The following is a 69,263-nucleotide window of genomic DNA, read 5'->3' as shown; positions in this document are numbered from 1 at the left end:
AACCTACGTTATCTTTTTTTAAATGGTGTATCACAGTAAATAATATAAGAATTTAAATCACGTTCACATCTAGGGCAAGTTATTAATATGATCACTAATTTTTATACTTTATTCATGAAATTAATAAACAGTTATGTAAACAGATTGTGGTGTCTGTGTGTGTGTGTGTGTGTGTGTGTGTGTGTACACTTGTGTGCATTTACCAGAACAATGAAAAGTCAGATTACTGTTTTAATAGGACACTAAATGCTTCAAACTGGCTTCAGACATGTCCGATTTCAGGTTTGTTCACCAAGCCAGTTTCCGAGAAGATGGTTAGGAAGGACTGTTGATCTTAGATCTGCTAAGAGAGGCAAGGACCGTTATGAGCTACATCTGAAGATTGTTTTGTGTAAAGTATGAGCATTAATGGGGAGTGGCCCCAATGTTAGATTCGATTGCAAGACAAATGCGCACACAGAGAGGGAAGGCACGCTCTGCTTCATGTGCAAACACTTAGACCATTTCTTTTGTCTGAGTTTGCTTTGAAAAGTCTGTAATTATTGCCTCCAAAGCCCCACTTTTCATTTTGACCCTTATCCTAAACCTGATTTTGATCAGTTCCATCCTTGTCACCCTGGGCTTTGTGACCTTGTATCTTTCACTGTTTCCCATAGACAGACTAAATGATCATTACTAACGCTGCTTCATTATAGTTATGTACAGCAGATCCACTCAGTAGTTGATCTCTATCGTATCAAAAACCGATTTCTTTACCTCACTTTTGATCACATTTTAATTTGAAATACTTTTTTCCATACGAAGGAAGAGGCCAGAACAACAAGATAAGGTTCCAATAATTCTGTTTTGATACATTACCTTAAAGCTTTATCCAAGAATGTGAAAATAAATGACTCGAGACACTCATATTGATTTCTTTCTTTTCTTTACAGCTCATCAATGCCGTTGTCTTACTCATCTTGTTGTCGGCTCTTAATGACCCAGTTCACTACCGCTACCACCTTACGAGCTCCGAGCTGGGCACTGACATTGACGTTATGGATGATGCAAGTGAGTCCAGCTAAACTGTTTAAAAGCATTTTTGTTTCAGTTGATAAAGTCATGTCAAATTAATTGCAAACATAGAATTGGCATTTTTACACTTTCAAATAAATGTAAATGCGTACAAATCCACGACAATATCGGGTGGTTCCAGTTAACACTATTATTTAAATGTATCCTCCAGCTCTACTTGAGAGTGCACATTAAAAACAGCAGCACATCTATGTACAGTAGCGCTGTTTATTTCTGGAGCTTTAACATCACTGCTTTTCTCATAATGCTGCACTCAGCACAGACATAGCTGAGTATGCTTGACACCATAGAGAACGAATCAGACTGAATGTGTTTTTTTTTCAGTGCTTCCCCTCCAGCAGTTATCATCATCACAGTCGCTTCTGCAAAGCCACAGACTCAGTCACTGGCTACTCTGATAAAAAAAAACCTCTGCTCCGATTCTCTGTCAGATTAAAATGGCCATCTTCACACACTCTACCTTGGACATGATTGTTGCGCATGAGAGCGAGACAACGGATTACGACGGAAGGATATTATAACTTCCTGGGTTTAATATAGTGTCAGATCTGTAATAATCACTGTTACTGAATGTCATTATAGCATCTAATATTTACAATCGTTTTTTTTTTTCATGAGTTTTTTTCTGCTATTTATTGTAACAAACTTTCAAAAGCTACAGTGGATTCATTGATTCCACTATTTTCTAACAATTCTGCATATTGATCCGGGATCCTTTTTTACTCAACAGCACTTACACACATATCCACTCTTATTTTCCTCATTGAATCACCATTAGTTACTTTTGTTAAATGCTATAATGATAGTACCATGGGTGTCATTGGCCGTTTCCACCGCTGTGTTGTGAACTTGAAAAGGGTGTGACATTTTGTCAAATTCCGCATCTCTTGCTCGACAAACATCATGTGCTTTGTATAACTGAGATTGGGTCCTGAAAAATGGCAGGGTTGCTTTTGTTTTTTCAAAATGGTTTAGATTAGTGTTCACTGGATTCTAGATTATCAGTTTTCATGTTGTTCAGTTTTTTTGTTGTTTTTTTCTTTTGCAGATATCTGCATAGCCACTGCTATATCCCTACTCATGATTCTTATATGTGGCATGGCAACATATGGTGCTTACAAGGTAAATAAACGTGCTAACAAGATTCAAGCAGATCTCTGAACTTGACAAACTTTCTTAGTTTCATTTGCTATTTTCAGCAACATGCTGCTTGGATCATTCCGTTCTTCTGCTACCAAATCTTCGACTTTGCCCTTAACACACTGGTAGCCATTAGTGTTGTGGTTTATCCAAACACCGTGCAGGACTACCTTCAGCAACTGGTGAGGACCATGACAAATACAGATTTTAAAAATTTCGACTTGTTTTGTTTGTGATAATTGGGGTTGGTGCTTCAGAGCAGTACTGTTTAAAATGGCGAGTAAAGGCCACCCAGACATAAACACAGCTATCCAGATTAGGTGACCATTTCTTGTTGCCTCTTTAGGACTGAAAGGTCAAGTTTTTTTCTGATGTAAAAAAGGTCACATCTTACATTCTGTCTCACATTTCTCATTAATTTTTTTACTCTTGACATTTTTTTCTTTTAATTTATTATCCTCCCTTCCCTCAGCCGGGGACCTTCCCTTACAAAGAGGACATCATGTCTTTCAACAACATGTGCCTAGTTTTTGCAGTTCTCCTTTTCATTGGCTGCATCCTCTCCTTTAAGGTAAGTCTACACAGTCTTTGTAAGACCACAGATTCTTCCACTCTCCCCTTTTAATTGCTGTAAATACTGTCATCATCTATTTAAATCTCTGAAACTGTACAAATGCATAGGGGAAAAAAAATCAAAATTTTAATTGTATATGCACATTTTCATACATGAAACACTCAATATTTGTTCCCTGTGAAACAGCCATTTTATAGATTTGTTCATAAAATGTGCTTAGGCAATTACGTCTCATTCTGTACATGTCTTACAGCATTTATTACACATGCTATATGAACCATAATGTGCACATTAACATTCCTACTATCAGTTTTCTTTATGAGCTTATGACACAGTCAGACACCAGTGGGTCAGGGACAACAGGAAACCACCTCCTGTCAAGCTAAGTCCTCTTTAATGCATGGCTGATTCTCCAGGCGCAGCCATGCTCTGAGGCCCCGGAATGAGATGGGACATGAAGTTGCAGTCATCTGTACAATCAAATCAAGTTGTTTCTCCTCTAAGCTCGGATTGGAAATGTTCTCGGCACATATCCAGAGCCAGAACTGGGGTATTATGATAGGAAGCAGCCAGTCGAAGACACACTGCTGGACTCTGGAGAAGAGTTAAAAATGTCACGACTCAGACAGAGTTTCATGGCAAATCTGCTGATAGTTGAACTGCTTTTTGCTTCAAGATTCAGCATTAAAGACCATGTAAAAATCTGTGTTGTCCCAAACATGTAATCGAGACATTTGCCAAAAAAAAATCCATAGAACTCGATTTTGATTTAGCCAGTTTGATTTAGCCAGTCCACTGGAAAAAGGGCCAGATTTGAAATGTTGAGGCACATCCAGCTCTCAGCACAGAGGCAACACCTGCTGAAGTTTCTGCTAAAGCCAACATCCTCCACTTGACTGCACTTGGCATAAATGACACATACAGACAGGCAGGAAGAGGGAAGAAGGGAGGGATGCAGATAGGCAGATGTAGCTGGACAGAAGTTTGGATGAATAAATCAATCAACATGACTTACTGTGGAAAGTAAATGAGCAATATGGTCAAAGTCAGACTTTGTAGAATGCAAATTGTCACCCACTTATTTGCCTCTGATACAATTTTAAAGCCGAGGGTGGGAAATTGTACCTCCTACATACCTTTTTGAAGTATATAGATAATATGCATTTGCAAAAAATGAGCGTTCAGAGGCAGTGTTTGGTCAACATTATAGTACCTTAAGCTCTTATCTTACAAAGACAAAAACTAAATGCTGTATTTTCAATGAGCATTGAAATGGCTGTGTAGTTCTGCGTTTTGTTTTAAAGGTACTGTCATGTGTAGTGCATATTGATGAAGCTGACCTCAGTTAAGAGCTGGTGTCACAATAAGGAGGTCATCTCTGCAGATGGTAAAGTGATTGGCTCGCTCTCCACTTGGCTTTCTGGTTGGTTGGTTGCTCGCTCTCACTGTTGGCAGAAGTACCAATTCAGCAGGCTACACACACACACACACACACACACACACACAATGAACCTCCTGTTCTTTTGCCAAGAAACACAAACCTAAATCTCAGTGTAGGCTAAGCTTTACTGAGGCAAGACATGACTGAAATTGCCTTTTATAAAATGTCAAAGCCAGAACCAGAAGGGCACGATTTTCCATGAAAATGTCCACACATAAAACTGTCTGTCAAATCTTGTCTCTAACCTGTCATGATTCTCTATGTCCAGCCTGGATGAAAGGATAAGATTTCATTAAGCAGCGTCCGTAATGATGAAAAGTGGAGACAGTGTTTAAAGTCGTGGTTTGTTTTCTGTTTTGACCTCCTGACAACAGGCCTACCTGATTGGCTGCGTGTTGAACTGCTACAGATATGTAAGCGGCAGGGGCACCACAGAGGTCATGGTTTATGTCACCACCAACGACACCACGGTGAGTACACATATCAACCGAGCATCTCTCTGTCTCAAAGACACATTGAAAAGGCCTCATGCTCAGTTCATACATGATGCAATGTGTCAAGTGCTAAGGTTTACTGATATGTACAAAATTATCAACTATATTTCTGTGTGTTTTTGAAGTTAAGTAAGTTGATGCCACTACGTTTACAAGGTAAAGATTGAAGGCATCACTTGTACTTAGAGCAGCAATTTCAACACTTACAAAAAAATCAATGTATCCACAATGAATCCATGTAACTATGGAAGACTGGATTTTTTTCCCCAATTAGAGTAAAACTAAATATTACATTTTCTAAGGAGCATCATGTTCAGCTTTAATCACATTTTTGTTGCTATTGTTAGACATATTGTTTTTTGTTTTTTTTATTGTGGTCATTGAGGCATTTTACATATCAGATAATTAAGAGGTTCTGCTCATAATTTAAAAAGAAATAGAATTGATGAGTTTTGCAGATTATCAGTAGATTGTAATCTATCCCACGTGTTTCCCTCTACAGTGACTCGGTGGCAGTTTTAGCGTAGTCACGGTTTCCACTTGTCTGTCTTACTGTAATCCTCCACACTGATCCATAAGACATTAATCTGTATCAGACTCATCATCTCAATACGTGGCACTTCATCTGTCACTTTGTCCTTGGCTTGTCGTGGCCCCGGTTCACTGCTGACGTTTTACACCTTATGAAACAGACTCTACGGGCAGGAGCTAATCCAGCAGGAGTCTGGTATCATATTGTGTAGCATGTGGCCTTGGAGGAAATTCTGGATATGTGCCAGTCTCTTTTGTCCTCAGCATGCGGGACATGGAGAAAAAGATTTTTTTTATTTTTTTTTTTTGACATGGAGAGAGAAATCTGAATACATGTCTAAAATCGCTGGGACATCTTTTCTCCACTCCACACACGTCGTTTTGAATGAATAGAACACTCCATCTATTTTTACTGTTAAAAAGCCGGCGGTGGGTCTAAATGGATTTTTACAGCCTCGAACATCAAGTACCCAGCTGCTTATCTGCCCTGCTTTTATATAAATTTAATTAAAATGCACAAGAGTTGTCTCTCGCTCGCTCGCTCTCTCCCCTCTCTTCTTTATATATCTATATTTAAATCTCTGTCCGTTCTCCTCTCTTCTTCTGGACATGTTGCATAATTGTCTGCTTGTCCGCTTCATTTCAAATCCTCCCTGTGATGTGTTCACAGGGCCTCCCTGGCTGTTTCACAATTCCATTCCCTCGGAGCATATTTTCCGTCTCTCTCTCTCTGAATTAGCAGCAGGGCTGGTTTTATAACACTGTTTAGAGCGTAAGACCTCTGATGGAGAGTGGGCATGTGGCCTGCAAAGCACAAATCTCATGTACAGATGTGGATGAAATTGTTATTACATCTACACATTTTCTCTGAAATATCCAAATAATAAGTGGAAAAAATATATATAAATATATAAAAATCTGACTTTTCTTTTGATTTTTATTGTTGTTGTTTTTGTATTCACTAGAATATTTTAAGTACTACAACAAAGACCAAACCACACAATTTCTGACCTTTTTTTTATTTTTATAAACAGGCTAAATGACTGAATACAAGATTGAACATTTGTGATGCTAATTACAGGAAACATTTAGTTTCATTATAACCCCATTTATCTTTTCTAACAAATCTGTCCGGCCCATTTCCCTTAGTTTTTATTATTCAAAATAAAATTTGGTCAGTTTTTAAGTGTTTATTAGTTTTTCACTTAAAAGTTACCAACAATTTTGTCCACGCCTCTACTGATAACTAAGGCAAAAACATTTTACATTTTAAATCTATCCACTAAACCATATGAATTGTAATCATGCATATAGTAGAATAAAACAATATATGTGAGTTTTTGTTTTCTACTATATTACAGGTTCTGCTACCTCCCTACGAGGAAGCTGTCATCATCCCACCTAAGGAGCCTCCTCACGAGTATATGTTGGCATGAGAGACGCCTTTGCTGCTTGACCCCAAACAGCCCTGCCTACCACATCTTTCTCCAACATTAGGACCCCAAAGCCGGCTGGATTGTGTTTTGGCAGGAGGGTAAAGCAAGTGTTATAGGTGCTGATTTAAAATTGGGTTCCTACAAACCTTTGATTACTCAGACCCTGAGCCAGCATTGATCAACTCTGCTCCCCACCACAATCTCCCCTGGTTGTTGTGAGGAAATGTCCTCTTCTCCACTCCGTCCTTGTTGAAGAACAGTATTGGAACTACTTTGACACTGCTCCCCACCACATTCCCTAACTCTCCTTCTTGGCAGCTGGGGTCTCCTGGCAGCATCTAAACTCTTGCACGTCCTCAACACTCTGTCCTAATGTAATTTGCACTGTTCTATGAGTAAAACGTGCCCCCGTCTGGCCACCAACTGTTAACCCCCTCGATACTGTGAATCTCCCTCATGGTCTTTGTCTAGAAACAAACTACCTGAAAAGAGCCTAGCTACAGAGAGAGTGAGAAGGAAGGCAACATACATGATCAGTTATGCAAGAGCACTTTTTGCCAGAGATTTACTGAATGTAACGTGGGGGTATTTTTGTAAGACTTTTTCTATACCAGTAAAAACTGAGAGAAAAGAAGTGAGTAGTGAAAGGTCCTCTTTTGATTAAAATGTTGTCTGTGTCCTAAAACATGTCCTGCAGGAAATTGTATTGACCACTAAAACCTCTCTTCCCTTTTTATTTTATTTTTTTTAAATGTAACCCCGACTGCCAGTGGAAACCTTGTTCTCCTGTTCAGCTTTATTCCAGTTTTCTTTACTGTCTATATCATATTGCATGTTATGAAAAGTGCATTTTAGGCTGGCATTAATATAATCATCCTGTGAAACAAACATAATTTCACACTACACACCCAAAAATGCAATAAACAAAAAATCTAGAGCTTAATATTAGACATCTGATGTGTTTGTCAAGTCACAGCAACAACTGTCTTTTTTTGTTTTACATGGATGGTTGTTTGATAATCCTTTTTTCTTTTTTTTGGGGGGGGGGCACTTAGCTGGACATTTCCTATACAAATGGCACAACATGCTGCCATACATGCAGAGACTATGTGTTTGTTTGTGTGCTTACCTGTATTTCACTATGCGTGACATCATGGTGTAACTCCTATGTCATTTTATCTGTAGTGACATTTCTCTTGCACATGCAGTGACATCATGTTGAGCCATTTCCTGTGCTGTCACCTTTTTGATTTTATGATGGATGGGGATCTAAAGTATTGATTTAGCATAGCAGCACAAAAATCTATATAAATATACAGTATATAAAGCTAGATAAACAGTACATATGCTTCTCATTTGCCTACAGTTATTTAGGCATCAGTTGAACATTGTGAATAGTTAGATATACCTAATCCTTTTCTTTCCAACAATTCTGAAGTAGTATTTGTTATTACCAGACAAGTCTATGCAATAGTTACTACAACTTGGAAATACCATGAAGTAGTTTTCCATCCAATGCTGTAGTTGATAATGTAGCCATTTGTAAAGCCCCTTCATCATTGTATTTGTGTGAATTATGACCACTTCTTCTGCAAATCCAACAAAGCTGAAAATGACATTGCACTTTAAAGTCAGCGTGAGTTCACTAAAAACTGACTGTTCAAAATTTCACTCATCTTTATCATGTTCTGCTCTAAGTGGTTCTGATATCTGAAACCCATGTCTGGACGATGCAAGCTTCCTAACCATGACATTAAAAGAACAGTATTTCTGTTGTGTGATTAAAGAGCTGTGGAGCTGATAGATTCTTGTGTGGATGAATTTCAGCTGAGTTGTGCAGGGTTTGGAGGAAAAAAGCTTTTATCTGGGCTAGCAGATGGCTGATGCCTCATTTTATTAAAATCATTTATTGGAATGACTGTTCACACACGTCATCTTGTTGGATCTGCACAAGCTCATGCCTTTGATTCTGAATAATAAAAGAACAAAATCAGTTCTATAGTTGAATGTGTTTGAGTCACTGAGTTGATTTTGTTTTAAGCTTTTGTAGACATCCTCAAATGCTATTTGTGTGGTCACATACAGTAAGAAACACTTAAATTACCTATGTGGACAATAAAATGACACATTATTAAAGCAAATAAGATTTAGTGAAAACACATAACATCTACTTCTTTAAATGTGAAAAGGTTTTCAGACTGTTGACATTACAAGGCACATATCTGTCTTGTGATAGGAGTGGGCATCTTGGGAAACGCCACATATCACAGATTAAAGCCATTATAGGCTAAAACAGCACAGCAGCTCATAAAGGGCTGACTGGATTGGTTTGACGCCAACAAATTAATCCTAAATCAGTACATAACTGTCGTGGCAAAAACTGGAAGGCAAGTTAGGAGGCAAAAGGCGACTCACAAGTGAATGATAATGGTGAATTTAATCAGCAAAATGGAGAAACATGCAGAACAGAACTACACTCTAGAGTGGGCCAAATCAGATTTGACCAAGATGTGTAGGTTGTTCAGCCTTTTATACATTTAACTCAACATTTCAGATCACTAACATTTATTCAGTTCACTGTATTTAAAAAATATTGTGTAAATGTGTCAAGTCTCTGACAAAATAAATGAGTGTCATACTGATGCATTCACTAGCCCTCTCTCAGTCTGTTGGGGGTGAACAGGGTAGCAGATCAGCAAGGATTTAACTGCCTGCTTTAAAATGGAGGATGGCATTACCTTGGGTCTGACAGTCAGCTACCAGACACACTCACCTACTTTCTGCTACTGTGGCGCATCATGGGGAAAAAAAAAACACAAACAAGTGGGTCACAGTCTCTTTTCTTGCTGAAATGCTTGTTGGCTGTAAAGAGAGTTGTACAGTGACATCAACATCAAAAAGAGCCGACACAGAAGGCAGTCTCTCTCCTCAGAGTCAGTAGAATTCATATGAACTGGATAGTCTCCAGATCATAATCTGAAATGTTCCAGTAGAAAATATTCGAGTACTTTTATTCACAAATAAATACAAGCAATACCTAATGGGACAGAAATCAGTTTGTTTGAGATAGAAATTTATATATCTTATAGATATATGTCCTATCAGTAAAATACCCAAGCTGCTTGATGTACGAAAGCTTCCTTTGTGATATTGCCCAAAGACGAGAAAAGCTTGAAATTATGCTGTATGAGAGCATAAAGCACAAAACATCAAGTTGAAGGCAACAAATGATTATTCTCATATTGTGAACATGTTTAAATAAACTGTATAATTACAGTGCATTCAGTATTAGGGTCCTAAAAGACGTGAACCAGCCCCAAAGTCATTTCCATCAGCAGTTACAGCTGCGAGTAGTGTTCTACTTTATCCACCAAAGCTACCGAACTGTCCTTCAGCAAGGCACTTACACTATGTAGGGCTGCATGAAGATTGCTCCTCAAGGAAAAGTCATCTATGCATCTTTGCTAATACAGTACGGAACTCACTTGTTAGACACAACCATGCCTCCATATGATGAATAAATTGTACAAATATATGTATGTGTGTGTCAAAGTGTCTCTAAGCAAGACATGACATGGCAATACAAATCACACCTAAAGCCTGTTTTTACAAGTCTAAAATTATGTTTAGAAATTGTTTTCTTCTCATGGCCTTTGCAGAAGAAAGAAGAAATCCCTCATACCATAAAAATGATAATAGTGGGCAACCTAACTAGGGAAAAACAAGGTGGTGACCGCTGCTCTCTGGTGGACAGTTGCACAACTCACACCATGTCTGGACAGGAAGGTTATGAGGATGAAAAATGAAAGGACAGCATCAAGTAATGTTATTGTCTTCTATTTTATTTATTTTATAACAACGGGGTGGGGAACCAGCTTTACTGAGCCTGCTGCTGCTGATCTGGCATGCTTCTGATGATGTCTGAATCGCCTGATGAGAAAAGGAAAAAAAAAAAAGTCAGAGGACTAAACTAAACACAGTAGAAAGACACCATTTACTCCAAATGATTAAAAAAAAAAAAAAAAAAGACTACTTTGGTGTGATACAGCCAAAATGAGATTAAGACAACTTCACTAATTTCAAGTCATGTTCTATGGATTCATTTTAGGGTTTAAATGTACCCCTCCCACTCCCCCTTTTTAAAATATTGATCTACTTCTAGCTGAGAAACTTCTCCAGATGACATCACGTTTTCATTATTAGCAGTTAAAATGTTATTTGGGGGGGCTCTTGAAAAGCAGGTTGACCCTGATTACAAACTATATAGTATGAGCAACAAGATAACATAATCCGAACTCAAGGTTCCTCCAAGTGATGTCATCTGGAGGTGTTTTCAACTAGAAGCAGATATTTTAATGTAGGGAATTCAGAGGGGAAGTTTAATGGCATTCATTTACATGTACTACTCAAAGTAGAACCCAAAAGAAGCAAGTTTAATATCATTGAAGGTATCCTTTAATGTCACAACAGAGCATTCATGAACTGGCAAGAGAAAACTGGCAGCACAACTAAACGCTCCAACAGGATTTCATCTACCGAAGCTCTAGTCCTGACGTAGAGCCACATTGATAAACATGTCCAACAGGCACAAAAATTCACTCAAAGGGATCCAAGTAGCAGGAAATACAAATCTTAAGCTAAGCGGTGATACAAACTACTTTAACAAGAGGTCACTTCAGGTTTGTTGAGCTTCACTGTGTTGGTGTGAAATGTTTTTTTTAAATGGATGTTATGACAGAGTTTGGCTGGTCTTCACTAAAACCACAACACCTCCTCTCATGATTCAGGACATGATTATCCTCTGATCTCTATTTTTGAGGTGTTTAAGCACCAGATTATAAATACACTCGTAGATGAGCAGGATAGTCAGACAACACACTTTCTATTGTGGGTTGTATTAGCAGGTCCTCTTTACTACATTTCACCCCTGTCAAAGAGTGGCCTTGGATACATTTAGCTACGAGACATGCTATCGGTACATTAAATATTCTACTATGGACTTCTCTTTATTATCAAGTCTAGATTTAAATTAAGTAAATTTTTGTCACAGAGAAAAAGCCACAAAGAATTAGCTGTTGAGTCTCCCCAAAACCAAGACCGGTACTCACCAGGGTCGATGATCGCCAGTGTGCACACCCTGTAGTACTTGCCGCAGGCTGTGCCAAGCTCAATGTTGTTTCCACTGTAGTGGTGCACACCAGTCTTAGCCAGCATGGCATAGTACTCAATCTCAGATTTCCTAGATGGGAAGAGGTAAAAATTATCTTAGTCAAAGCAACAGATTAAGTAAGTTTGACTAATACTAGGAGTTAAAAATGAATGACACAAAAAAGGCAGAAAATCATCAAGCCATACTTTCACATGGATACCATATTTTCTGGACATTTTATACTAGCAACCATCTACAGCAAGAGTAAATAGTGCACAAGAACATCATACATTTGATTAACCCTAATACTGGATGTGCAGGATTGTACAACCAAATGACTCACTAAAGCATTACATTTTCATCATGTCATATTCACTTCAGCAACATGGCCAAACTTTTATACATCAGTGTTAAAACTACATGTTGCTAACACGAGATTACCTTTACATACCTGAGGGCAGGGCAGTTGTTTGCCAGGATAACCAACTTGGCTTTTCCCTGACGGATCATCTTCTGGGATTGCTTGTAGCCAAGGACGTATTTTCCACTCTTCATCACCAACTGGAGACGGGAGTTGATGGACTCCATGGACTTTTTCTGAGCAAGCATGGATAAACAGGCTTAAAAGTCGGCGACATCACATTACGCTACACAGCCTGCTTTCTCGTAATTGTGAACATGCTAAACCCCAAATTAAATAACGTTAGTGGGAATAATAGTGATTGCTAATACAACATTCTATAACGTACATTTGCTGGAACTGTCGACATGGTTGTGTCTTTTTACTAGCATTAGATTTAGCGTACGTAATTAGCGTTAGCAACACAAGCACGGCTAAAGCTATACTTGACTCTGGTTACAAACGTTAGCAAACGTCAGACAAGCAGTTGGGCGGTTGTAAAATGGACAACAGACACGGGTGCCTTTAAATATTTACAGCCGCAACGATTTAAGGTATCGGACATTGTTTGAGCTAAATAAGAACATTAACTGCAGAGCTAGGGTACATGCTACCTAGCAGGCCCTGACAAACATGTCTCCACGTGAAGCCGGGCCCTCAGCACCATCGCATGCACACTTACCGTCTTCTTTGCGGCCACCATGTTTACGGTTTATTCCGACACGGCCAACCTGCGGAGGGGACGACGGCAGGAGAAAATAGTCGTTAAGGTCAGGACGCTAACAAAATCTTAACACGATAAGATTATGGCTAATTTAATCGGTAAAACAGAGAGCTCATCTTACTGTGAGGTGTCTCGAATATGGCCCCGGAGAAAAAGGAAGTCCCACAGTGCACCGCGCCACTATCTTCTCTGAGAGCATGCGCAAACCAACGGGCACGATCCCGAGTTCGGCTGGGGTGCGCGCATTCTACAACAGGCCCTGTCGTTCGTGTAGTTGCTTATGTCCACAGCCGTACACAGGAGGGGGCTGCAGTGGTGTGGAGGTTAGTTTGTTTCTTCAGTATACAGTTAAACAACTTAGAGCAAACCTATGTACTGCAATCGTAACCCCCCCCCCCCAAAGAAAGTGTTTTGAGATTTTAAAAAAATACATTGACGCCAAAACAAAGAGATGGAAAGTTAAGAAATTCAGACCACATTTTGTACTGCAACCAAATAACAGATTGAAATACTATGCAATATACAATATAACATTTTAAATCTCAGATAAAAACAAATTGAAATCGCATTTCTATATATTCCAAAAAAATGTTTTTAAATGTTTCCTTTTGTTTGCAGTTTCTGCTTTGTTTATGCTTTTGGTCTCTCTCCTCCTAGCTAAGATCGTGCCTCCAAGCTTTGATTACAATTTAGCCAGGTTAATGGTTAGAAGAACAAATTTAAAAAAATAATCATTCTCATCATTTTCAACTTCTTGTGCAAATATTTTTGAAGTAAATATAGTATATTTAAGATGGAATTGGGAATTGCCAGTCACAAGACAGCACAGATGCCCTTCCTAATCTTGAGCAAAACTACAACATACCACGTTATCATAACCTATAACAAAAATATTGCCACAATAAAGGTTTTGATGTTGATCAGTTTGTACAGGTCCATTCCTTTCAGCATTATTTGCAGCATCATTTCTCAAGAACACAATAGTTCCTAGCTAAAGATACAATGTGAAAAGAGTGATTGATACAAGTCAACTCCCGATGTACTCCAATTCAGAACTGTAAATATGCAGTAGTAAAAAGAAAATGCTAAACCAACCTGTGTTAATCCACGTTACTGATCAGATGCCTATTAGACCTAAAAATGTAATAGCACATTTGGTCGTTCATTCATTATCATGATCCATACTTTAAGGCTGTAGCAGAGTATAGAAATAACAACTGCTAATGTAGTAAGGCATTAGCCTTCATACTTTTTGAACTAATGGTGAAAAATCCACGTCATGGACATCATCATTCTTTAGGTTCCCCTGCATGAAACATTGTATCGGTCCACATTGAGCTACACTCACAGTCATAAGTTATAAATTGCTAGATGTGCTGCTAAGAAACAGAGGAAACACAAATGGGAGATACTGTCCACAAACTACAGTCTGCCTGTGCTGCTAACCAATGAAGAACATGCTTGAAAAACTATATAGCTTATTAAAATAATACATTTTTTTAGATTTCAAATAAAATGCAACTGTAACAATCCATATTTACCATGAGAATGGATCCAGGTCTAAACACCTGTTGGGTCCAGATTGATTCTTTTGTGACCTGTTTTAAAAATAAATCATTACTCCTCCCTGAAATATGAGACACAAATGTGGTTAATAACATATATTTAAGCCCAGAACAATAACAGCGCTTCCCCTTCAATGGAAAAGCTTACATTAATCTCCGTGTCTCCAGTTCCTTTAGTTCCCATTCTCTTTGCGTATGGTGCACTGGGCCTCACTTTGCTTGATGGTGTATTGATCCACATCTTCTCTGTTCTCAGGTCACAGGTTCACATGTGCACATTCAGTTTCAATATCAGGCTAATAGTCCCTCCACACTACAAAGAATGGTAAAAATCTAATGTCCCCTTTTTGACAAAAGCTCAAAATCTTGAAAATTAACTTTTAGAAAAAGAAATCCTCTGTAGTTCAGATCAATAAGGCACTGATGTCTGATATTTGACACTCTGCAGTGAAATCATTGCTACTTGTGGAAATTAGTGTGATTCATATTCTAACACTGATTATAATACGTTTGAAGTGAAAATTATAAACGCAAGACTTTTACTTGTAGTCGATGAGACTCTTGTAATTTAGTATTTTAATACTAATTATTCTTTATTATATTATTATATTTTATTACTGTTACTGTATTTGAAAGACATTGCTCTGGCTTTGGTATGTTGCTTTTCTTTTTCTCTTGGACATTACTCTGCCAAGTAGATTAACTCGACATTATGATGTTTGGCTCAAGGGCACATTGTCAGTGTCAGATTTTTTTCTCTCTGCCGGCCTCTAGGAAACAGGCTAAGTTACAAAACACAACACATACCGCACACAGTTGGTTCACCTGAGCGTCCGGTGTTTACGACGTGCAACCACAACACAAGGATTCGTTGGAGCGAGTAGCAACTATTACGCACGGGAGTGAAGGAATTCGACGAGCAGCCTCGTGTTTCTCTTCCTGGAGTTCTCTCCATTTACAGGTGTGTATCTACTGTATGCTCGACGTCACCAGTGCAAGGACAGCCCGTCTTCACCTCTTCACCCTGAGCCTCCAACCAAGCAGTCCTCCATGTGCACAGGACAGGATGGGATGCTCCACCAGTTCTCAAACTTCAGCGGTAGACACGACTCGACCCAGTGCTAAGCCCGAGGAGAGCAACGGAGCCAGTGCTACAGGTGATCCGCAAACTTTTATTCTAGAAACTGTTTCACAATACAAATCATATATGTTGTACGTGCAACCAGGTGGGTTTCATTAGAAGCTTATTTTAAACGGTTAAACACGATTATTTTTAGTAGACGTATCTGAAAATAACACTGTAGAAATGTAAAATATATTCTGATACACTTTAGTTTCATAATTTGCATATATAATGTATATTTTTGCATTATGTGAAAGCAGCACGCCACCAAGAACCGTACATGGATTCACTTCAGAGATGTTAAGGGCTGTAATATATTTCTTTTAGTGTTTCTTTTATGTGAGTACGTATTATAAATAGATGTAAAATGTTGTTGGTAATTGTGGGACCTTGAAAGTGAACTTCTATCCATATACAGTGCACTTTTGTCCATTCATTTAATTGTAGGCAACGCTCTTCTGATACGGATGTCTACATGCAAACTAACACCTATTTGTCTGGATACTGTATCAGGTGGCTTTATTTTTAGTGCTCCAAAACTCCATAATGACAGGATGAGAAAGTTTATATAGTCATTATCAAACAGGGGTTTGTGGCTCTGTCCTTCCCGAGAGAGATGGTGGCATGAAAGCCGATTTGGTGACAGTCTACGGTTTCATTAGGAAATGGAGAAGCCACTAAGGGCAACCCTTTGTTGTGGAGGATCAGAGGTGGCTCAGCTGTGGTAAAAACTAACAAACGTTTTAGACAAAAAACATCAACTCTAAATCCTGTGTTTGCATAAAAGATTGTTAATGCTTAAATATAATTTACACTGATCAGCCACAACATTAATACTGGCGGTCTTAATCATGTCATGAAGGACAAGGGTCATCATGGCCACTCTCTTCAGTCTGTGGCTACACAGCTCTATACACAGTAAAATGTGATACAATGTGTGATACAAGGTAAAATAATAAGAAGACTATTAAATTACTTAAGTAAAAATACTGTACAAAGAAAACAATTATTTTAAATAGTACTGATCATGGTAATTATGGCAAAATAATTACAATATAATATTTCTTATATTAAAACCATCAGGTGGTTTTCATCAGTTGGTTTTAATGTTGTGGCTTCATGGTGTATTTTTTATGACTCCAACAAATGTTTGCAGTTCTTATCGGCCTCATTAGGTACTGCAGGTAAAAAAAAGGTCAAAAAGTAGTCTCTCACTCTCATTTTCTCTTTGTGCTGGAGACCTACTAGCCAATTTTTGCCTTAAAGGCTTGGAAACGCATGCACAGTCCCATAAAATAGGTGATGTGTGACCCTGATCTCTGACCTCCATAAAAGTCAAAAAAGTGGCTGAAGATGGTGGAGCTTCAGACTTCACTTACAACTCTCTTTTGGGTTTTATGAGTCGAAGAGGTCAGATGGAAATTTGTCAGGATGTTTTCTTATTTTTGCATATGGCCTTTTTCCTTTACTTAATGCTACTTGATACTCAAAGAAGACTGACATTTATCAACCCTGAGTTTATTCATTTATAGTATTGTAACAATCCATCCAGTGTGTCCATCTTTAGTCAGCAAACTTCATTTGATGTATTTACTCTTGATTACAGATTGTTTACAGCACAAGATTACTAAAAAGTTTTAACATAACCCTTTGAAACTTTGACACAGACTTGAAAAAGACAGTGCTTAGCACATTTAAAGAATACACTCTTTGTGGAGTGGGGAAATGGCAACATAAATGTTGCCATTTCGTCTGTTCCCATGTTTGAACAGACATAACATTTAGCATTATAGAAATGGAATCTGCCCTGTCAGAGCTTCCAGTTTTGGTGACACGGCTCCATAATGACCTCATCTCTGCTTCATGAAGCACTTTGTTTATCCACTTCGCCTTAAGCAACTTTGAAAATAGAAAGTAGATGGTTAAGACTTTCGTGATCCATGCAAATACTGCAATGCAAATCCTCCAGAAAAAAGTTCAAGGATGTGATTCACAGTATTGATAAATATACAGCAGCCTCTTGACGAAACTGTGAACTGTGGGGGTAATGTTTATTAACCACAGTTCACATAATCATTAACTTTTTGTTGTTTTAATGTGTCAGTGGAAGACTGTATACTTTTTTTAACTCTCTTGCCCAATGAACTGCGGCAAGTAGTAACAGCATATGTTTTATCCATATTCCCAAGAATTTTAAGAAGGGACAGTTGACCAAATATAATTCTGCTGTTTCAGTGTTGTATACCACCTATAACTAGTCATAGATTATCTCTTGCCACTGGTTTTGGATTAAGTAAACTCATAGCTATTATGTCTGCAACACAAACAAAACTTAAAGAGCAAGGAGCTTGATCCAGTAACACAGCAGTTAGGCACCACATTGGGAGGCATCAATAAATTATTTTCCCAACATATTTATTAGAGACAGCAGAGAAATTAGAGCAAATGTCTGGACTAGAGCTGTTTGATGTCTAAGACACAGGGACACCTAAGGTTTGAGTCACAAACCTGTAACAAATGCATGACTTAAGTTTGAACCCAAAGCACCAAGATCATTTTATGATGTTGTTACAGGTACAAGGTAACCTCAGCGAAACCATTTTGTTTTTAATTCTCTACTTGTACAACATTATTATGTTTATATCACAGACTGTGTAATACTCAGTCCTGTGACCCTAACAGGGGTGGCCAATGAAAATGGCATAGGTGCTGAAGACAGCGAAACTCTTCAGGAAGTGACAACTGCCGAGTCTACCTCAGCAGATGAACCTGCCACTGCTGTCAAATCCGTTAGCAGCACTGCTGCAGCTGCACCTGCAGGTGAGCAGGCCGAACCTGCTGCAGATGCAGTATCTCCTGCAGAGGCTCCGGCAGCAGACAGTTCCCCTGAGACAGTGGCGAGCTCCCCAGAGCCTGCAGCTGCAACTCCAGAGCAAGGTAGGTTTGAGCGAAGAAAAAAAAAACACATCGTCAAACCTGAGTGACTGATGTTTTCTTGTTGTTTCTACTCCCTACATGGCACAAAAAAAAATAAGGTCTGTACAGATATTTTAATTGCAAACTTATTTAAATCATGAACGACTGTCACTTGGAATCCCACCTCTCAATTATATACAACAGTCAGGCTGAGCAGTTAATTAATAAGGGTGGAGCTGCATACCTGTGGGCCTCATTAACCAACTGTTTTCTCTAACAGGAAATATTCACATATCCCAATGAGTGAACTTACTAAGGACAAAATGTACAATTGTAGGATTGTCTCCACTGACCAGCAGTAACCTGAGCACTGCTTCCCACGTATAGTGACCTCGTGATCACAGGCTGCCTCACGGTCATATTGTCCCTTCTGTCTTTCTGTAGACCCACCCTAGTCTCAGTGCAAGGACGGCAACCAGGTGGTATCCAACAACAGAAACAGCTTCAGCAAGTTGCTCACAGGAATGCGTTTATGAGTCACACATCTAATTATTTAGTTGGCATTAAAAGGTCACACTTGTACTTAGTCGACGCAATATATACTTTAGACTATAACTATTTTCTGAATTATATTTAAAGTTGGTTCAGTATTGGAGTTTTTTCAATAGAGGATTGATTACAAATGTAGGTACTTACCTTCCAGCAGTGTATATGAAGTGTGGCGTTGTATGCTCATGCATGAATAGCCTGTTGAATAATAACTACAGTGTGTTGAGGCTGTTACACTTAACAAGGGCTGTAGAACAAAACTATGAAGCTACAGTTTTGCTTTAGTGACAAAAGATATTTTCTGTATCTAAGAAGCTGTCACTTATGATTTAATCCACTTGTGTTAAGTATCGGGAAAAACCTAAAATTTTTAGGCATTATTAATCTACGATGGGGCACAAAATGTTCAGAAGCGGTTGCATTTAACCTTTTTTATTTAGGGAAAATGTGGATGTTAAGGGACAAGATGGGGATTATAATATTGTCCGAATATATGTGATGCTAAAACTTGAATAGGGCAATATGCTAAATATAAATAAGATAATACATATCAGCCTCGGCTCCAAATTGTAGGAGAGCATGTGGAAGCGATGCACACTTGATAAAATAATCATTGCGAACATTACAGTGCTCCACAGAGAGTTGTGTGACACAGTGAAGTATTAAATTTGCAGCTGTCAGCTCACTTACAGTATTACTTCATGATGCAAATGATGAGCAGCCAAAGTTTTATGCGGTCAGCTCTTAATTTCCCTCTGTGTCTAATGCAAACTGTCTGTCACTGTAATGTAGGCCATTAAACAAAGATGGACGAGGTAGCAAAGCCACTTTGTGAGCACCTATGCAATGTAAGAATTACCTTGCATCCCTTCATATTACTACCAACATTTTATTTTTCTATTTTTATGGCAAAACACACCTTCAATAAGGTTGAAATCTGTGATACTAAGAATTAGCAATTCTCTGAATCCTAATGTTGAATTCCTAGTTTTAAAACTTGCAGTTAATGCCAATACCATTTACATGCAGCTTCATCAGGTCTGTGCTTTTGATGTGTTTCTGATAAAGCTGGTTACACTTGCTGCAGCAAAATCATTTACAACTCCAGAATAAAGAAATACAGATGCTGCAAAAGACTAATATCACATGTACGGTCACCTTCAGTTTAGCCTGTACACGTAACATTTGTACGTGTGTTGCCAACATAGTTGTCACTGTGGCCTCATTAGGTCAACACCGAAATTGGAGCATGTCATTGCATGCTGGGCTTCCACTGGTGACAAATGTCAGTCCTGCTGAGCCTCCATGCCTTTAGTTTAGGATCAAGTGTCCTAACATAGAAGCTCTGTTAGGGTCTGTGAGGTTGGGATTGGATCTTTGGAAACAGTATTAAAGAAACATCTCATTGAAAGAAAGCTACAAGTTGTAACTTGTCATTATAAGGAAATTCATATTTTGATGTTTTTAGCAGATGAAATGTTACTAAAGTTTACATTGTTTCTCCCAAGGGGGATTAAGAACGCAGCCCAAAAAGACATGCGACTAAAAACACTATTTCCATTATCTTAGTGGAAACTGAAACAAGAAACAAAGTCACCAGTAGGATCACTCATAAGAAAGCCACAAATATCTGTAGAAAATGCGTTGGCAATCCATCCAGTGGTTGTTGGCATATTTAGTGGTGGATCTACTGTACTGACTAAAAACTACAGCCACCCCGACTGCGTCTAGAATCCTAAAGCAAGGAGCATTTCTGTTATTTGGATTCAGAAGTGAACAGGGTTGGATTATGGTCACAATACAGTGAGCACTGTACTGGGCAGACATTTTGAAGACCTCATGGTTGACAAAAAAAAAAAAATTAATTAAATCTGCTCCTTTAAATGTGATTGTTTTTCATTTTTATACATCTTTTTCTTTCTTTAAAAAATGAAGACACAGAGGCCACAGCAGGTGATTCGGTGGAGACCACAGGTGAGCTCAGCTATATTTTCCACACTATGTCACATGATCTATCACTTCTTTGTCATCCTGACATATTTTCCTTTTATATTTGTGTTTCCAGATCCCAGCGAGTGAAGTGCAACATGAATGACTGTCCAGAGGAGTTTGGATGGATGTGTCTTACATTGTTATGTATGACTAACAGTATGTATGTGTGTGTGTGTGTGTGTGAGAGAGAGAGAGAGAGAGACACTGACTTGTTGCCAAGGTGCACACGCATGTGATAACCACTTTAAGTCAGTGTTCCTCAATCACTGTGCCTTCTTCTGCTAATGATGGTGTACAGCTGCAACTTCTGCTACAGCACTTAGAATGTGTGTTTATTCTTAGATGATGTAGTAATTTTAGAATAATTTGTTTGTTAATTAAAAAATATTTTTATTAATTATATGCAATTACAAATAGTTATTTGTAATAGCAGATGTCTATCATCAACCTTATCATTCTGTAGGTAAAATTCTAATTTTAAGAAAACTAAAGCCAAAATATATTAAATGATCGATTCTGCTTTGGTAGCTGGCTTGGATTTTACAACTGTGTTTACAATGAATATGAAGAGCTGGTGTACTGTAGACTTCAAATTCATATCTGAATAAGAATCTTCTACAAGCTATGAACTGTCACAAAATTAAAAAGACAGCATAAAAAAATTACATGTGTTGTTAATTTATTGAAGCAGGATGAATACATCTGTGGGTTTACTGCATTTCTAAGACGTGTTCTGTTCAAATGTCTATTTGATTTTTTCTGGCATAAAGCAAGAGATGAGTTAATAAATCAGAAACAGCATCAAGAAAAAGAAGGAATACAGTCACACATAATCATCAATATGTACTTTTAAATTAAATTCCGCTGAATTAGAGATATAATCTAAAGGCTTCCAGTAGAATAATACTGATATTATTAAACTTAGTGGCCAAACTGAAACAATTTATGTCAAAATCTGAATATATAAAAGCAAGTCATAGGATTTGGTTGTTCTTGTGACATATAGAAAGACGATTCCGCCCTCATAATGTGACTCTGTGATTAGACTACAACTTGTTTGTCGTTTGGCCGACTAGTCAGGAGTCAGAGAGAGGACCAACAACAGCAACCGCCTCAATTTCCACCAGTCCACCCTGAGGAGAAAACGACAGCGAGAAAAAGAGACAAAACCATTATTGTATGGAATATCTATGGGATTGTCTGCATTTTGTCAGCATATCAAGCTTCAACTCCACGTGTTAGAGACAGCTTTATAACCTGGATGATTAACTTAGCATGTACCCAGTTATCTATACTGAGTGGTGTACCATGTGTACCATTGGCCTCCACAGCTCAAAAGCTGGTGTAAAGGGTTTAGTTCGTACTTACTCTGGGGAGAGCAGCGACTTGGTACGCAGCTCTAGCCGGAAAATTCCTGCTGAAAACTGGACAGAAAACAAGTTAGTTCATAACCACTGGTAAATTGATCTTTCTATTTCTGGGTGCCAACTTTCTGTTATACATCAAAGAGCTTATCCAGTGTAAATGAGTTATTTACACATATGTAATAAGCCATTCATAACAACTGGTTGTCACGTTAAAAATGTATTTGTCTGGCGTTTAACATGTAATAAAGAGACACCAAAATCAGTTGATTCTACCCTAAATTAAACACACTTTCCCAGATGTTAAGGTGTCTTTGGTGTGGTTGAATTTAAAAGCCAAATAAAAAGAAATTACGCTTGAGTAGGACACAATAAAAGTTAACAAATTTTAACATGAACTCAAAAGGTACAGCCTGCAAACCCTTTACAGAATATTTTGTATTACTAAAATGCTTCACTATTTTTAGCAGTCAAATAAACCCTCTATAAACATTTATACCATCATGATAAAGTAGTTATAAGGACTTTTAAAGTTTTTAACATTTAATAGTATTTGTCCTTTAAAGATATTTTTAAACATATGTGTTTAAATTTGCCTTTATTATCAGTATATACACCAGCATAGACTTATTGATAACCCATCAAACAAACAAACAAAAAAAAGATTTTATTAAAGAGGTTATGAGCTAAATATTATGTTCATAGCTAGACTCTGTAACCAGCCAGCTGAGAAGTAAAATTCACATGACTTTTGGTCATACAGGACCAGTGTCCTCCACTTCCTCTTATCAAGTTCACGTTTCCTGTCTGTGGTTTAGGGTTGACTAGAATGTAGAGGTGGGAGGCAGCTTTTGGACTTCACCAAAGTCAATGGCCTGTACAGCAAAGCTTGCTGATAGGGCTTGGTTTACATCTGTTTGACTGGACAGCAGTATCCATTTACAACTCCCGGCAGCTTCGATGTCCAAACAGAGCAGCCTTTGAGAGGAGGCTGCATTCACATAACAGAAACAGAGCTGAGCAAGCCTGTCTGTCAGGTGGCTGTTAAACCCACCCATCATGTCAATGAAACAATTAAGCACTTCATCTCTTCATGAACCCAAAAGAAGGAAGCTGGGAATAATTAGTTACTCTGCCTGCCTCTGTTTTGTTAAATTGTGCACTGGATTTTATGTAATATTTAAGTGGCACACATATGCACAAATGGCAAAGCAGAAAACAAGGTAGGAACATTAGTGAACACAATGAAAAAGGTAAACTTAAAATCAGTGACCTTTTAATGAAAAACAGAATGAATGACTGGTAAATTAAAAACTATTTTGCATTTGCATTTCATTTATTCTGGTAGTCCACTATGAGCTCCATGCACAGAGACATTTAAACATACTGTAATCTACAACAAAGACAAAACTAGAGAGAGAATTTATATTTGGTAAATTTTCTCTCAGTGAAAAAGATAAAAGGTAATTTTGGTTCAAGCCAAAGAACTGTTTCTGAACTGTGTGTGGAACAATGTTTGGCAAAATCCAACAAGTGCACTGACATAAGTGGAGAATAAAGTAAATGAGACACGATTGGCCACCGGCATATCAATTAGAAGCTGCTTTTATATATTTACTAACTAACTACTAACTAATTATGAGGGAAGAATAGTCACTGATTTAAATGAATGTATTTATTCAAGGTCTGGGAACTTAAATGAATCTGCATGAAAATTAACAACTAAATATGTCTATGTTAACTTACATGTCTTGTAGACCTCATTGACACTGTTAAAGTCATTGATGTCTGCGAGCAGCACAGTCGTCTTCACCACTGAAATAACAAGAGTTGTTTTGTCAGTCACATAAAGCACAAGCAGCCTTGATGCTGAATAGTGAGACAGTGGTGAGGTCTCACCGTTGCTGTAGTCACAGCCGGCAGCTTTGAGAATCTCCCCCATGTTGATGAGAGCCTAATACCGGGACAAAGTAAAGACACTCAGCTCCTGAATATTTACATTTTCTAATAACCAATCAAATGGAGCCTGGAAAACATCCTGTTATCTTGATCAGTCAGTTGGTGTAATGAGTTAATTTCTTTGCTTAGTTTATATATTTTCATGTTTGTATCTATTTATTTTATATGTTTTCTCGCTGTTACTGGGGAAAGTTAAAATTTTACTCTAAACATATATATAAATTAAATAAACTACGAGTACAAAAAGTGTCATTGTAGATTTTACTTAAAATTTAAATTTAGAAGCAGAAATGCCTATTAACTTCAAATTAATACTGTAACTTAAATGCTGAGGAGTCCACACCATCATACTGGGTTGAACATTGTGAGACTTAACTCTTTATAAAAGACTAAAAATTACTGCTCTACAACTCTTTGTAATTTTACATGTAAATTTACAATTTATTAAAATTGTTTATGTACTCACTGTCACACTGCCTGTTGGAGCAGACAAAGGTTTGAACGGTTATCTGGTGTTCAAGCACTGTAAATCAACATCATCTGTTCCTGTGAATCTCACCTGTTTGGCCTGCGCCTGTACTCCTCCATCTACCAGCTGCCCAGAGGCCACGTCCAACCCCAGCTGACCGGAGATGTACACGGTTCTGTCCACAACCACCGCCTGGCTAAGGATAATGCACAGGACATAAACACGTACTTTATCATCAGCCTGCAATGTTCAGTGTTTTCCTTGTTTATTTTGTGTTATTTTCTGGGTCCATTCTTTCAATTACACTTACACCAACTCACTATAAATCCCACTTTTGAACACATTAATGAACACATTTGAACACATTCACTTAAGAAAGGAAGGCAGTTTAATTAGGAGAAAGTCATGGCAAAGGAGAATTATAAAAATTGATTTAAAATAAGGGCCAATGTTAGCTGGTAACTTAATGTGGAACCAAAATGGCACAGGCAGCAAAGTTTGAGCTTCCCCGCTTTATTTTTTTTTTTTGTGGACTAACAGATGGTTAATCCATGATAATACATTCTAATTTATTACATTTTGTATTTACATCTACAAAAAAATAAGTGATAGTTAAAGCTGTAAAAGCTGTTAAGTACAGTACTCAGTAGTGGTAGTTAGCTACCACACACTAATGTTAATGAACAAAGTGTAGATAAACAAATATTTATTTTTTTGATCACTGCTGAAAAGTGGCTTGGTTTATTGATAAAGAGGTATTCAGATGTTCTAATTATTTAAACAGCAGTACTACGATGCAGGAATATAACAAGCCCTGCATTCAAATTCTTATGTAAGTAAAAGTACAAAAGTCTAGACTTTTGTACTTTTACTTTCAAACAGTTGCTGAAGAAACTTGTTTAAAGTGAATTAAATGTGAATTCTCCTTGACAAGATAATTCAGACTTCACCCATTCACAAGCAACTGGTCACAGCAGGAACATCCCTCAATATGTGCAAGTGTAGCCTACACACTGACTTCAAGAACAAGAAAGAGAGAATACAACTTAAAATTGCATTAACGACTCCAACTGATTTAAAGCAAGGTATTTTAAAACCAAACAGTACCTTATTTAAATGTTTATTTGGTATTTACCAGGACATGAAACCTTACCTGTATATCCCCTGTCTGACAGGAGCTTTAGGTGTGTGAGGGATTTGTCGATGAATAGTTGCCATTTAAAACTCTGCTGTGTGTGTGTGTTGAATTGAGATTTCTCCTGCACGGCTTCTGCTGCCCGGATAAAGTTAAACTTTGGTACTTTTTCGCTGGGTGAAATCAAACAGGAGAGTTCAACGAACGCTAAGTTCCACCCCTGTCCATGTGACTCGTTCTCGTGCCTTTTGGGAACCAGCTTCTGCAGCCAGATGCCCACTTCTGTTGGCAAAGTTGTCTCACCTGTATGGACCGATGGCAGCGGGGGCAGATGTAGTGTTAACGATCTTCCTGAGGAGTGCAGACATGTTTTCCAGCTTTGTTCCAGGCTTCCTTCACCGCAGACTGCCTCTCACAGAAATGATTGTGAAACAACATTTGCAGGAAGGCGAAGAGTGACTACCGTAATGTCTGTATACAAGATGGTAAATGGTCTGCACTTATATAGAGCTTTTCTACCAAGTTGGGGTTCAGTGTCTTGCTATGAGACACTTCGGCATGTGATTAACCAACAACTGCGAGATTGGTGGACAACCGCTCTACCTTCCTGCACCACAGTGGCCCATGCTGCAGAATCAATAGCATGCACATGAAAACAAGTGGCGCTCATATTTAAAGAGTTAAGGTACAACTGGTGTTGAGTCCATTTAGCCTGATACTACAAAATATCAAAATAATTCTCATTTATCTACACTCAGTACCCCATCATGACAAAGTGAAAACATAATTTTAGAAATGTTTGTCCATTTCTTAAAAATGAAAAACCGAAATATCACTTTGGGTCAAGTATTTTGACCTTTTGCAACAACACTTGAAATTTAGCTCAGGTGCCTCTGAAAATTATTGTACCTATGATTATATGATTTCTGCTGAGATGTTTCTACGCCTTAATTGGATTCCACCTGTAATAAATTAAATTGATTGGACATGATATAAAAAGTTACACACCTCTCTATAGAAGGCCTCACACCTGACAATATATACTGTATCAGAGCAAAATATATGAGGTCAAAGGAACTGCCTACAGAGCTTAGAGTCAGGATACTGCAAGACACAGATCTGGGGAAGGCTACAAAAACTTCCGCTGCACTGCAGGTTCTTCCAAAAGCTGGTCAGCCATCCAAAATGAGACATCAGGGAAGAAGGGCCTTAGTAAGCAAAGTGACCAAGAACCTGATGGTCACTCTGCCTGAGTTCCTGAGATACTGTGTGAAGATGGGACAAAGTCCGAGAAGGACAACCATCACTGCAGCCCTTCCCCGCTCTTTACTTTATGGCAGACTGGCTAGATAGAAGTGTCTCTTCAGTGCCAACACACAAAAGGCAATTTGGAATTTGCAAAAAAGGACTCCCAGCCTGTGAGGAACACGATTTTCTGGTCTTATAAACCCAAGATTGAACTTTTTAGCCACAATTCTAAACGTTATGTCTGGAGGAAAACCAGTGAAGCATGGTGGTGCATCATGTTGTGGGGGTGGTTTCAGCAGCAGGGCCTGCAAAGTACAAAGATATCCTCATAGTAAACTTGTTTCACAGCACTCAGGATCTCAGACTGGGCCGAAGGTTCATCTTCCAACATGATAACAATCCTTAGCACACAGCAAAGACAACAAAAGAGTGACTTGGGGACAACTCTGAATTCCCTAGAGTGGCCATGCCAGAGCCCTGACTTAAACCCTATTGATCTCTGGAGAGACTTGAAAATGGCTGTCCACCAATGGTCCCCATCCAACCTGACTAAGCTTGGGAGGATTTGCAAAGAATATCAGAAAATCCCCCAATCCAGGTTTGCAAAGCTTGTTGTGTCATACCCCAAAAGATTTAAGGATCTGAATACTTATGTACATGTGATATTTCAGTTTTCTTTTTATTAAATTTACAGACATTTCTAAAATTCTGTTTTCACTTTGTCATTATGGGGTACTGAGTGTAGATCAATGAGAAAACAATGAACTTAACTGTAGTATCAGGCTGCAAAATAACAAAATTAAAAAGAAGGTGAAGGTTGTCTGAAGATTCTGAATGCACTATATATAAGCAAGAGATACAAAAAAGGTAGTTCTCTACAGCTTTGGTTAACTATAAGTAACTTTTATTATTTCTTGCACCTTTTCAAAATTTCTAAAGTATTACAAACAAAAGATAATAAATTAAGTGGTTGAAGCATGTTTACATTCCACTCTATACTTCGAAGTCAGTATATAGCAGAAGTGACAATAAAATAAATGAAGACAAAATCATATAGATATAACAAAAAGTATACATATTATGGCTGATTCTAAACAAAGTCAGTGATTTATATGGGCATTTTTTTTTATTGTACAGATCAAATAAGTTTTGTTGAAAGCGGAAAATAGTCCATCTTTCATTTTAACAGAGCTCTTTTGCAGGTTACATAAGAGCCTTCCACTAAATAGCAAACATTATTATAAACATGCATTGGCTAAAACACACAGAAATTAAGCCAGATCTATTTGACAAAAGGGCAAAACAGCCAAATCAGCTACCATATTTAAACCAGTGTCACTTACACAAAACAAGTTTCAACCGTTACTAAAGCGTGAAAACTTGTACGTAAGTTGCAGACGCACTGAAAATTTTGAAAACAACCAACGGCAAGAATGTTAATGAAAAACAAATTATCATCGTTCCTAAGCTGAGACAGCACTGATAGAATTGGACATGTTAAAAATGTTAGCTCATTTAATCCATACTGTACATCAGATATGACATACAGCATGATAGTATAACAGTCCTACTTTTGAGATTGTATTATTAAAATGTTACATAATATGCAGTAAGAGTGAGCTGAACCACACTTTCAGGACTGCATATTATCATTCATATGTAACAGCACCCTGCAGCCATAGTGCACACACATGTAAAGACAGTCATGATTCATTCAAAGGGCTCGTTATAAGTTAAAGCTCAAAATCTACATCACCAGGACAACAAATTTTCCAGCCAATACAGAGCAGTTTGTTCCCTTAATTAGTATTATAAGGGTTTTTAGACATTGAAAAAGTAAAACTAATTTGCAAAGGCTGAATTTGATATTTAAGAATGGTAAAAAACCTGATGTTAGCGAATACTACAGAACGTAAAATATGTTTGTCATTTTAGCTAAATGCGTGCTGAGCAGGAACCGTTCCCTGGTGAAAAACATAACTCTTAAACACAAAAATGAGCTTGTGTCCCAGCACGCGTGAAGCATGTGGCATTAAATACAAATCAAGCTTCACTCCTTCATTAACACCCCACCTCAACTTCAAGATATGGAAAGCAACAACATTCACACAAAACAGCGGTGCATACATACAGGCTGCAGGGCAATTTGCTTAATGCACTAAAAACTGTCTGATGTTCAGAGAGCAGTTGTGTGGCTGATGCAGCGGCTCCTATATACTCAAGTATACAGAATCAGTAAACTGAGACTTATATCAACCTGATGTGTTTCTCCTGAGGGGAACTACAGCCATAAACACAATATGGCAAGTCATGCTTGGCTGCCGTTTCCTCTGAGCCCTGAACCATAATCAATTCAACTGCTTCACATACAAGATAATGTTGGACTCTAGGGTTGATCAATCCTAACTTTGAACAACAACAACAAACAATCATTAGAACTTTAAAATAAAGCTGGAGGGTTTTTCAATCGCTGAAAAACCTTACGAAAATAGAAGTGGTAACAGTATTTTGGAATGAATTTGCTGGAATGGGAAGGAAAGGCTGTGGCAACTGTGGCGTTAAGTAAAGGCTCTAATTTTCTATTCACGAAGAACTGTGGGTAAAGCCTGTGCTCAGAGAGGGATGTATAACTGGGACGCGTGCGGTATGAGATACTTAGATGCACAGTATCTGTCAACAAAGTGACCTGAATGTATTAAGAAATTCAGAACATAATTTAGTAAATAAACAATAACAAAGATGAAATACATTTAGAATCGACTGGTCCACAAACAAGAAACTGAAGCATGCATGATCTGCATCACCATTTTTCCAGATGGTTCACATTCGCAGCTTTCCACAGTTCAACTCATTTCAGAGTGAGGATATGGATTTAGCCTTCCAACAACTTGGTATTTATTACACTGCTTATTTTGAAAACCAGGCTTTAAAATTTTTAAGGCATTAGCAACTTCATCAACATCTTGATTGTCTTTGGTCAAGGACAAACCTCCGTAGCTTTTTGTTGCATGTATTCCCAAACTAGGCTCTATATTGTATTTACACTGAAAGTGAAAAGTCTGATGAAGAATGACCACATCATTGACCTCATTGCTTGTAACCCCTGCTGGTGAGCTAGGTAAAACGTTGGCCTGGGTTTTTCCAGAAGTAACATCAATGGTAATTTCATTTGGATTAAGGGGAATTTACTTCAGATGCGTAATCACCTTGGCTCAGTTCTTTATTTGGCTGCACTCCTGAACAGCATGCATGGGAAACTAACATCACAGATTCAAAATGTAGGAACAATATCTAGATGTTCCACCACTATTAAACAAGGCTAATAGGTGTGGATTCCAGAACCCAAAGTGTATGTCACCCAAGAAAAGAGGCTTCTAACTTCATTCAGAGGCTAGTTAGCAGTCAGTCAATATAGCAGCCTGCTTTCAATACTTTTGTGATAATGGTGGTTTTGAGAAACCGGAGGGGGAAGGCTCAGAAGTTCTGCTGTCGTCTCTTCTTGGCATCCATTGCATCCAGGATAGGCTGCCTCTTGGCAGTGTAGCGCTGCCGGAGCTCCTCTATCTCCCGCTCCATCATGGGATCCAAGGCACTCAGACGCATCTGCAGCTCCTCAAAATCCAGGTTCTTCAACTGATGTGTTGGGAACAAGTAATATTCAGTGTTTTGTTGTGAATAATACTTCTTACTAATGCTTCTTTAGCCTGTTAGTTTTAACCACACAAACACTGGTGTATAATTTAGGTCAAACTACAACAATTTCCATTATTAACTCCAGTCATAACAACAGTCATTACTCACAAAATCAAAGTCTCCATCCTGAGGCACCTTCCAGTTGTCTGGGAAGACATTCTGTGACTGTATGTGGTAGCCGGACTCCTGTGGCTGGTTGTGGTTGTAGTTTTCTTGCTGCTGGGCTGCCTTGTTGGATTCTTGCTTGTCAAAGTAATCCATGAAAGATGGGCGAATCGGCTGCTGTGGGCCTGTGTGCCCTACAGAGAAGATAGAATATTTACTTAGCACAAATTATTTTTTAGATTTGCTATGCAAAAAACACAAAACAAATAAATTATTCTGTTAACATTATTTTGAAGAAAATGTCCTAGACTATTAAATAAGTCATCAGAAATCAATGATGAAAGTGTTAAACTGTTTCTCAGTTTATGGTCTAAAAAAACAACAACAACAAAAAACCCACAGGGCGTCGTTTACCAATATCTTTCTAAATTTATTTTTCAGATATCGGTTTCTTTACTTGTTCTTAAACTGCAGATTGTAACCTTAAGGTGAAAGCACATTCTGGTTGCTCCCATTATATTAACTAAATATTAATATAATATAATATATATATATATATATATATATATATATATATATATATATATATATATATTATATATATAATAATATTATTGTAATATAAATTGTATTATATTATACAATAGAATAATTGATAAAAATTCAATGGTCAGCTATTTTGCACAAAAAGCAGCACCCAAACATGCTTAAGTGTGGTGTTTAGGCTATGGAGTTTTTGTTCTACGAATAAATCCAAAATAATAAAATATTAGTGAATGTCAGAATCTTTGTTAAAACTGCTTTCACAAAATCAAAAGAAATTTCTTCCTAAGAATGGTTTATTATCATCACTACTAGTGGGTGTAGATTATCACTGCTGTCATAAAAAAAAAAAAAAAAGTATTTTATGCTGCTAGTATGTAGTGTGTACCAAAGTGTCAACGTGACCACATTTGACTTTGCATGAATTCTTTACATCAAGTGTTTGTGCTCACTTCTCATCGATCCCTGGTCTTCCTCCTCTTCTTCATCATCACTGTTAATGACCATAGTACCCAGGTCTGATTCCAACATAGTGCTACCGTGTTCAATCATAGTCTGTGCTCCATCGCTCATGGTGCTGGTAGCCCGCATGGTCCCTGCACCCTCTGAGCCTGACTTCACCATAGTGTGGGAATCTACCTCCGTCTCCTCTTCCTGCAACATACAAAATCATTTGACACATAGCTTTAACATGCTGGTTGTTGCTTTTGTTGGAACATCTCTAGATACATACAGAGTTGTCATCATCGTCCTCCAGCTCTCTCTGTTGCTCTTGCTGCCTCTTGGCTTTCATCTCCATGGCCTCAGTTATCAGGTCTCTGAGGATTGTGACTGGCTTGGCCTGGCTAATGAATGGGTGCTGTATGAACAAAAAAAAAAGATTACTTTTTGTACTATATTACAATTTGTCTATATATTACTTTGTACCTTTAACATTATCTACAACAGTCTTGAATGTATACAACTAAGCTTGTAATATGTGTTTACAGTGCATTCATAAAGTTGTCAGAATTTACTTTACTTTTTTCAATTTTGTCATGTTGCTGCCTTATAATTGTTCAAATATATTTTCCCCCTCATAAAACTACACCTAATACCCAATAATGATAAAGTGAAAATAATTTTATAATTTTAAATAAATAATTTTTGAAATGTTTGCAAATAAAAGAAAAAGGAAAAACAGAAATATCATATTGCTCTTAGTATTCAGACCCTTTGTAAAAACGTTTTGGCCTCAATTCTAAACATGGTGTCACTCATCACCTGCACAATACCATCCCTATAGTGAAGCATGGTAGTGGCAGCATCATGCTGTGGGGGTGTTCTTCAGCAGCACGGCCTGGGAGAAGGGTCAGGGTTGAGGTAAAGTTGAATAAAGAAAGTACACAGATATCCTCAATGAAAATCTGTTCCAAAGCTCAGAACTCAGACTGGGCCGAAGGTTCACCTTCCAACATGACGACAATCTACACAGCCAAGCCAACACAGGAGTGACTTAGGAACAACTCTGTGAATGTCCTAAAGTGGCCCAGCCAGAGCCCTGACTTAAATCCTATTGAACATCTCTGGAGAGGCCTGAAATTCGCTGTCCACATCTAACCTGACTGAGCTTAAGAGGGTTTGCAAAGAAGAATGACAGGAAATTACTACTAGGCTACTAGGATACTTAGGCCAATGTTATAACTCAGTTTTTACTTTTTAACTCTTTAAAAAAAACTGAAAGTGGCGTGGTGTTCTGCAGCAGCAAATGACAAGAAGTACACATGAAAGTAGAGGTAAAAAAAAAATCTTTTTGCATTTCTAGATACCCTAACAATCATATTTTAGTTGAAGGGCATAAATAAGACAATAAAATGTATATCTATGATTCTTCACAAAACAGGGTTGACTGCTTGGTTGAGTTACCAGTTTAAGTAGTCAGTTTAAACAGCCTAGCTTAAGTCCCTAATTTGTAATTCTGTAACCATAGCTAGTCGTCTAATCTGTAAGCTACACAGACATAATTGTTGCAAAATGTTCGCCTACTTGTGAACACATTACAAATATCCTGATTCATATGTGTAAATATCTAAGCTATGGCTTGTATACTTTTGGAGACAGAGCTGTCAGAAGCCAAAAATGCTAGTCTGAATGGCAGATTAGTGCCATTTATTTGATTGCTGAGCACTGTTGTTGAACAAATGGTCATAGCTCAAAAAAATATATCACACAACTTTATACAAATTTATAAAACTGTTTGAACATTTTGATAATATGTCAAAATATTCAGTTTGCAGTACGCAGTCTAACTCTCTCTCTCTCACACACACACAAAGCTAGCTAGATAGTTAGATTTAGGTAACTCATATGAACATCTGTTAAGAGACGAATTATTGTTGTATTTGCTGCAGTAATGTAATGGTAACTGGCAGGCACATAATGCCCAAAAGAACCCTAAATTGGCAGGTCAACTGGCTTATTGACTTGCATACCTGCCTCCTGAAATGTTGCTAAAAGAAGAAGCAGCAACAAAATTTTAGTAATAAATACTTGTTTGCACATGTATTTCTTAGTGTGGAAGTCAAAATGTTCAGATATTTCTAAAATACTGTTTTCACTTTATCATTATGGGGTACTGAGTGTAGATTAATAGGAAAGAAAAATGAATTTAAACAACTGTAGTATCAGGCTGTAACATAACAAAATTGAAAAAAGTGAAGGGGATTTAATAACACTCTGAATGCACTTCATCTGTGTGTGTATGTGCCCCTCTCTCTTCCAACCTGTAACAGCTGTGTTGCAGTGGCTCTCTGCTCTGGGTTTTTGACCAGACACTTCTTGACAAAATCTGTGAAATCGTCAGACCAAAGCTCAGGCTTTCTAAATGTTGGAGGAGGGTTGGTGGGGATCATGAAGATAGCCTAGAGAAAAAAAAACATGTTGCAAGGAAGGTTTTTTTTTTCAAAAAGGTACCTAGATCCAAGACTAAACCCACTAGCAAACAAAGAAAATCTCTGTTCAAGTTTGCACTTACTCTCATGGGATGGATGTCAGCATAGGGAGGCTTTCCCTCTGCCATCTCTATTGATGTGATGCCCAGGGACCAGATGTCAGCCACGCAATTGTAGCCAATCTCCTGGATCACTTCTGGGGCCATCCAGAATGGTGTACCGATCACAGTGTTTCTCTTTGCCATGGTGTCCTTCAGAGAGAAAATGTAATTTTATGACCTGTTATCAGATTAGATTAGAACTTGAATAAGAACTTCCACTCTGATGGAAGAACAATTACAATGTTACCGTTAGTTGTCCAGCTACTCCAAAGTCTGCCAGTTTAGCGTGTCCCTCAGTGTTGAGAAGGATGTTTCCTGCCTTGATATCGCGATGGATCTTCCTCATAAAGTGCAGATATTCAAGACCCTTCAGTGTGGACTTCAGTATGGTTGCTATCTCATCCTCTGTCAACTGATGTGCAAAGAAAAAGGAAAATTAAGTTTTAGATATGAAAAATGGAAAATAAATCATGTGTAACCAAAGGTACAATTGTAATTTTATTTTTATTATATTAGTTTTGCAAGTTAGTTAAATTTGCTATGCGAGTAATTACCGAGAACATATTACTATACCTATTAGTCTATTACTACAAACAAGATATCCTGAAAAATGCAGTATGTGTTGGCACTGTGACTTTCCTACCATCCCAGCAGCCAAAAAGCAATATGATGTAAATATCAGCGTTTACATCAACAGATGGCCTCCGAAAACAAGCACAGAACCTTTAAACAAAACCTCAATCTCCCTTTGTGTATTTCTCCCTCTCCTTTCCACCCAGTAGCAGTTGTGTTCCATTGGCTCTGTGTTCTACGTTTTTGACCAGATACAGAATATTGAAACTCTATGAACCACTAACATTTTATTGAGGCCACATATATACACACATAAGTACTTTCCTCTTTAAGTACTCACTGTCTTGTTACGCAGTCTGATGATGTCAGAGACAGAGCCGGCGCCGCAGTACTCCATGACAATCCACAGGTCTGTGTTCTTAAAGTAGCTCCCATAGTACTTCACTACGTAGGGGCTGTAGGGAAATGCAACACAGAGTGGTTATCAAAAGAGAAGACAAAGTTTGATTTGTAACCAAAAAAGCAGAAGTGAGGAAATGAACAAGAACAGAACAAGAAAACTTACATGTCACAGTAACTAAAGATACTTATGCATCTTAATCAAACACATAGGAATAGTCCTCTGAAGCAATTACATTGCATTGTACAGCTTTTATATATATATATATATATATATATATATATATATATATATATAAAATAAAAGCTGTACACACACACACACACACATATGTATATATATATGCATACAGATACATACACGTATATATACGTGTATATATGTATATACCAGGTTTACAAACATTGAAAATTGAAAAAGACAACGTATATACAACAACATTTATAAATACACAAACAAGCTAAACAAACACACAGCTGAGAGAATTTCAAAGTCATTTAAGCATGGGTCTCAGTAATGTTCTCTTTTCACCTGTCACACTGCTGCATGATGGAAATCTCCTTGATGATCTCTTGTAGATCAGACTCCACAGGAACCTGTTTAATAGCAACGACCTGGCCAGACTCCTTATGAATGGCTTTAAACACACTGCCATAGGAACTACACCAAGAAACATAAACACACACACAGTCAGTCATTATCTGAGTGCATTTTATAGTAGATATTCAAAATGTAGTTTAACATAACTTAATTAAAAAGGCTGTAAGCTCTGTCCAAAACATATTTTCAGTCAAGAACACCCAAGTGGATAAATGGGGGTTAAACAACGTACCCTTCGCCAAGTTTCTCTAGAACATCAAAAACTTCCTCTGGCTGTTTGGTCAGACTGTCTTCGCTCAGCTTTTTCAGTTTGCTGTAACCAATCAAAGATAACATCAGAATAACCATGTAACTAAAAGAAATGCTGAAAGTTACATTACCATACCATAGGACCATGATAAATGAAAGCTAGTGGTTTCCTACATGCAATAAGGTTAAGAAAAATGAGCAGTTGGTAACAATTTATTAAAAACGTACAAACACTGGGGAAAAAACCTTGCCGGATTGGGGCGATAACGTCTTGTGGTGAGACGTCACATACAGTAAACCAGTAATCATTATAAAGTATTTGAGGTACAACAGATTAGTCGAAATAGTATGTTCTATAGGGCTCAAATGAAATAATAGAAAGAATCGAAAGTTTTAGGGTTAAAGTTTATTTCAATTATTTTATGGATTAGTCATTTTGTTCATAATATGACACGGAGACTAATTTGTTTTACAAGAAGGTGTGAAGCTGTTCTAACCTCTCAAGCAACTCATTATTACTTTGTATTACACGTCCACATAATAACACAGCTTAGATCCAAATGCGCCGCGTTGGTAACCTATACCAACGATGGTGCAGACCAGAAATAGTTTAGGGCTTTCAATTTTGGTAAAGAGCGGCCTGTAAAATGGTTAACTGACATAAAATTGAATAAGAAAGCAAAGCTCACCAAAGTAGCATTGGCAACCTAAGAAACGGCTACCGCCTGCGTTAGCTAGCCTTTTAGCTAACGTTTGGGAGTTCGTAGTGGAAGCACGTTTAAAATAAGTCAAACAAACACAAACCTTTTGGGCGCAGACGACTCCATAACGTACAACCTCTAAGGATAAAAAAGGCAACGGAGTGATAGTTGATTATGTCAGTTAAAAGCAGGTAGTGAAGATGTGAACATTGTCGACAAAATCGTTGTTGTCAAAAACTAGTGGAGGGCCAGCTGAGGGTTCGTCAGATGATCGATGGCTTGAGGATACAATGCGGTCACAGCGCCCCCTGTCGGGCCGGGGTGCGATACAAAATGTCACAATTATTGTGCTTAGAGGCATAGAAATAGAAAATAACATGCAAAAATAAGGTGCACTGAAGACAAAGACGAATTTTATTCATGTTTTTGATGTTGGGCTTTAAGTGCCTGATTAAGTCTGATTAATAATGAATTAATGCCAAATGTGACGGAGCGTCTTCCGACCAATCAAAAGCCGCTTTATTGCGAGGTTAACTCGACGCTTGTACGCATGTGCGAGCAGGCAGCGTTTGGGATATGAAAAGAGAGGTAAACAGCTAACTGTTGGAGTATTAAAACGGTGAGCTCACCTAATGTTTTATATATTTTTGTATGTATATTGTATATTTACAACATCTATGCAGGATCTTTACATAATTTAAAGACGAGTGTTGTTCACCATCTGGTTCTGACGGGTTAGGCACTAACTCTTTCGGTACCATGCTGTTTCTGTGTTGGTATGTTGTTAGCACGATGCAGATGTAAACATGTTTAAGGTCCTTTCTGTCCGTCTTTAAGGGTTACAATGGATGCACAGAAAGACCTGCAACCGCCAAAGCAACAGCCTATGATCTACATTTGTGGAGGTATAACGTCTGTTTTACGTTTGTTTTAACAGTACAGCTATTACAAATGCTAACGATACTATCGGACAGTGCTCTAATAAAACCTTTATGTAAAACAATACTTTTCACGCCAATACTATCACTTCAACCTACTTCCGTTTGTTCCGTTCTTGGGTGTTTCTCTTATCCTGTACTATAAGTAACCAGCTATAAGAAAGTATCCGATTGTGAAAGTAGCTTTTTCATTTAAACCCAAGATAATAAGATCAAAGGTTGTATTTTGTTTAAAAGACTCCCACTACATGTTTTTTTTTACTTGATATTGTTATAGAAAACCTAGTTAAAATTGTTTAGCTTGACCCAGTAAATATTTCGTATTTGTACTGTAAGACAACATATTTACCTAATATATAATCTATGAAAATAGAGATTCATGTTCACTTGACGGACCAATTGCTTCTGTCTTTAAATGCTGTAATACTCTGTTTAATTGCAGAATGTCACACTGAAAACGAAATTAAAGCTCGTGATCCAATCAGATGCAGAGAGTGTGGCTACAGGATCATGTACAAGAAGAGAACAAAGAGATGTATCCTTTTAATGTGTATGCATGTGTGTGAGAAACTGTAAGCCCATGCAGGGAACTTACTTGTGACAGTACTTGGTAAATTTTAGATGTATATGAAAAATAAACTCTTTTTTTTTTTAACTACCAATATAAATCAAAAATAGACAGCATTTATGAACTTTATTTATAAATGCTAATAATTTCTTTTTCGTTTGCATTTAGAAAGTTCTTATTTTGTAATGTATCAAATTCATAATTTTCTTCAAAATTCCACAAACAATACCCCATAATGACAACGCGAAAGAAATTTGTTTGAAATCTTTGCAAATTTATTAGAATTGAAAGAAATCACATGTACATAAGGATTCACTGCCTTTGCCATGACACTTAAAATTGAGTTCTGGTGAATCCTGTTTCCCCTGATCATCCTTGTGATGTTTTTACAACTTGATTGGAGTCCAATGGGGGAAATGCAGTTGATTGGACCTGATTTGGACAAGCATAACCCTGTCTACATGAGGTCCCACAGTTAACAGTGCATGTCAGCACATAAACCAAGCCATGAAGTCCAAGGAATTATCGGTAGACCTCCGAGACAGGATTGCATTAAGGCATAGATCTGGGAAAGGGTACAGAAACATTTCTGCAGAACTGAAGGTCTCAATGCGCACAGCAGCTTCCATCATCTGTAAATGGAAGAAATTTGGAACCACCAGGACTCGTCCTAGAGCAGAGAGGCCGGCCAAACTGAGTGATTGAGAGAGAGAAGGGCCTTAGTCAGGGAGGTGACAAAGTCACTATTTTCAGAATTTCTCTGTGGAGAGAGGAGAACCTTCCAGAAGAACAACCATCTCTGCAGCACTCCACCAATCAGGCCTGTATAATAGAGTGGCCAGACAGAAACCACTTCTCAGTAAAAGGCACATGACAGCCCACCATAAGAAACAAAATTCTCTAGTCTGATAAAACAAAGATTGAACTCTTTGGCCTGAATGCCAGGTGTCATGTCTGAAGGAAACCAGGCACCGCTCACTACCTGGCCAATGCCGTCCCTAAGGTAAAGCATGGTGGTGAAAAAGACTTGAGGCTGTAATTGGTGCTAAAGGTGCTTCAGCAAAGTATTAAGCAAAGGCAGTAAATACTAATGTACGTGTGATTTCTTTTTAAAATTTTTATTTTTTTTTTCTTAAATAATTTTGCAAAGATGTTAAACAAAGTTCCTTCACGTTGTCATTATGGGGTATTATTTGTAGAATTTTGAGGAAAATAATAAATGTAATCAATCTTGAAATAAGGCTGTAACGTAACAATGGAAAAAGTTAAGCCCTGCGAATACTTTCTGGATGTACTCTGTAAATAATCTGATTGAAACAAACAAAAATGTACTCTAGTAAAAATATAAGTACCACATTGACATTTCTATTCAGGTAAAAGTACATGATTTATAATTTAAAAATGTAGAAGTAAAAGTACTTTACTTTTTTCTCAATCCTTTTCTGTGAATCAGTACTACTTTGTTTGTCGTTAAATATGTGTAAATTATCAGCAATATCAAATGTCATTGTTTCCCTATTGTGTTTTTACCTCATGATATTGCTCATTATTTGTACTTCATTACTTTCCACCACTAAATTGAATATATATGTGGAATACTGTATGGAATTACGATAAAGAACATTGCTTGCTTGACAGCCCCTTGTGAAAAGGGAACAAATGTGACAAATGTACGCATTTCAAAGACTAAAGGTCATAATAATATAATTCCCTTACCTTTCCTTGATTTTGTGAATTCAGTGGTTGTTTTTGATGCTCGATGAAGAAAAGGAAGAAGAAGAAGAAGAAGAAGTGGAGAGCAGCTGTTTGGTTATTTTGCTATATTTGTAGTGTATGACCATGTAAATATACCTTCAAATCTGGTTCTGGATATTAAATTCACCATTTTGGAGAGTGGTTGAAAGTGCTGTTTCAATAAACATGAGTTTTACTGAGCTTTTGTGTTTACAGTTTTGTTTTTTTATTTTAATTTTTTACAATCATTTTGAATGACTACAACATGAATTGGGTTGAAGTTTTTGGGGTAGGATGTTTAGCCCAGGTAAGAAAATTTGAAAAATACTAATAACTAGTATTATAGATGAAAAATAGAAGCATATATTACAAAAAAGTCATTTTGAAAATAAAAAGTGGCATTTAAAAAGTTATTTTCTATAAACCTGGCCTTCCAATGTAATGTCTTCATCCTTTGCTGCTCTTAGAAATGCTGCCTGGCAACAGAGTGGAAACAACAAAGTTTAAAAAAAAAAAGCTTTAAGCCAAAGTATTTTCATAATAATTTAATTGTGACTCTTCCAATTTTGTTACTTTTACATTTATCTGACACATTTAGTCACTAGCTACTTCATCATTGTATTTTGATTTATACATAATATAATCCACTAATAAGTTATTACTTATTATTGTGGTATAAGCTAAGATACTTGCTTTTAAATACACCATATTGCCAAAAGTATTCGCTCACCCATCCAAATAAATGAATTCAGGTGCACAAAGCAAGGTCCATAAAGACAAGGATGAGTGAGTTTGGTGTGGAAGAACTTGACTGGCCTGCACAGAGTCCTGACCTCAACCCGATAGAACACCTTTGGGATGAATTAGAGCGAAAACTGCGAGCACTGTTTATTATGTATTACATAAACACACTCCTAAACCTCGTGGAAAACCTTCCCAGAAGAGTTGAAGCTGTTATAGCTGTTATAGCTGCAAAGGGTGGGCCGACGTCATATTAAACCCTATGGATTAAGAATGGGATGTCACTAAAGTTCATATGGGGCTAAAGGCAGATTACTTTTGGCAATATAGTGTATATATTCACGTCCAACCATTACAAATTTGTGCAGAAATATTTTTTAGAAATCTAAGCTAAACCTGCATATTTGTGAACAGCAGCATCAAGTCCAATAGTGTTTACAGTACATGCTTTTAAATAAATATTAATAACTCAAATCGATGGCTTAGTACTTTTACTTCTGTCGCCCTCCCATCAGAGCTGTCCTACTGCCGCACTGCAACGCTGTGGCACCCCCTCATCCCCGCCCAGTGACGTCACTTCTGACATGTCACGCACGGGGCGGCTCCAATAGAAATCCCCGACCAGATGCTGCTGCGTCTTGACAGGGTGAACAACGAGGAAGGAGCAAGAGTTTGTACACACTGCAGAGGGAGCGCAGTTATGGGGAACGCACAGGAGAAACCTCCGCGCAGTGGAGGAGGTGGGGTCCGATCGGATTCATCCACAGCAAGGAGCGGGATGAGAAGCCAGGGAGGAGTCAGCGCGGAAAAAACCCAGACTCCGAGAGCTCCAGAGAAGCGGTATGCCAATGGCACTCCGAGGGACAACAACCGCGCTGATGGACAGCAGGAGCAGGAAAGCCCTGCAGTGGACACAAGTTACCTTGACGCCCCTGCTGGGGCCCTTCCTCCTCACCTGGCCCGGATCAAGAATGAGGGAAACGATCTCTTCAAACATGGCCAGTTTGCAGACGCCTTGGAGAAGTACACCCAGGCCATCGAGGAGTGTGCTAAAGAAGGTGGGGAGGATAGTTTGTTTTCCCGTTTTTCATTCGAGGAGAAAAAAAAAAACAGTAGCTGACACATTAAGGTTATAAAGGTAATTGTAAATGAAATGAAATTCCCTATATTCCTCCAAAAGCTGACATTGTCAGTGTTGTATTTTTAAGTAGATTAGGTACAAGTAATTTTCTTGATTAATAGCTTGTTACATATATTAGAAATACAAACATTCAAATGCTCTAAAACCCATTTTGAGACATTTAAGAAGCTTGTTTTGTCCAAGGTTGGTAGCAGTCAAAAACCAAAAACTATTTATATTTCAGTCATTGAAGACTAACCCAAACTGCAAATTCTTGAATTGGCATACAACCTCACGTAGCATCTCTGTGTGTTATCCCCGTGTGAGGTAGATAAAAGTTGACTGTCATTTGTCTAATCCAGAGTATGTCATGTCAGTAATGACTGCATTTTGCCACTGCTTACCATGCTGCATGATCTTGTTAATCAAATCAGTATTTAAGAGCTCAGTGTTCTATAAAACTGTGGCACCTGTCTTTGTGGAGTACTGTGGTGTCAACTTGTGGTCATACATATTAGGACAGACATTTACGAACGTGCAGTTGAGTGTTAGTACAACACTAGTGACAGTAGACAGAAGTCATGTGCTGGTGTTGGGCTTACCATAGGTCAAAATGAATGTCAGACTGCACCTTTAAGAGGAGCCAACCAATGTTTACTCTTGTTGCTGGCAAGAGTAGCTTTCGCAGCACTGGTGACATACTTAAAACATTTAGAGTACACTTAATATCAGAGCAGACTTCGCAGAATCACATGCTGGGACTGACTGAAAACAAACTGTAAAAACCACAAACACGGAAGAGCATCGGCACTGCTGACATCAGTGTTTGAGCACTGAGGCAGTGAATAATGACTGATGCTTTGCTAGCAGTTGTGAGTCTGCAGTGTAGCTTCACCGGAGTAAATGACTCTACCCTTGGGACTTACAACACATCCATCTCCACACTATTTGACCCCTCAGCAACTGTGGAGAGTCTAATAACTTTAAATTGAGCTCCTTGTGTCATCTTTCTTTATTGTCTGGAACACTTCAGCCAAAGTCCACAATGCCCACAGCTGTGAGCCGATCATCTTCTTTTTAAGAGCAAAAGTGTTATGAGAGTGTGTCTGGTCTGTGTCTGGACTTTCACTGACTGGTTATGGTTGTTCCCCCTGCAGGCATTGATAGTCCAGAAGACCTGTGTATTCTCTACTCCAACAGAGCCGCCTGTTACCTGAAGGATGGAAACAGCTCAGACTGCATACAGGACTGCACCAAGTACGTAAGCAGTGTCAGTTCTTCTCATGTGATTGTCACCCCACTGCACAGAGGTCAGCAAACAGCTAATAGCTCAGACAGTAGCCTGGTCTGCATCGTCACAAGCCTTTAACAGATGCAAGAGATTTGTTTTTCATTGTAGTTGCTGGTTCCGCACCCTGTAGGTATTTTACTTGCATGTTTATGAATGGAGAGACTTAGATCAGTCCCACCTGTGTCACTGTGTGCAGGTGTAGAGAGTTTGATCCTCTGTCTCTGTATCTCTCTGATCCTCTTAGGGCTTTGGAGCTGCAGCCTTATGCCCTGAAGCCCCTGTTGCGCAGAGCTATGGCCTATGAGTCACTGGAACGCTACAGAAAGGCCTATGTGGATTACAAGACGGTGCTGCAGCTAGACACTGGGATTCAGGCCGCCCATGACAGTGTCAACAGGTCAGCTCAGCCCAGCTAACAAATGTTTAGAAAGAATTGAAGCTGTAGGTTGAGAGTTTCAGAGTTCATTCAAAAGGGGACGATGTGTTTTTGTTTTTTTTTACTTTATGATAATGCCACATCCTTTTCTCCATTTAACAGACATACTAAGGTGCATACACTGTTTCCAAAGTTTACCAAGACATATTTGTTATGAAAATATCACAACCTTTTGGTTTGGAACATTTTAATTAGCTTTTTAAACTGTATCCACAGTCTGGCTATGCTGTGTACTTAAGAGTCTATATATATTCATCCAGCCAAACCCCACAGAAGATGTTCCAGAATTTCCTCCAGAAATCAGCTCAGAGTATTTGGTTTGGACAATGGGATCTAGTGGGAAACATTTAGTCTGTAGAGTTGAAGCAAAAAACATGTCAGCTCTTGTTCTGGAAGGATGCATCCCAGTGAAGGTATGAGAGCTAAACTTTGGTCTCATTTCCAGCTGAGACACAGTGGAGCCTCAAAGAAAACACTGCGCTTTGAAAGAGCCTTTGGAACAAGCCACTAAACGATGTGTCCTTTGAACTGTGAGACAGCAGCACTGTCCGCAAGTTCTTTGAAGCTTTGAGTTGGATGAATCATTTAAAATAGAAAATTAGTGAATGGAGTGGAGCAGAATCGGATTAACAGTGACCACATCTGAGGGGGATGTGCTAAGTCACTGGACATTTAAAGGTGGCACACCTATGAACATCTTCTGTAATGCTTACTCATCTTTTAACAGAGCAGTCATTTTCAAAATCCACACTAAGACACAGACAGAAAAAGTAAACATTTGTGATTTTTATTCTCCGTTTAGAATTTGGAGGATTTCATAAACATTCACTCAACATTTTCTAGAGTCAGAAATTAGGATAAGTGAAGTAGCCTGTGCCGTGTGCAGTGTCCATTCTCTATGTGTAAGGCATCACACTAAATACGCATGTGGTTCTAGTGTGAATCTAATACAAATCTTAGAAAATTTAACCCATTTTTGCTACTCCCTCAGTCACGTTTATCATTTGTCGTGCCCTCTGCCAGAATCACCAAGATGTTGATCGACTTGGACGGGCCAGAATGGAGAGAGAAGCTTCCAGAGATCCCTGCCGTTCCTCTGTCTGTCCAGCAGCAACACAGAGAGAAGCCGGTCAGCATTGAGCTTGCCCAGGTCCGAGCCACCAGGGCAGCACAAGAGGAGGGTGAGTGAGATCGCCTCCCCTAAGTTAGTAAGGAATTAGGTGGAATACCAAATTATACAGTTTAAATACAAACGTGCTAACATGTACAAGCTCCTAGTTTCCACATAAATCCTTCATAAGCATACAAAGAACTTCTCATAATCACTATGGTTGACTTCAATAAACGAGACACACATACTTAAATATTGACATGACTAGTCTATGGCAACTTAAAGGATAGGTTCACAGTTTCTCAAGTCTGTCCTAAAATAATTGTCATGTGTCTATACAAACATTAAAGCAGGTTCTACCCGTAAGTAGCCATCCTGTTCATACTGGCCATTAAGAGCTACTTCCTATGTAAGAGATGTTGGACAAAATCTCCCCACTTTGCAAAAATGTAAAGTAATGTTTTTTCTGAAGACAATATTCAAGACAATATATGGCATATAAATACATATCTTCTTAAGTTACTGAATTTCTAGGACAATATTACCTTTTTCTTTTATTCGACTTGACAGGGAAACAATGCAGGGAAACACAAAGTGGGAATTTAATACTTTAGATTTGATTGGGGGGTGGCTGTTGCTCAGTTGGTAAGGCAGTTGTCCACGGACCATAGGGTTGGTGGTTCAATCTCCGGTCCTGGCTATATGTTGAAGTGTCTCTGGGCAAGACACTGAACCCTTAACAGCCCATTCCCCTCCCCAGCTGTGCAGTGCTGGTCCAAGCCCAGTAGAAATTGGGGAGGGTTGCATCAGGAAGGGCATCCGGCGTAAAAACTGTGCCAAATCAACATGCGGACAATGATCCGCTGTTGCGACCCTGAACTCACAGGATAAGCCGAAAGGACAATAATAAATTTGATTTGATTAACTCGGACTAGTGAACTCTCAACTCTTTAAACACACATTATACACATACAATAAAGGCTGTGGAGTTGGCTGCCATCGCTTCTATTGTAAGTGCTTTAGGAAAGGATCTATGGCAACTATGAATTGGAAGGAATGATTTTTTCAGTGTTCACGTGGGCACCTGAGTGTTGTTTTTAAGAACCCGTAAGAAACCTCTTTATTTCCCAAGCTGATAAAACATTTAAAATGAAATTATTTTTTTAATGTTGTGTTTAATAGAAGGCAGCAGCAGCAGAAGTTTGTCAGGAGTTCAGTGCTGAGAAATGGTGTGTGTGTGTGTGTTTGTGTGTGTGTGTGTATGTGTGTGTGTCTGTGTCTGTGTCTGTGTCTGGGAGGACCATCAATAATGCAGTGGAGAAGTCGATCCACACAGAGTGTAGTGCTGCTGTAATGGAACAATCCAGGTCAGATTTCCTGTAGCTGCTCCTGCTCACACAGACCATAAGACTATACATGTTTAAAATATTCAAATACATGTAAAGCAGTATGCAGTTATAATACACACATATTCCCTTGCAAATAAATTTGGCGATTGTAAAAATTATTTACAATCGCCACGTACATTTCAGACACAGGATTGAAATCTCACATAAATGCTTGGGATAAGGACAGAATATATTCAGCATAGACACTCATACATACACGTTTAATAACTATAGCACAAAGGCAGAAAGGTGCTAGAGAGCAGCGTGGCTCAGTGGATGGCTCAGTTAGTAGAGTGGCTGCCTACCGACCAACCATGTGTCGAAGTTTCCCTGGGCAAGACGCTGAACCCCCAACACCCCCCATCCCCATCCTTAGCCGTGCAGGGTCTGTCCACCTAGGTAGGAACTGGGGAGGGTTGCGTCAGGAAGGGCATTCTGCATAAAAATGGTGCAAATTGGCATGAACTCACAGGATTAGCCAAAAGGACAAACAATAAATAAAATAGGCAGAATGGTGCTAATTTCAGAGTAGCTCACTGCTGTTGCTGGGAAACAGGTGTGGTGATCTGTTGGTAAAATTAAACACAGAAAATAGGCTGAATAAGGCTGAAGATTTTGGCAGCAGTTCAGTCTAAGATTCACAAATAATTGCATTCCCTTAGTTGAAAACATTTCCTGAAAAGTTACAGTGATGCGGGGTCATGGCCTTTAACTGAAGGTTGACCTTTATTCTGGAAAAAAGACAAAATGCACAAAATCTTTAATTAATATCTAAATAACAGTGATTACCAAAACACAAATCATATTTCATAATTTATCAGGAAAATATTCATAACCATACAAACATCAGCTGTGATGCAGATAAAATTTAGTTTATCATAAAAAAAGAATGAAGATTATATATTTTAATTGGCTATTTATAGAATTATGCCAAAGAATGAGTTAATGTACAGCGTTATGTAAAGCTAATGTAACATGTAACGGAGCGTTCTGCGTAAAATCCATGCATTCTTTAATTTAATACCGCACTGTGAGCTGTTTTTGCTTTTTATTATTCTCCTGGTGCTTCTAACTGTTTTTCCTCTAGTGCATTGGTTTATAACTGCCCATAAACAGACAAGCTGTGGAAAGGCTGACTATTAATAGATTGTTTTGTTGTTTTTCTGCTCTCTGTTTAACATTTGTATTTTAAAAACCTTTTAGGATACACGGACATGCATGTGTCATTTGATAGAGACCAGACGAAGATGCGTTGTGTGTCCATGTGAGAATTCACAAATGTTTAAGTGCTGCTGTGTGTGTTTGTTTTCCCTGAGTCATTAGACGTAGTGGCTTTCTCAGCAAATCAACGTGCTCTGTAAGCAGGAGATGACGGTTCCCCTCTGGCCCATTCACTCTGCTGCTGACAGGATGATGGATGTATTGATCACCCATGTGTGGTTTGTGCACTGAATTGATGGGGAATGATAGATAGAATTGAATTTTTTGCTAAATTCAATTTTTCTGTTGACAGCCAGGAGAAAAGAGGCCCGCTTTACATCACTGAAGCGAGAAGGCAACGACCTAGTGAAGAAAGGAAACTTCCAAGAGGCTCTGGAGAAATACAGTGAATGTCTCACCTTAAAACCAGATGAATGCGCTCTGTACACAAACAGGTAAAGTGTGCAGTGTGAAGTCTCACAGTGGGATCATTGGATGTGTGCAGCACTGACAGCTGAATCCTTTCTGAATTAAACTGGAAAAACTGTTTTAGGGCACAGGTGGACAGTGTACAATCTCATTCAGGTTGCAATTTCAGCTTTAAACATCTCGAATTCCACACTTGAAGGGTTCCTATGAAAAAAGTAAGATGCTAACAAGCTCGTGTCATGTCACCAACACACAGTATTTTGCCACATACAAGAACAGTCCTGTCTCAAAGTCAGAAATCAGCTCAAATTAACCTATTGTTTAGAACCTTAGTAATAAATCATGAAACATCTCTGTCTTATTTCTGGCTCCTACCTATCATCTTCACCCAGTAAATACAAAATTTAAAAATGCATTTAATGGGATACTGCTTCTCTTGGATTAAATGCATGGCTGGATTAATAAGAGAGAAAAACATGGTAATGTGTTGATCTTCTATTCTGTCTACCTACTGTGGCTGGTCCAAAAAAGTCACACTCTCTAAGATTTTGCTGGACTGCCTTTGCTTAGAGTGGGGCAAACATTCGCTGTTGCATCGTTTGGGCTTATGCAATGTCACAACATTTGTTTCCACCCAGGGTTGCAAACATTTTTCACCAAGAGTCAGACCACATTTTATCTTCGAACATGATAGTTCACCACTGTCCTTCCAGGCTTGAATAGAGCGTTAGACAGTCCATAACTCAATTTTACTTGTCTCAGCAATCTCCTTGGTGGTTCCCTGTGCTTGAGGCAGGCCAGTAATTTGATCCTTCTAATACATCTTTTCCACAACCACGGGATATGTCTTCTTTTTAACTCTTTCCTCTTCTTCTCTCTCCTCTAGAGCCATTTGCAGCTTGAAACTGGGTCACTTTAAAGAGGCCAAACAGGACTGTGACTCTGCTCTGCAGGTGGAGCCAGACAACAAGAAAGCCTTCTACAGACGAGCTCTGGCTTATAAAGGTTTAGAGGTGCCTGTCAGTCCCCATCATAGACACACACACAGTCTTTTAAGTCAATTTGCATATGATTATGATAGTTTACTGTAGGTGTGTGAGTATAACTGCATATGACCACATCCTAGGACTACCTGTCTGCCAGCAGTGACCTGCAGGAAGTCCTCCAGCTGGATCCAAATGTTCTGGAGGCTGAGCAGGAGCTTGAGGTGGTGACAGGCTTGCTGAGACAAAGCTTGATGGACAACAGTGCACAAACACAAAGGGTAAGGAATCTACATGCACAAATTTGAAACATAAACTGACACAAAACAACCAAATGAAACCTCCAGTAGGCAAACTTCTGTTTGCTTGTATTTCCTCCAGGTTTGATGGCTCTCTGTGGCTCGATACTGAGGCAGAGAAATTAAACAGGTGTGAGACACAAACTGTACTGTAGCAGTTGTGGAGGAAAAGAACTTTTGAAGGCATCAACATGCGTATGTAAGACAAAAAAATAAATTTAAAAAATGTGACTGGTGTTAACTTTCCGGGATGAATTCCTAGGATAACCAGCTTTTCAACTCTGCACCATCTGCAATGTGTGCAAAAAACAACAGAACAGCTGAGTACACAGCGTCTCATAATGGGCAGCTTTGTTTAAAAAGGCTCATGTCAAGATGCTTGTCACCTGCTTGCACTATAAATCAATCACATTATGATGTAATGAACGGTGTATACAGATGCACTTGTTATTTGTAAAACAAGTGAGATGGGGCAAGAGATCGTACAGTGTGTGCCTTGTGTGTGCCTTTGTGAGATTTCTACCACAGTTTGGGTGAAACATGCCAAGATAAAAAGTTTAATTTTGATTTGTGTTTGGTTACAAAATGATTCACGGAGCACATGATAGGAATCAGATTGCAGTGTGTGTCGGACATGCAGGTTATATGTAATTCTAGAGACAAGAGTGACCTGGAGAGATTTAATAATGTCATTAACTGGTATAAATCAAGGGATCCATACTGTTCAATACAAGGCTTTAGACGTTGTTTACATGTTTTATCATTACAGCTGCTATAAGCCACTAGTTTAATTTAAATCATCGTCATCATTGCAGACAGTTGGAAAATGCTTTAAAACAGAAAGAAAACACTAATACATTTCTACTGACAAAGACCCTCTGAGGTTACTATTATTAAAGATGATTATTATTTTAAAAAGTTCCAAATAAATCCTGAGCTCAGTTTTAAAGTCATTATTAATCTTCAAATTCTTGACTTTATTGCTTTTAGATATATATTCAACTTCTAAAGTTTGGTTTACAGCTGGTCATATACTGTAAGATGTAGGTCTCAGGTTCAACCTTGAATGTAACTAATATGAGTGACTGTGTGTAATTAATTTAAGCTTGACAAGTCTCCTGCTGCATCTGTTGCAACGGATGTCAATAACTCTGTGCCCTTCCATCTCCAGCCATTTCAGCTTTTATTTGCTGTCCATGGAAGTCTTCACAGCGTCCCTTTAAACACAACATATGCTTTTAAGAGTTATATCACATGACAACTGCATGGTGAAGATATACTACTCTATTGTCAAATGGTCGTCTGAATTTCCACCTTAAAAGAATGAGACTAAATTTCAGCCCATTTTTTCTGACATGCAAAGTTAACCAAGAAAGGCATTATATTTTTTTTTTTACCTGAGCCTGTTCCATTACTTATTTAACTGGTTTACTTAAAATCAGCATCATGCTTTTAGAAAGAAATAATTTAAAAATATACACTTATAGACACTCGGACATTTCTCAGACCCTGCACAGGAGTGGTTCACTTACAGTTGTTTACTTTATCGTTAATTGTACCTGTATTTAGAGGTCTTGTTATCAACCCCCCCCCCCCCCCCCCCTCCCCCCCTCCTCCTTGTGTGGCTGTTCCAAGTATTTTGAGAGATTGAAACCTGTATAGCACAACGTGCCACAAATATTTCCCATTTTTAGGCATGTTTTACAAATTCAGTTTGTTCAAACTGCAACTGTGGTTAATCTCTAGATTTATTCATGATGTCTAAGCATAGAAGTCTCAACTACACAAACAAAACATTTTTTGCTATGATGCCTAAACTTTACAAACTGTGTGTTGCTTTGTGGAATGTAAAAGCATGTACTGTATGTAAATACTTTGAATGCAAATGTAAATAATAAACCCCAATTTAAATGTTTTAATGTGCCCTTTTTCTGCAGGTTCACAGCACTATCACAAGGCATTTCTGTCAACTCATTTACCTCCAGTGATTAGGAAGGTAAAGTGTTTGAACTAAGCTGTTCAGGAGTCATAGTTTAACATTAACTGTACACAGCAGCAAGTGTGAATGACTGCTACACAACATTGCGATAAAAACATAAACATACACACAGCAAAGCTTGGCTGAGAATTTTACAGTTTAATGATATGCACATGATAAAGCAAATAATTAAGAAATATATACTTTTTTTTAGAATGGCATGTACTTCTTTTGACCAAGTTAGAAAATAGACATGGCACTAGTCTCCAAATAACATAAAATGCCTTTTCCCCCCAGCAAAAAAAACAAGCAGGGTGACACTATCATGCACCAAAACCGAGTCTTCACCACAGTGACTAACTCTACTTTCTGGCAGTTCATGCTCAGCTTGTTTAGGATAAGGATGAATATTAACTGCTGCACAAAAGATGTAGAATTATAGATATTCACGATGGTGTTGACTTTGGAGAAAATTTTTTTATTGTCTACAGGAGCTGACCTAAGCCACTGTACAGTAACCTTTTTTAATTGTTAATTCTAAAAACAACCTAAAACCATTGCATTGGTACGGTGTTTGTGGTCTACAGCAACCATTTATTTTTTTCCTTTATGGACTGTAGTCTAGTCTTTTATAAATCAAATTTTATACAAGAAAACTATTCAGGTCCCATCATCGGTATTTACAGGTGTGCCAAGGGTTGCACTCTAAATTGCAGTCTTTGGTAGGCAAAGCCAGCTGTGGTCGATTGAACATTTAGCATCAGGTTTTGAGCATTACAAGGCAAACAATTTATCCAGTTTTTTATGTTCATTTGAAGAAATACAGAACAAAAAAATCTGAACAAAATAAAAACACTATATAAAAGGGTTTTTTCCTCCAAAAGGCACTGTGGGTCCAACAAATATAAAATTATTTGCAAGGATTTAAGAAATAATCTTAAACCACAGTGCAGTTAAAATACAACCAAAGCTCTGATTAAAAAATATTTTTATTTGGATAGAACTGGGAGAAAACAAAAAGTAATATTGTTATACTGTACATTCACTACTGAAAAATATGCTTGAATACACAAGTGGAGGCTCTCATTGCACAATCTTTGTTCTAAAGTTGATGTGACTGAGTGGACACATCTATGCTTCTTGCAAAGTTACTTACATTTTTATTTTTTATTGCAAATACACTGGCTGACTTTAGTGAATAATTACTAAAGTAATCCCTAAAATTTGTAAGAAATGCTACAGTTTAAATTTTAAAGAATTGGGCTTTTTTGCATTTATGTTTACATAGAATAACTTAAAATTTCCCTTTTTCGAATACACCCTCCATGATTCACTGATACACAAGAAATGCATTGAATACTTGGTTACACTTCCACAGGTGCAATTGCCCAAAGATATTATTTTACTAGTGCAGACAAAGGCTTATAATCAGTCCTTATTCCACAATATAGAAGGGCTTTTTACCGGATTATACCATATATTTGGACCCAACACAGGGCTTTGACATAAAAAACAACTTTCCAAAAATGGAAAATAAAAGCACAAAAACCATCACATATTAAACAAAAACAAATAGTATTTTTTCTTATAGGTGATAGTGGAAAAATAAAATCTGCTACTGTGCGGACTGGTCCCTCTCAGGTTTATAGACTTAATGAGAGGTCCCCCAGTCCTTTGCAGTTTTATTTATTTATTTTTTTTGCCATTTTACAAAATCCCTAAATGAATTAGTGGCACAGTGGTGGACCACAGTGTTGACATCTCTAAATCACGCAAACCCACAAGAAAAACAATTACAATTACTTCCTCCTATCCAGCTTGATCAGGTCTGCCAAGCATCAAGAATGGGGGGAAAAAAGTGTCAAGGGTTTGGGTACATACTTTGCAGATCATCATAATAGCTGGATAGATTTAGTATCAGCCTTCTGTAAAATCTCACCACACGTGATAACCTGCTTTACACCTGTCCACATACTTTCTGTCTTTAACCTTCTGTAGGCCCTGCTGGTTCAAAAACAGCTTAACGTTTATTGTTCTCTCACTGAAGAACAGAAAAAACCATCTGCTTTGACTAACGTTGCTCCTTTTTACATCGTTCGGCAATTTCTCTCCAACTTAGACCTTGAGCCTGTCTGTAACTAAACGAACTGACATTCAGACAACATTCCTGCCTCCGCAGCAAAAGAAATTTAAAATAAAACGTATAGCCTTAACCCTGGCCAATATAGCAGACCAACTCTGAGTGAAGTTAGCATTGACGACAAGGCTAACTGAGCAGTGGTAACACCGCCATGCCAGAAGGACTGATGAGTTGCCTCAGATATTTGTTTGTATACAGCACTTCCTTGTTGGGCTCACAGGTTGTACGCAACTGTCGTTGGTGTTCTCATCTTTCTCAGGGTCTTTGTCTCTATCATTCTCCTCACTGATATACAGAAAGGTCCCACTACTTCCCTCTTTTGGAGAAGCAGGTGGGGATGAAGACAATAGGCGGTGGGTGAAGGCTGCATGGCTATTTTGAGATGGAAAATTCTCCAGATGGACGTTCTCCACCTCAGGCATGGGTGTGATGGTGACTTCACTGAAGGCGGTGGATGGATGATGAGGGTGGGGTTCAGTTGGGGCAGAGCAGGAGGGGTGAGAGGGTCTTGAGGATTCGGGGTCTGAGCAGCTGAGCTCTGATGAGAAGTGGCTACAGTGCGAGTCGGCGACTGAAGGCAGACTGCCGCTCAGGGATGGAGAATCAAACTCAGAGGAGTTAGTGCTGCGCTGTTCCAATAGCTGAGCATCCATATCTTCATGTGTTTCATTAATTTTAGTTTCTCCTCTGCTGCCATTAGGTTTTTTCCAGATCTTTCCTTCTCTCTTTTTGCCAATTGTAGTACATGTAGTAGTAGACGAAGGGCAGCATTGGCTGTCATGCTGCGCACAGCAGCAGGCGGAGGGGCAAGAACATGAGCATGTGTCACCCCTGCTACCTTTGAGCCCGGCAGTGCTGCTGCTACAGCCGGCCTCATCCAGGCTACTGCTGGCACTGCCGTGTCTCACATTCCCCTGTTTGGACTCCACATCTGCCTGAACTTCCAGACTGTTGTCTCTGCAAAACAAAAACAACTCAACACCGACTTCTTAAAACAACAAATCATTTCAGCATCTGCATATTTATTTTTGGATTTACTTAGAAATAACTATATCCGTTTTATAAGAGGATAAACTCAAGTAAACAGAATGAAACTACTGAGTAAAACTGCTTCATGTGGGTGTGGATACACATGATCCCCTGTCAAAATTGCATTAAAAAAAGTAAAATAAAAAAAACTTCTAGAAATTAGAACAAGGCAGTGGAACATCAATAAATGTCTTTGAGACAGCCTTTTTTTTTTTTTTAATTACCACTCAAACTTTGCTGATCCAACTCCAGGTATTGGAGCTTAGAAAAAGCTCAACAACCATAAGTCCTAAAGTTTAAATGGGTCACAATTAGGAACCTTTGTTCTGGTAACCTGAGAACTGAGATATGGGGTCTTAAAAACATGCTTTTAATGAAATTGACCACAAGCCATATGGGAGAATTGGGACAATTTTTTTATTTGGTTCTGATAACAGGTCATAATCTGCTTGTGCTACAAGCAGGGTGAGTGTGATCTGTGGCTGCAGACCTTTCGAGAGGCATGTAGGCATTGAGGATGGATCCTGCCATAGCTTTGGTGCTTGCGTTGTCACTAATTGTCCCGAGACTGACGGTAGCTGACTCCCCACTTAGACTGCAGCGCTCTTTCTGGACATCAGCCTGCACTTCCATCCTGGAAATAAAAATTGACACACGATATAAAAACTCAAATCATGATGAATCAGTAAATGTTTGGTATGTTACATATAGAAGAACACAGTGGCAGTACTAAAATGACTTACACCAGAGTACACACATTGACATGCGTGAGTAAAAGTGCAAACATGGGAACATGGGTGTTTTAGATTTTCTCCAAGACAAAAGATCTTATCTAGGACTATTCCATGATATGCATCAACTGCAATATTATAGAGCCAATACTAACATACATGCATAAAATAATACACGCTTTCCTGGTCATGTGACATTTGTGCCATTTTACATATAGACCAATTTCTGCAATATTTTAAAGTTTAAGCTCTCATTACAACCAAGAGATGGTGAGTCCTAATCTATTACCTGTTGTAGTAGCTGCTGGACATGCTGCCAGTTATGCTGGTCCCAGCAAGAGCTGTAGTGCTGGCGTTGTCACTCATGTTGTCCCGCTGGGTGGAACTCATACCACAGCGCTCCATGTGGCTCCCACTGACACTGAGACTTAGACCGGTCAGCCCACCCACACTCACTCCATCGCCCAGGCTTGGATTGTTGAGCCGTGTCTCTGCTACTGAGGTTGTGTCTAGGAAGATGAGGGGCAACAGGCAAATATGATTCTCCTTTAATTGATTTACAGAAGGCTGTGTCTCATAAAATAACTTTACTAATAAACCAGAATTCAACCCATCAACATCTACTACACTACTAAGTATGCAAAAGCACTAAAAAATGGTTACTTGAGAAACAAAAATGTACAGCATCTCTGTATCCAGTGAACTTGTAGGACATGGTGCAAAAAGTGATTGAAAACAAATGCTGGTAAAAACTAAAGAAAACACAGTGGTGAAAGAACAAAATGAGTCAAAATCTGAAGAGAGATATAAAGATGAAAAAAAGAAGAACACAAACACTTATCAACTTAGATCAATGACTTTTCTGGCATTATACAGTCTTACAGTGTATCTTAAAACAACTGATTACTGAATACTCAGGGTGTGTCACTTTACTTTCCTAGAAAGGTCTCTGGTCTTGTGGATTCAAGAATTATCATTCAGAGTACTGACAAAAGCTGTGAGAAAGTCAAGTCAACACCGCCTGCGAAAGCAGGATTAGCTCGACCTCACAGACGTCATTTTGACAGTGAAAAGCACGTGCCAACAGAAAAAAAAAAAACACTGATGGTGCGCCAGTCATTTCACACCATCAGCCAGTTCAAACACTTGTCTACATCTTTCATCAGCTGTTTTAGCACTTAATGGGCTGTGAATAGTGTGTGTGTAGACATATTTAGGTGTGCATGCCACACAAATGTGAGAATCATACCCAAGATTGTGTTCCATGCTTGATATAGGGCTGATGGTATTTGTTTTAAATTATGTTTCTATGACTGTAATGAGAATATGATGTGTATAATAACACATACACACCAGCCTAACAGCCATACAAAGGAGGGACTATAATTCTGAAACATAACTACGGTATACAAGATTTTTGTCTCACTATGTAATCAAGTTTCTTTAACCTATATATTTGCCCTTTGCCAAGTATTGCTCTTACCCCGAGGAGTCTGAGAAAATTACCTGTGGCTGCAGTCCCACTACCTATGTTGTCGTTTTCGTCATCAAACTCAATTCGCACCCCTCTGCCATTGCCAGCAGACACTCCACAGCCACCGCTCCGACACAGTGAGATTGGGACAACTCCATAGACATAAGCAAGCATGATGGGAACGCCGATGCCTGCAAAAAAAAATGTAAACACAAACACAAAACAGTTAAAGTCTACTCGGGGTTAAAGTTCTGAAATGGTAATACTTTTAAAATTAAGGGTCATTACTAAGAGTTTTTTACTTTCCAGCATTTACACCTCTATTAGACAAGATTTATACTCGAGACTAGCGCCTGAAGGCAGTTTAATTATTTAAAATGTAGCTGACAAACAGTCAGTCAGGATAAGAGAGAAAAACACTTTCATACCAACAGTGACGGCTGCAACCACAGGTGACACGATTACAGACAGTGTCACACCACCAGCTATTACCAAGTTCCTCTTGTGTTTAGACATGTCCTTGCCCTCATAACGATTGTGGATCTAAAAGAATTAAGCAATTAAGAATATAAGCAAACATGACTTTAATAATATTATTTTAATTAAACTGAAGTGTATATTATTTAAATGTTTGGGTTTTTAAGCTGGTGAGTCTTTATCTGCATTAATACAAAACCAAAAACCCACTTAAACTAAACCCTATGTCAACAGTTATTCAGGTTTCCAAGATGATTGTCTCCCTAAAACTACAAATGTACCACTGCTGGCTCGTCTGTTCATTTTTCACAGGTCTCTCTGTTTCCATTTATCCGAAGTGATGGTTTTGATTATTGCTATTATATACACTGCTCACCTTTCTGCCCACATAAACTGGAATGCCAATGATCATTGCAGGGATGGCAATACCAGCAATAAGGGCGATACCCACGGGTGCTCCTACCAACGTGCCGAGCTGCCACAATATCTTCTTCTTTCTGCTCCATGGCTTCTTTCCCCAGAAGGTACAGCCGGACGGACTGAGAAGATGGGAGAGAGGGGAAGGAAATGGTTAATCAGGATAACAATTAGAGACAGAAAAGTGAGTGCAAGCCAGTGTGAATTATATTTACAAAATAACTGAAGCAGCTATTAAGGCATTTAGCATAAAAATCCTTTCAGAAAGTAGAGAACATACATTCCTTTTTTCCTTTTGTGTTATTGAAATCTAGAAGAATATGCATTTAAAACAAAAATTGTAACAAACCTTTGCATTGAAAGCTGTGGTAAAGGTCGAATCTGAATTTACAATATTTTGTAAAACAACTTTTTCCAAAGTCAAACATACCAATTCTAACACTGACAAATAATTAATCAGATCAAAACCACTGGAGGAAATGCAATTTAAGATTTATGAAAGCTGTACATTTGTCTCACCTTAAATAGTGCAGGTCAGAGATCTCCTTCATGCAGAGCCAGCAAAACTCACAGCCGCAGACAGCACATGTCATGTGATTACAGCTTCCATCATTCATCTTAATGATGTAGGCAGCACAACGTGGACATGGCTTGATGTCATTTCCTAGTGGAGGTTGAGGGGAAGCCGGAGAACCATTTTCAATATTTATTTAATAAAATGTTAGGATGCATATGCTGTTGAGATAGTGGGTAAAGCTTAAAAGAAGTTATTGAGATGCTGAAGATAAAGATGTGTATTGTTAGCCTGCATGCAGGTATTTATTTCTGCAGCAATTAGTTATTAAAGTATTTATTACCTGCAGCTCCACTTTCTTGGCTGTATCTGTGGGTGGATGCCCTGAAACTCCTTAGCCGGAGGTTCAGAGCCCTTTGTTGCCGTGCCGTGTCACATGTCTGGTTGGGATGCCACAGCTGTTTGCAGTGGTAGCAGAATTCTGTCCCACAGCCCTCACGCCCACAAGTGATCTTTGGGCAGCTGGCACAGCCAAACGCAATGACTGCGTAACTGAGAGAAGAAAAACACAGCCATGATTAACAGTTAATAGTAAGCAACACAGGTGTAGTAATTTAGCACAACACTAGGGGTCAGCGGAACAAAAAAGACAAGTTAAGGAGTAGTTCTGGAGGACAACATTGAGGAGCAATCTACCACCATAAGATATGTTTGTTACATAAAAACATAAATGTGCAGACTTTATAAATGTTTAAAACTCTTGACAATCTAGCTCATTTAAACCCTGATCCAACAGGAATGTAAGGGAGAGACAATGAGAAAAAATTAAAAACACTCGTATTAACTGGGCAATTTATAAAGTCTCTGTGTGCACAACGTAAAGGCCCAGTGTGGAAGTCACAATGATTCACCAAAAATACTGTAAAAATCTATAACAAAGTACATTTATACAAATAATAATGCAGAGCAAAGCCTAGAGCAAGGCAGAGCTGTTTATTCCGCTTTTCACAAAAACTTGTGCATGCGCACACACACAGACCTATTAGCCAAGTAATTATGTTTTTGTTTAATTTATCATTTAATCCAATAGACCTGGTAACATCACCTGACATCAAAAATGCATCTTCAAAAATACCTTTCAAATATAAACAAGCACTACTTTTAATACTAATAGTATCATTTATTGAAACAAATCCTGCTCCAACTTTTATGAAAAATTTAATAAATAGATCTATCAAATGAAAGCAAATTTACTAAAAACAGAATTAATAAAAAGCAAACAATTTAGTGTCCATATTTTTCTAAATGAAATCTTGGAACGTTCTGCTGTGGCTCTTAAATAGAGGAGGGTGATTAGATATATCGAAAGCCAAAGGTTGCGTAATTATGGCTAAAGTTATGCAATCATGTCATGAACTTTGTCAAAAAAGTTAGGTCAAGGGATTGATTCATAAAGTAAAACTGAAAAACAAAAGTGAAGGTGGCCTAAAATTTTTTAGCCATGAATAATGGTTTTCAGATGATACAAACCAAAAAAACAAACTTTAAAAAAAGATTAACAAATGATTAACAGGTTAATGGATTTTATAAAATCCGGATTTTACCATCTTCATAAATGATGTGTCTGACAGTCAAGCAGTGTGGGTTGTGTGTAAACAAACACCTAAAAGCGATCCAGTCTAGACAGTCTCCACTAACACCTTGGTGAGACAGACTGATGGGAGGGCATACATTTCAGCTTAACAACTGCATTCCTCTCCAATTTTGACTCATGAAACAACTACCTACAACAACTAAATTGATGAGGTGACCAGCAAAGCCCAAGTGCAATTGTACAACGATTAAAAGTGAAAGCATTAACCATTAGAGAGGGTGGCAGTGAGCCAGTGGTGAGCTATTCAGAGGATGAGAACAAGAGCTGAAACAAAGTCATGAAAGAGCCATTATTCCATCAGACAGGGTGAGCAGTGTTGATAAAACAATGTCAAGAGAGAGCGAAGGGTAAACCCATTACTAAATTTACCAACCTGCCAAATTACTAAATTTACCAACCTGTCAAAACCCAACTAATGATGATACTGACCACAGGGAATGTTGGGCTAGTGCACCAAAACTCTGTGAAAGCACAAAGAGTGTTCTTTGAACAGCTCAGGCAGCATCTTTGCTAAATAAATAGACAGACAGACTGCTGTAAGTGCAGTTTAGCAGAACAAGTACACTGCGTGTATGGCAGTGGTCGTGACATAAGGTGTCTCAGTTAAGGGCCAGTGAGCAAACCCGACCCTAACCTAAGAGGGTTTGCTGAACCCCATGTCACTTGAAACTAATAATTTGCAATACGAAATATTCTAATTTTAAGCTTTGAAGTTAAACTTGGCCTTTTTTTTTATGCTCTTCATGGTTCTGCTATTTCATGGCTTTATTCTCTTTATTCAAAACTAAAACAACTTTATTCCTAAGTTTTACTAAGATTTACTATAATTATAGTAAATGAGGCAACAAAAATAAACCTGAACTGACGTAACCATATATACAAAAAAAGAAAATAGGTACTGTGTGATAACAACAGACATCATCACACACTTGCTGGAACATCTTTTTTTAACTGACTCATTAGGCCGACAGAATAAGCTGCCTATTTATAATATGAGTTATTTATAACTTTGCCATCAATGCAGAAGCTTGGGGGAACTTCAAAAGGCCACATTACAACCTTGAAAGTTGCCTAATGTAGCTGCTTATATTATTCTGGAACATGTGTAATGGTTATATTGGAAGTGCAGAACATCAGGCACATCTCAGGTAAGTGAAACAGATTCTGAAATATTAAAAGTTGTTAGTTTATTAGGAAATCATGTCTTAAAAATCAATGCTTAAAATCTATTGGCTTACGCGCTAAATTAGACCCTGTAAATAAGAGTATGCTGTACAGCTTTAAATGTCAAATGGATAGCGCAAAAACAATAAATAAAAATGTCATCCTGGAGCTCTTAAAAACAAACAAACAAAAATAAAAAATGAAAGCTTTGAGCTATGCAATAAGCAAGTTGTCCTAATATGTTATCCAGTATAGTGTTTATTATTTTCTGTTTCTTACCCACAGTCTGGGGCAGGGCACCAGCGACAGTCAGGTTCTGCCACCAACCACCTCCTCAGCATAAACTCCTCATACTTCTCCATAAGGGCTCGGTCTCCCAGGATCAGCTGGATGTCATGGGGATTGAAGCGCTCGGAGCACTCGGGGCAGCTGATGTTAACACGAGACTCTGAGATCTCGATGCGCAGATACTGTCGCAGGCAGTCTGCACAGGACCGATGGTGACAGGTCATGATATGTGGAAAGTGTTCACGTGTATGGTGAAGTAAGCACAGAGGGCACTCCAACAGCTCTGATGCAGATTCAGATACTGATGAAGTCGATGCTACACCCTGTGCAGAGTGGGCAGAAGTTTTATCATTTAAAGTCTCTGACTGCACATTTTCAGTGCTGACAATGCTGTCCACGGCAGCTCCAACTTGCAGAGGCCTTGACTTGCGTTTGATGTCGGAGTCAGGAGGGCGTCGTCGACCAAAGAAGGCATGGAGTGACAGACGACGCTTGTTGGAGGTCTTTCTAACTGAAGGGAGGCTAACAGAGGAGGCAGCAGATTGAAGGTCTCGCTCTGAGCCTGTGCCGCCATGATGCTGCTGGCGCAGGCTGCTCATCATGCCAGATGGGATGCCACTGGTACAACAACCAGAAATCACCAAGAGTAAAGGAAATAAGGAACAATGAAGGGGGAAGATGGAGAGAGGGACTGAGGTTGTTTAAGAGGTGGGGACTTTGCAACTGTTAGCTAGGACATAGTTGCTTGACGCTCGTATAGGATATCTTGAAATCATTGATGTGGTCTGTCCCTGATTTAAATCACAGTGATGAAGGGATTCTGTTGAGGTGGAGACGCCCAGATGGAGGACACAAGCCTGGGGGAAAAAAAAAAAAGAAGAAGCAGGAAACATAAGGTGCTGAGCTGAATGGGTTACATTTTTAATGTTCTGCCGCAAAAAAACAAAACAAAACACAATCACATGGAAGCAAACTGTAGTGCTGCTGTCATACATACACTGCACCCCTGGACTTCTCTGGAAATAAGAGGTGCTGTGAGTGAGAGCGCAAATGTCTACGTTACACGGCCCAGACTTTATCCTGTAAGCCCACTAGTACAAAGTCAGAGTAATGTTTGATGGGGCCATGTGTAAATACTGACAGTGTGCAATTGTCCAGATTATTTACAGTGAGCAAGTGAGTATTTCTACTACTATATTTCTATCAAGTGACTGGCTTGGCTTTTCTTTCTTTTTTTAAATGATAGGGCTTGAATGTGGTGTAACAAAAGGCGGTATTTCCCACAGCACACTTTTTCCTATCATGCATGTTCTAAGGTGCCACACCTCACTACAATTAGTTTCTCCCTATGAGAGTATGTATGACGCAGACAATCACTTTCTGTGTGTTACATGTGTGAAAGTACAACTTCTGACTATGTTCGGATTTGTTTCTCAATATGTCTGGACGTCATATGTAAAAATGTTATGTCTTTACTTGTGTCTGTAACAAGACCATCCCTTTGATAATTTGAGGAGTGTTCTGGCACTTAAGACATTCTTCCAGGCATGTCACTTCTCTGTTTGGTAGTTTGCTTAGTGCCTTTTGCCTAGTGTGTTTATTAGTCAAGCATGCCTGCACAGCAACCACACCTTGCCAGAAATGCGAATCTTATTTTATACAACGTGATTTACTCCTCTGGATGACATCACCCAGAGGAGTTTTATCATTAGGAGCTCAGAAGATGTCCTCTGGGGGAGCTCTGGAAAAGGTCGTTGACCATAATTACAAACTCCATAGTAAGAGCAACAAGATGACATTATGTGAACTGAAGTTTCCTCCAACTGATGTCATCTGAAGGCCTTTTTTTGACTAGAAGTACAGTAGTAGTGTAAGAAAGTCAGAGAAGAACATTCCAAACTTTAACTGTGGCACCCAAAGTGGCAGATTTTGTGCAATGTATGTCTATATTAAATTAGGTCAGTTTCTTAACATAATTAATGTCTAATATTTCAATTATTAGCCAATAAAAAAGCTGGTTCAGTGTATTATTAAAATACTAAAAAAAGTGTTAAAAACATCTTTATAAAGCTTTTGACAGAACTACGCAATTACAGGGAAAAAACATGCTGGAATTAGAGACAGGCTTAGACCATGGGAATTTGAATAGTTTGTGTGGGACATTGCCTTCTCTGGTCTTCAACATGACCCTATTTCATTAGGGACTAATTTCAGGACAATTCCACAGGGAGCCAAATGTTGACTAATTCCACAGTAAATCTCAACTGGGGCAACAATTCTACTAATCACTAATTCTCAGTCTCTTAACCTATAAACTTTGGTCTGACTGGGTATGTTTTTTCTCCACTTGTGATAACAAACAGGCTTTACTTAACCATTTATGTATTAAAGATGATATTTGTTAAAAATGATTCTTTCATTTGCACAGTTAGATAGAAATCTGGTACCTCGCTGAATGCATGTATATGTTACGTTTCTCTTCCATACTGACTAAATAATATAAATTGAATTATTTCTTCATTTATCAGCACTGAAATGATAAACTGATCACGGAAGGTGTCCTGAAAGTTTAATCCACATACCTTGTACCTAAAATAATCACTATAATATATTGGCAGCGAAAACATCTAGTCCTCTTAAAGATATATTGAAAGAACCAACAGTGGTAACAGGATCTGTTTGGATTTAGAAAAGACACTTCACTTACTCTATGCCGTTTACCCTCTATAGCGTAATCCAACTAAAACATAACTGCAGCTTGAATTACAGGTGGGAAATATTAAAAACAAAAAACAACAAACACCACTCTGACACTGCTATAATGCTGCCATTTTGTCAATTCTAAAAGATGAATCAAAGAAAAAAAGAAAATCATAAAATAGCTACAGCTCTTAAAAGCCATTAGCAAAGTTTAAGAGCTACATTTTATATCCAAAGCATGCATATATCTTAAAGTTAAGCCACACAGGACAACAGCAGGTGAGTCACTGCCCTGTGCTGATCTCCCAGTGACAATAAAGACACTATGTGTGTTTGCATCTATAACCATATTTTTTATGGCCAATACTATGACTGTCACACTGAACCCAATGATTATTACAAGCAAAAGTGAAAACAATTATACTCTGAGAAGCAGGAGACTTGCAAAGGCAAATAAGCAACTGAATCGAGTACAATGGCCTTTTATTGGAACTACTGACATCTTTTTACATCCCATTTCCATTGCCATTAATTTGAGGAGTGTTCTGGCACTTAAGACATTCTTCCAGGCATGTCACTTCTCTGTTTGGTAGTTTGCTTAGTGCCTTTTGCCTAGTGTGTTTATTAGTCAAGCATGCCTGCACAGCAACCACACCTTGCCAGAAATGCAAATCTTATTTTATACAACGTGATTTACTCCTCTGGATGACATCACCCAGAGGAGTTTTATCATTAGGAGCTCAGAAGATGTCCTCTGGGGGAGCTCTGGAAAAGGTCGTTGACCATAATTACAAACTCCATAGTAAGAGCAACAAGATGACATTATGTGAACTGAAGTTTCCTCCAACTGATGTCATCTGAAGGCCTTTTTTTGGCTAGAAGTACAGTAGTAGTGTAAGAAAGTCAGAGAAGAACATTCCAAACTTTAACTGTGGCACCCAAAGTGGCAGATTTTGTGCAATGTATGTCTATATTAAATTAGGTCAGTTTCTTAACAATAAAGACACTATGTGTGTTTGCATCTATAACCATATTTTTTATGGCCAATACTATGACTGTCACACTGAACCCAATGATTATTACAAGCAAAAGTGAAAACAATTATACTCTGAGAAGCAGGAGACTTGCAAAGGCAAATAAGCAACTGAATCGAGTACAATGGCCTTTTATTGGAACTACTGACATCTTTTTACGTCCCATTTCCATTGCCATCCATGTATATCATAGCATGTAACGACATCACAACCCACCAACAGTAGAAAATGTTGTTATGCAACAAGGGTTATATGGTACCAGCATATGTGTCTTCCTAATATCAGATTTCCACAACATAACAAAACTTGATAAATGGCATGTGAGCCGGGTAAAATTTAAACAAGGCAGAAGAGCAAGTCAATTACTCTACAAGTAACTGTGAAATTACACTCTCAACATGCAATTAAATTGGAAAAGCCTGCCTTGGCACTGCACCAAGAGTAAGTGAGACTGCGCATGTGACTGCAAACACTGTTAACCCTGACATGTGGCTCACACACTGGGATGGTCTCCCAGTTCCTGAGAAAACCCTCGGGAAGAAGCCTATTGCACCATAGTAAATGGTTTCAACCTACTGTCAACTCTGAAAAGCATCTGCATCAGCTAATGATATACGATGATAATCAGTGTAATATGATTTAAGCTTGTGGTTTTCTTCTGGGGAAACAGATCAATGCAAAGCAAGGTACGAGTTAGTGGCTTTTTGGGGATTTACATTATAATCAATGTGTCAAGATGAATGGAGACAAAAAAAGTAACAAAATGTGTCTTTTGGGGCTGCAGTAGTTTATGGTTTTAACAAGTATATCCCTTCAGACTACAGAGTAGTATCATGCTGGCTCTTGCAGTGCAGTAAACAAATAATTCAAGTTTGCTTTGCCTGTAATTTTGCAAAAGTACAATTACATACATAAGCAAACAGCAAAGAAACTTGGAATGTAGCAGACTATTCATTGATGTCATGAATCAGAATGACTGATATTGAACTCTAAATGATATCCATGTAGTTTAGTGCATGTTACATTAGGTTAGTGCAAGTCACAGTGCTGACACAGTTGCTGAAGGTTTTGGATCATCATCAAGGATCATGTGACACATCATTCTAACAGCATTCGTAATTTTTGATTGACAATGTAGGTTTTGCGTAATTGAAGTGTTTTAAGAAGAAATCCCAGGCAGACTGTTAATTAATGCTTTAACAAAGTCCAAATTTATATGACGCCAACTAGGACTTTGCAAGTTTGGTACAAATATCTACCTTTAAAGATTTCCCTTGTGCATACAACACAAGCTTCTAAGACTGGAAGTGAGTGTTTCAAAACAGTCCTCTGCTACGTAGTTCATCGCGTATGCTAATTTCCTGTGACATTCCAGCTAAAGGATAGACTTCCTGATTATGACAATGCATTCAGTTAATACAGCTTTGGACAATAACAACCCACGGACTAGTTGACTATTAATAAATGCTGCAACTTCTATAACTTTGTTTACCTACCAAACTCACTGGAAATCCTTCAGCTTTTTTACTAGCTTTTTTCCCCTTTAACTAGCTCAGCTTTCTACAGTATCAGACATTCCTCTGAAACAAATGAATATCAGCTTAATGAATTTCTATTTGGATTATATGTGCCAGCCAAAGCACAAGGACAATTAACGCTGAACAGCTAGTGTGGACAGGAGGCAATGGGGTGAATGCCTCTGAAGTTGTTTTCAGTACTATTTACTAAACAGTCCAATTTACAGCCAATAGCGGAACATACTTGTCCTTGGAATCTGGTAAGCCATGATGAGACAGCACTTTTATATGAATGTCAGCATTGGTAAAAAATAACGATGCAACTGCACCTACAGTACTCAAATTGGTTTATTATGTCAAAAAGCAAATTGATCATGCAATTGTACTATTTATAGGTATCTCTATGCAGCACCATGGGACCAGCAAATAAAGAATAAAGCCATTCAGGCCTGGGTTTGCACTATGGAGAACAAGATGAGATACCATCTGCCTACTGCCGAGATAGGCACATCCATGCTGCTCAGTGGGCTTCGGATAAAGATGATAAAGGAGGTGAGCCTGTGATGTAACCTATGGACATATTCTATGAGAGACTGCAGCACCATCAATTCCATGACTTCTTATTAAAGGGTTTCTCTCACTTTATGCACTTCTCGTTTTCTTCACCAGAATAATGTGACACCGGATTAGTGTCATTTAAGACTTATTTTTAAGCCAACATATACACTTTAGAAATCAGAGCAAGAACTGTTGAATTTGAAGATCAGATGTTCACATTTACTGAAGAAAACCTTCCAGTAAAATGCTTCATCTATAAAGAGGTAATGTTCGAGATAACTGCGGACTGTGTTAATACTTCCTCTGATTTGACCCAAGTAACAAAACACACTCATTTTAAAGAGCAATTGTGGCCGGGAAAAGCATGGCTTTTTTACCTGTATCTGTCTTCAGAGCACAAATGGAAAGCTCATGCATATCAAACTGTTGTTTGCCAGTCGGTGTGACAGTGCAGAAATGCTAGGTGATAAATACTGGATTGTACAAATACAGGGTGAAATGAAATGAGATATCGCTTTGTTTTGCAGGTCCTGTATTATGCAGTAATTTCATCGACAAATTTCTCATAATTTGCAAGGAATTAGCTGAAAATTTGTTGTGAATTTCTAGGTAATTCTGTCTAATCAAATTACTTCCCAGTTTCAGTTTATGGAAATTATGGAGAAATGTGCTATGGGTTCAATAGCATGCCTTTTAGTTGTCAAAATCTAGGTAATTATTAACTAAATAGCATTACCAAAACAAAATTAAAGATAGACACCAAACAGCATCCAGAGGGCTTTTTAAAATTCAATAAGGCTCACAGAGCATAAATTCAGCAAGTCTGAGATTGTCAGGTTAAATATTAAATAATTCAAAGTACTGTGATTCATTGACAGAAAGCTTGACCGGGGGTTGCCTGAATTAATTTAACATGCATGCTGTAAAACAATACTCTGTAAATGAGATAGGACTGTAATTTTCAACTTGTATGCTGTATATTTAACATAACATACTATAAAGTGATGACAGAAAATTTGAGTGAGTTCCTATTTAGATACGTTTATTTAGTAACAGGACACACTAGGAAAAGCTGACCTTTAATTTTACATGAAGACCACTGACTTTAAAAATGCCCACCAATAAGTGATTCCAAACGTTGGCACTAAACAGTGAGCGCAAAGAGGAATTAATACAATTTGAATAGTCTGTATTCTAAGCCCCAACAACACGCGAAGGTCTGATAAAAAAACAAAACAAAACAAAACTACAAATAGTGACAATGTAAAGATATACTTAAAATACGATAAATCTGCCGCTTGTTTCGCAACGACCAATTTGTGTTTACATTTTCCACCGGGCTAACCAATGTTAGGCTAGCTAACAAGATCAGCTTTGGCTAGCAGGAAGCTAGTGCCGAACTTTAGCTAATCGCCCAAAGAGTTGGAGCCTGGTTGAGGTCATGTGCTCAATTTACTCGCTCGTTGCCTCATTCCATCGAAAACTTTGTTTATCTCAGTTTAGCTTAGCAATCACAACACGTTATTTTGTGTAAGAAGAAGACTTTCACTGACCTAGAGTTTAACGAGGTGAATTTAGAAGCTAACAAAGCTAGAAACTGCTAGCTTCTCGTCACCCTCGTAGAGGAGGAAGTTCGGAAATAATATCAACTACGAGTTACACAGTTCTGGTAGTAAAGATGAAATTTTATATAACACTTACGCTTTAATTTCCACCCGGTTTCCTTCACTTTACAACAGAAATGTATACTGTTGTCGCCATTACACAGCAAGGCGCAGCTGAAAACGTGTTGCAGAAAACTTCGCAGGACAGCAAAGGTACATTCCCCGACTGAGTCTGATTGTTACATAAAAAAAAGAAACAACATTCGCATTTCCGGTAGGAAATGCTTGCTCTTCACAATAAAAGCCACCCGACAGGTTTTGTACACTATCGTTTGGTATACTGTTATTATGGCAAGCCTTTTTCACATTGAACAGTTGAACACTGAACATTGTAATATCCATAATAACATTTCAGATATTAAATACTGCATTTTCACTAGTCACAATTACAGTGTGACTATATATAACTGCATTCTGACAAGTAAGAATGAACAATTACATTTGACTACTTACAATTCCTTTGTGGGTATCGGAAATGAGGTCACTGTCGTCATTTCGCCGTTTTAGC

The 69,263-nt window shown here is 38.3% G+C and overlaps 8 protein-coding genes across 11 annotated transcripts in view; 4 read left to right on the top strand and 4 right to left on the bottom strand.

The window, feature by feature from the left end:
- laptm4b (lysosomal protein transmembrane 4 beta) overlaps positions 1 to 8,697 on the top strand; it is a 9,951-nt gene extending 1,254 nt beyond the window's left edge. The window contains exons 2-7 of the mRNA XM_067500055.1: positions 933 to 1,050; positions 2,123 to 2,196; positions 2,274 to 2,396; positions 2,687 to 2,785; positions 4,604 to 4,699; positions 6,616 to 8,697. Coding sequence (XP_067356156.1) covers positions 933 to 1,050; positions 2,123 to 2,196; positions 2,274 to 2,396; positions 2,687 to 2,785; positions 4,604 to 4,699; positions 6,616 to 6,690 — 585 coding nt within the window. The 3' untranslated portion in view covers positions 6,691 to 8,697. The remainder of the gene's footprint in view (positions 1 to 932; positions 1,051 to 2,122; positions 2,197 to 2,273; positions 2,397 to 2,686; positions 2,786 to 4,603; positions 4,700 to 6,615) is intronic.
- Positions 8,698 to 10,511: 1,814 nt separating this feature from the next.
- On the bottom strand, positions 10,512 to 13,192 carry rpl30 (ribosomal protein L30). Its single transcript, XM_067500115.1, has 5 exons — positions 13,085 to 13,192; positions 12,922 to 12,970; positions 12,291 to 12,436; positions 11,799 to 11,929; positions 10,512 to 10,620 (listed from the first exon to the last, which is right to left on the bottom strand). The coding sequence occupies exons 2-5, from the start codon at positions 12,940 to 12,942 to the stop codon at positions 10,568 to 10,570; spliced, it is 351 nt and encodes a 116-aa protein (XP_067356216.1). The 5' UTR covers positions 12,943 to 12,970; positions 13,085 to 13,192; the 3' UTR covers positions 10,512 to 10,567.
- Positions 13,193 to 15,323: 2,131 nt separating this feature from the next.
- Positions 15,324 to 21,628, top strand: si:dkey-284p5.3 (uncharacterized protein LOC557830 homolog). The gene is made up of 4 exons (XM_067500068.1): positions 15,324 to 15,685; positions 18,334 to 18,588; positions 21,052 to 21,090; positions 21,182 to 21,628. The coding sequence occupies exons 1-4, from the start codon at positions 15,505 to 15,507 to the stop codon at positions 21,193 to 21,195; spliced, it is 489 nt and encodes a 162-aa protein (XP_067356169.1). The 5' UTR covers positions 15,324 to 15,504; the 3' UTR covers positions 21,196 to 21,628.
- A 142-nt stretch (positions 21,629 to 21,770) lies between these two features.
- LOC137125111 (2-iminobutanoate/2-iminopropanoate deaminase-like) lies at positions 21,771 to 26,499 on the bottom strand. Of its 2 annotated transcripts, none has more exons than XM_067500083.1 (6): positions 26,339 to 26,499; positions 24,991 to 25,096; positions 24,372 to 24,426; positions 24,219 to 24,287; positions 22,477 to 22,532; positions 21,771 to 22,241 (listed from the first exon to the last, which is right to left on the bottom strand). In XM_067500083.1, exons 1-6 carry the CDS (start codon positions 26,401 to 26,403, stop codon positions 22,185 to 22,187), a joined length of 408 nt encoding a protein of 135 aa, XP_067356184.1. In that variant the 5' UTR covers positions 26,404 to 26,499; the 3' UTR covers positions 21,771 to 22,184. The 2 variants fall into 2 exon arrangements, with proteins under 2 accessions (XP_067356184.1, XP_067356195.1); XM_067500094.1 differs by lacking the exon at positions 26,339 to 26,499 and adding an exon at positions 26,054 to 26,315.
- A 1,666-nt stretch (positions 26,500 to 28,165) lies between these two features.
- On the bottom strand, positions 28,166 to 37,449 carry stk3 (serine/threonine kinase 3 (STE20 homolog, yeast)). 2 transcript variants are annotated; one of them, XM_067499968.1, is made up of 11 exons: positions 37,282 to 37,449; positions 36,461 to 36,541; positions 36,160 to 36,288; positions 35,569 to 35,683; positions 34,903 to 35,067; positions 34,638 to 34,805; positions 34,387 to 34,524; positions 32,358 to 32,483; positions 32,077 to 32,278; positions 31,085 to 31,275; positions 28,166 to 30,916 (listed from the first exon to the last, which is right to left on the bottom strand). In XM_067499968.1, the coding sequence occupies exons 1-11, from the start codon at positions 37,302 to 37,304 to the stop codon at positions 30,758 to 30,760; spliced, it is 1,497 nt and encodes a 498-aa protein (XP_067356069.1). In that variant the 5' UTR covers positions 37,305 to 37,449; the 3' UTR covers positions 28,166 to 30,757. The 2 variants fall into 2 exon arrangements, with proteins under 2 accessions (XP_067356069.1, XP_067356079.1); XM_067499978.1 differs by lacking the exon at positions 34,387 to 34,524.
- A 236-nt stretch (positions 37,450 to 37,685) lies between these two features.
- On the top strand, positions 37,686 to 40,619 carry polr2k (RNA polymerase II, I and III subunit K). Its single transcript, XM_067499941.1, has 4 exons — positions 37,686 to 37,797; positions 38,016 to 38,083; positions 38,559 to 38,651; positions 40,425 to 40,619. The coding sequence occupies exons 2-4, from the start codon at positions 38,023 to 38,025 to the stop codon at positions 40,445 to 40,447; spliced, it is 177 nt and encodes a 58-aa protein (XP_067356042.1). The 5' UTR covers positions 37,686 to 37,797; positions 38,016 to 38,022; the 3' UTR covers positions 40,448 to 40,619.
- A 1,121-nt stretch (positions 40,620 to 41,740) lies between these two features.
- spag1a (sperm associated antigen 1a) lies at positions 41,741 to 51,331 on the top strand. Of its 2 annotated transcripts, none has more exons than XM_067499920.1 (8): positions 41,741 to 42,217; positions 43,437 to 43,536; positions 43,815 to 43,967; positions 45,030 to 45,187; positions 48,019 to 48,160; positions 49,021 to 49,153; positions 49,261 to 49,398; positions 49,499 to 51,331. In XM_067499920.1, exons 1-8 carry the CDS (start codon positions 41,785 to 41,787, stop codon positions 49,502 to 49,504), a joined length of 1,263 nt encoding a protein of 420 aa, XP_067356021.1. In that variant the 5' UTR covers positions 41,741 to 41,784; the 3' UTR covers positions 49,505 to 51,331. The 2 variants fall into 2 exon arrangements, with proteins under 2 accessions (XP_067356021.1, XP_067356029.1); XM_067499928.1 differs by having other exon boundaries at positions 41,744 to 42,217; positions 49,021 to 49,147.
- Positions 51,332 to 52,365: 1,034 nt separating this feature from the next.
- Positions 52,366 to 68,952, bottom strand: LOC137125027 (E3 ubiquitin-protein ligase RNF19A-like). The gene is made up of 10 exons (XM_067499907.1): positions 68,793 to 68,952; positions 61,274 to 62,139; positions 58,520 to 58,728; positions 58,182 to 58,326; positions 57,622 to 57,784; positions 57,197 to 57,311; positions 56,801 to 56,959; positions 55,584 to 55,803; positions 55,054 to 55,197; positions 52,366 to 54,491 (listed from the first exon to the last, which is right to left on the bottom strand). Exons 2-10 carry the CDS (start codon positions 61,882 to 61,884, stop codon positions 53,711 to 53,713), a joined length of 2,547 nt encoding a protein of 848 aa, XP_067356008.1. The 5' UTR covers positions 61,885 to 62,139; positions 68,793 to 68,952; the 3' UTR covers positions 52,366 to 53,710.
- Between the last annotated feature and the right edge of the window lie 311 nt (positions 68,953 to 69,263).

This window comes from Channa argus, chromosome 1 (assembly GCF_033026475.1).
Source record: "Channa argus isolate prfri chromosome 1, Channa argus male v1.0, whole genome shotgun sequence".
Taxonomy (NCBI): domain Eukaryota; kingdom Metazoa; phylum Chordata; class Actinopteri; order Anabantiformes; family Channidae; genus Channa; species Channa argus.
The sequence above is the reverse complement of the archived record's forward strand: the minus strand, read 5'-3'. Positions and strand labels throughout refer to the sequence as shown.

What these genes read in the sequence shown, in the direction of transcription:
- rpl30 (XM_067500115.1), bottom strand. Translation starts at nt 12,942, where the DNA reads ATGGTGGCCGCAAAGAAGACG. An exon ending in TGGTGGCCGCAAAGAAGACG is followed by an intron (nt 12,437 to 12,921) that starts GTAAGTGTGCAT and finishes ATGCTTGCTCAG; the next exon opens with AAAAAGTCCATGGAGTCCAT. An exon ending in AACAACTGCCCTGCCCTCAG is followed by an intron (nt 11,930 to 12,290) that starts GTATGTAAAGGT and finishes CTTCCCATCTAG; the next exon opens with GAAATCTGAGATTGAGTACT.
- si:dkey-284p5.3 (XM_067500068.1), top strand. Translation starts at nt 15,505, where the DNA reads ATGCTCGACGTCACCAGTGCAAGGACAGCCCGTCTTCACCTCTTCACC. An exon ending in CAACGGAGCCAGTGCTACAG is followed by an intron (nt 15,686 to 18,333) that starts GTGATCCGCAAA and finishes TGACCCTAACAG; the next exon opens with GGGTGGCCAATGAAAATGGC. An exon ending in AGCTGCAACTCCAGAGCAAG is followed by an intron (nt 18,589 to 21,051) that starts GTAGGTTTGAGC and finishes TAAAAAATGAAG; the next exon opens with ACACAGAGGCCACAGCAGGT.
- LOC137125111 (XM_067500083.1), bottom strand. Translation starts at nt 26,403, where the DNA reads ATGTCTGCACTCCTCAGGAAGATCGTTAACACTACATCTGCCCCCGCT. An exon ending in CGGCTGTGACTACAGCAACG is followed by an intron (nt 24,288 to 24,371) that starts GTGAGACCTCAC and finishes TTGTTATTTCAG; the next exon opens with TGGTGAAGACGACTGTGCTG. An exon ending in CAATGAGGTCTACAAGACAT is followed by an intron (nt 22,533 to 24,218) that starts GTAAGTTAACAT and finishes TTTTCTGTCCAG; the next exon opens with TTTTCAGCAGGAATTTTCCG.
- stk3 (XM_067499968.1), bottom strand. Translation starts at nt 37,304, where the DNA reads ATGGAGTCGTCTGCGCCCAAAAG. An exon ending in GAGTAGCTGGACAACTAACG is followed by an intron (nt 34,806 to 34,902) that starts GTAACATTGTAA and finishes TTCTCTCTGAAG; the next exon opens with GACACCATGGCAAAGAGAAA. An exon ending in CTGCAACACAGCTGTTACAG is followed by an intron (nt 32,484 to 34,386) that starts GTTGGAAGAGAG and finishes TTGTTCATACAG; the next exon opens with CACCCATTCATTAGCCAGGC.
- polr2k (XM_067499941.1), top strand. Translation starts at nt 38,023, where the DNA reads ATGGATGCACAGAAAGACCTGCAACCGCCAAAGCAACAGCCTATGATC. An exon ending in TATGATCTACATTTGTGGAG is followed by an intron (nt 38,084 to 38,558) that starts GTATAACGTCTG and finishes GTTTAATTGCAG; the next exon opens with AATGTCACACTGAAAACGAA. An exon ending in CAAGAAGAGAACAAAGAGAT is followed by an intron (nt 38,652 to 40,424) that starts GTATCCTTTTAA and finishes TTGTGAATTCAG; the next exon opens with TGGTTGTTTTTGATGCTCGA.
- spag1a (XM_067499920.1), top strand. Translation starts at nt 41,785, where the DNA reads ATGCTGCTGCGTCTTGACAGGGTGAACAACGAGGAAGGAGCAAGAGTT. An exon ending in TGCATACAGGACTGCACCAA is followed by an intron (nt 43,537 to 43,814) that starts GTACGTAAGCAG and finishes TGATCCTCTTAG; the next exon opens with GGCTTTGGAGCTGCAGCCTT. An exon ending in TGCGCTCTGTACACAAACAG is followed by an intron (nt 48,161 to 49,020) that starts GTAAAGTGTGCA and finishes TCTCTCCTCTAG; the next exon opens with AGCCATTTGCAGCTTGAAAC.
- LOC137125027 (XM_067499907.1), bottom strand. Translation starts at nt 61,884, where the DNA reads ATGATGAGCAGCCTGCGCCAGCAGCATCATGGCGGCACAGGCTCAGAG. An exon ending in CCAAGAAAGTGGAGCTGCAG is followed by an intron (nt 58,327 to 58,519) that starts GTAATAAATACT and finishes AACCTCCACTAG; the next exon opens with GAAATGACATCAAGCCATGT. An exon ending in TCTGACCTGCACTATTTAAG is followed by an intron (nt 57,785 to 58,181) that starts GTGAGACAAATG and finishes CCATCTTCTCAG; the next exon opens with TCCGTCCGGCTGTACCTTCT.